Here is a 62,283-nt window from a genome sequence, read left to right on the forward strand (position 1 = left end):
CGGTAAGGCCAGTGTGGGTAAAGGGTGAGAAAGTGAAAACTTGAGGTCAGTGTTATAAAGCAATGAACTGGCAAACATATATAAAAAGACAACTTGTAATTAGCTCTGGTTATTTCTAACAGGCACGTAAAAACGTTAATGGCCTTATTGTAGTAGCAGTGTGTAAAAGTGCACATGTCATCCCACACAATATGTACTGGTCTGGAAGACAATATACTGTGATGGATGTCAGAAAAATACCAATCAACCATGTTACCAATTAACAAGTTTAGTTTCTTTAATTTCATATGGTTTTTAAAAAAACAAAACAAACAAGTTAATTTTATAAAACCAAAAGCAAACTGAAAACAGAAGTATTTTACCATTCGGGAGTTGCACAAAAAAGGCAGAAAAACTAAAAAAAGTGTGGATTAAAGCGGGGCTGCTAGACAATGCCAAAGCGTTCTGCTCTTTTCCTCTTCTTTGCCTGGGGATAAAAAAAAAGGACATAAGTGATTTTATATAAAAGGCAGAGACAGGCAACCTTTGGGGGAGGCTGTAAACTGGAATAAGTGGAGCCCAAAAAGATTTACCTTTACGCTAATGATAAATATATTAACATTACTTTGTACTTCAGTGGTTTGCATTGACGCCTTGCCCAGGTTTGATTGCAAGGTGAGGAGTTTGTATGGTTTCTCTGGGTGCTCCTATTTTCCTCCAATACTCTAGAAACACACAGTACCTCTTATACTGGTTATCAATATCGCACAGTGCTTTGAATTGTGTTGGTGCTTCATATAATGGTGTTAGTATTATTAATATTAGTAAAATAATGTGATAGAGAGGGTGTAAGTACCCATGGGGCAAGAACTGATGTAAACCGTACATAACCTTTATATAGCACCTACACAATGTGCAGCTATTTATGAAGGACAATAATTTCATGTGTTGCGGGGATGCACCCATTCACTATATACAGTAAAGTATAAAACCTGACCCATTTTATATAACAAATGGACTACATGACAGATTTTCCAATTAAGTGTGGCACAGCATTGTCCCTGATAATAAAAGGACTTAAATTATATTCAACGCATTTTACTCTAAAACAGCGTTGATCAGCTAGAAATCTGTATGAGGATCTTCATTAACACTTGCAGAACATGTGAAAGCGCCCCATAAAAGCAGCTGTTGAGAAGTTGAACAAGTTAATACACAGCTGGCCGAGAGCACTTTATGGATACTGCTTCCTGTTCTCATTTCCCTCCGCCCTTTGCAGCCCCAACTAAGGCGCCCTTTGACCCACAATAGGGACTAATTGGGCAGCCTTCCCCCACCTGAGGCAGTTAGAAGGCTCCGCTCTCTGTGGCATGGAGTTCACACTTCTGACAGAAGCCCTCGCATTTTTGTGCAAGGTAACCACAATCCAGAGGGTCAGGAGTGCATATTTGACCCCACATTCCACAGTTTTACAACCCACTGCATGAGTTACATTAACCACACATAATCCACTTCCAGCTGGGTTTTACTGCACATTTAAAACACCAAACTTTAGCTATTAATGCTACTGATAGGAAAATGGCATTTAAGGAAAAAAATGAGGACAATGAAGGGCACAGAAAGAGGAGAGTTAAAGGCCGGACAGCGGCAAAGCTGCGCATTGTTCTACAGACAATCCCGCCGCTAACTAGGAACGGATTCTGCAGTGCTTGTGAGCTTGGCCATTTTATTTAGGGAAGCCGCTACTGGAAGGCATTTACCACTTGAAGGAAATAAATGTAGAAAACCTTCCAGCAAAAAGGACGTGTTGCAGCCTTATTTTTTCTATGATATTAGTCTAAACCCTTAGCAAGGGGTTCCCTGACTGCATAGCACCCGACTGAAAAGTTCATTACAAGGTGGTAGAAGCACACACCAATTGAGAAAACCTTCCAGTAAGACTTAAAATGGAAACACTGGGGAGTTCTTTAAAAAAGAGAAAGAAAGCAGCTAGTGATTTCACCACTTAGGTATGAGAGGCCAAACAAAAGCAGCATGTATATTACATCGGATTCATTAAAGGCTCCTTCACAGTACTTCATCCTAAATCCAAACGGGTTTAACACCTTTGCTGCCAAATGGCTGGGCCAAATCATTGTGGGCATGATCCAGAGACAAAACTGCCATTTATGGCACTAAAGGGACAATAGGTCAAAGAAAAGCCACTGCTATCCTGCTCATGCTAAACTAACATGTTGCAATTTGCCTCTAGATATATTCTTTATTTACTGCACAGTCTGTCACTTGTCTTGAATGTCAAATGTTGCAGAGAGACAGTACACATGCAGGATACTGAGTGAGGAGAGAAGGAAAAATAGTTTAGAGAGTGGGCCGAGGTTATAAAGGTTTTTTGGTGGCCCCTGGCATCCTAGTCTGTCATTGTCCCAAACATTCCAGATATTCGATCATATACCTGAACTATAAAGGGCATTTATCGGCTATCCACAAAAAAAAATGTTAAAGCGATAGATATGGGGTGCCTATATTTCTATATTTGCCTCCAATACCTGTTCAACTAGCAACTCTAGGGCATTCAATGCTCTTTGCACAAAGTGTAAAAATACTTTCTACTCTCTCTAGACCTGAGCATAATATATTTGTGCATATTAAAGTAAAATTTACTCTTACCTTTGGCCAGGCTCCTTACTATGGCAGCATTAATTGTATCCCTTAACTAACAAAAAATCCAACACTGCCATAGAGATGAGGGTGGACAGGCATGTTCTTGTATATAGCAATATGTTGATAAGTCAGTTAAGAGAGTAATTACATTATAACAAGGTATGTAAACACTAGGACATGATCACAATTAGCCAGTACTGCATAAAATGAAGGCAAATCATAAGCCACAATAAAAAATATGGGCTTGTTAAACCTTTATTGATGCAGAAATATCCTAGTTTCTTTATTTAGAAAAGGATTTGATCAGCCCAAACTTGAATGTAATCTTACCTCGGTATCATCAGTGACTGACGCAGAGCTGGTCACTATACCAAAACGTTCCTTCCTTTTCTTCAGCTTCTCATCATCTTCACTCTAGTAGGGAAAAGTGAAAGTAGGGAAAAGTTCAGCTTAATGAGGGAAGAGTAGACAAGCTTGGTTCACAAAAATATCTAAATAAATATAGGTTTTATTTTTTAAACCTATTTTTATTTTTTTTTTTTATAACTATTATTTACTTTATAAAGAAAAAAAAAAATTGGGCAAAAAGTTGCATAAACATAGGAAAGGTTAGCTGGCATATTTCTGATACAGAGCCTTCTTCTACCCCTCAGTGCCGTGATTCTCACCCAGTCTCACTTAAACACAAAGTGCTCAGGATTCCATTTTTTCTTATATAAATTTCCCAACAGCCTGACCATGTCCTTGCACACAAGTGAAGGATATAAGATAACTACTTATTGTTGAAACATTTTTTATTTGTTTAAATAGGGAGCCACCATGACTGTACAGAACGTTATCATGATCATGAGGAGTCGAAGGAGGTATTTAGAACAGTGAATACTCTGTAGTTTCTGCTGTAGCTTGGCATACTAGTCTACATAGCAGATAACTGCAAAGAGGATACAAACAAGATTTATTTTCTGAACAACAAGAGAATATAATGTATACAATTTACCAGCTGCATCTTTTAAAAAGTGTTTCATTAGTCAATTTCTTTATGATATACTCTGTAGTTTACTTTAGTTGCCTCCATTAACAGATTAGCAAGATGCCCAAGCAGAAAGGGCTTCACTCTGTACCTGGGTGGTAAAGCCATGCCATTGCTCATTTCTAGAGACACCAGTCTGCTGATGCCTCAAGTCGATCACATTTATGGGGTATCAACACCTTCCTCTTAATATGTAGAGAGCAGGATGCACAATTGGCACTGTGTAACATGTTCTAAAGAAAAACTGCTTCAGTGAAAACACCAGCAAATGTGCCTCCAAGTGTATCTGAAAGGCAGCTTCTTGTCTCTTGTATGCACCTTCCAAACCAAATGGCATCAATATAAATCAGAGAATATAAAAACAGCCATCTACATACCCAGGGCAAACAAATTAATTTGCATCAAAAAGCCACTCTACCTTATCAACAATCAAATATCCCATTGTAATGTACACTTGCTATAGAGAGCCCACTTAATCTGAGCCTTTGGGCTCCCTGCTTGCAATCTCAGCCTTGTGCATACAGCCACACTGAGTTCTTTTCTCATATATTAATACCCCTGTCGGAATTGTCTCAGAGAATCCATTATGCCAAAACCCCAGTCCCCCAGTGAATGAATAAACCAAAAAGGACAAATTCACATATTCCTCTTGTAACAAAATAATTAAATAGATTTACAGCCAATAAGTGAATAAATCTGTTCATAAAAAATAATCAAAGTGGCGAGATAAGCAAAGTTTAAGGTTATGGGGAAAAAACATGTTGAGCAGCAACCTGCTTCTCTAGAAGTTTCTTTAAAGGGACAGTTTACACCTAAAATACCTTTACTTACATAGTTACATAGGGTTGAACAATGACCAGTGTCCATCAAGTTCAACCCATCCAAGTAAACCCAGCACACCTAACCCCCACCTACCAATCTATACACTCACATACATAAACTATATATACAACCACTAGTACTAACTGTAGATATTAGTATCACAATAGCCTTGGATATTCTGATTGCTCAAGAACTCATCCAGGCCCCTCTTAAAGGAACAGTAACACCAAAAAATGAAAGTGTATAAAAGTAACTAAAATATAATGTGCTGCTCCCCTGCACTGGTAAAAGTTGAGTGTTTACTTCAGAAAGTCTACTATAATTTATATAAATAAGCTGCTATATAGCCATGGGGGCAGCCATTCAAAGGAGAAAAGGCACAGGCACATAGCAGATAACAGATAAAACCCTATTGTATTCTACAGAACTTATCTGTTATCTGCTATGTAACCTGTGCCTTTTCTCCTTTTTTCCAGCTTGAATGGCTGCCCCCGGGGCTACACAGCAGCTTATTATATAAATTATAGTAGCGTTACTGTAGCAAACACACCAGTTTTACCAGTGCAGGGCAACAGTGCATTATATATTTATTACTTTAAAGCTTTCATTTTTTGGTGTTACTGTTCCTTTAAAGGCATTAACAGAGTCTGCCATTACCACATCACTAGGAAGGGCATTCCACAGCCTCACTGCCCTCACCGTGAAAAACCCCCTACGCTGCTTCAAATGGAAGCTCCGTTCCTCTCATCTAAAGGGGTGACCTCTGGTGCGTTGATTGTTTTTATGAGAAAAAAAGAACATCCCCCAACTGCCTATAATCCCCTCTAATGTACTTGTACAGAGTAATCATGTCCCCTCGCAAGCGCCTCTTTTCCAGAGAATACAACCTCGACAGTCTCACCTCATAGTTTAAATCTTCCATCCCCTTTACCAGTTTAGTTGCACGTCTCTGCACTTTCTCCAGCTCATTAATATCCTTCTTAAGGACTGGAGCCCAAAACTGCACTGCATACTCAAGGTGAGGCCTTACCAGGGACCTATAAAGGGGCTACTTGTGTAGCAATTACATTCTGCCTATTTAAGAAAAAAAAAAAAAAAAAACACACCAACAACAACAACAACAACAACAACACACATTTTCCCAGCTGCTGGTCTACAGCTGGAAGTAGAAGGCAAATAATTCAAAAAACAAAAAATAAATAATGAAGTCCAATTAAAAAAATTGCTTAGAATATGTAATTCTATAACATACTAAAAGTTTGCTTAAAGCTTCTGGCTTTCTGTGGAACAGGAACTGCGACAGTAAAAGTGGCTTCTTATTTTTGTTTCATGCCAGAAATAACCGATATCATAGATATTTCCTAATTAAAACAGGCAAAAAGTATGTTCAGCACAAGCCTTATTCATTAAGCCCATGTTGAAATGGAGTGTATACTGTCCCTCTAACCAAGCTAAAATCACCAGCATGAAAATTGAGAACACTGGAACTGGGGTACTTTTGTCTGTATTCCATGCATTTCTTTGCGGAGCCATGGGTAAGCGCAGTATAATGACTGGGATATGTGTTTTTCACCTTTGCACACAGATTTGTCAGTAGGGTTATATCATATAAACCACGTCTTATTCCCAGGTTCTCTGCATTGACATTTTGGGTATGAGGCCTGTAGAGTCCCACAGAATTATTTTCTGCTGTGAATCTCTTTATAAAGTAAAGAGAACCTGAGAAGACCGCAGATGCAACATGCCTTGTTTCATTTTATTTTTTTTTAAATGAACCATCATGTGCTGAAACACACACAGCAAGCATAAACTGTGTGTGAGTTTTTAATAAAACATTCAAGTAACCTTAACCAGTGACATTTTTGGGGGGGTTGGCGGGTTGGTCATACCACAAGAATCAGCTCTATTAGTCGTAAAATAGACCATGTTAAAATACTCTAACATTAATAACTTTAAAAGTGACCAAAAAAAACCCATTAAGTTTTTTTTTTCTGAAGAACCATTTGTGGAAAAAAACCTGAAAAACCGGCCTTGAGCAGCAACAAAGCCAGATAAGCTGACAAGCAATGGCCTCTTAAAGTTGTCACTGTGGGAAGGGTTAAAAGAAGGATATGCTCATCATGTTTGTGTTATATTTCATGTGCATGACTGCACCTCTCATAAGCCTCCTCTCCACCCTCTAGCAAGCGCTCCTAACTGCTCCACTAAATCAACTCTTCAGAAATATCTAGCCCACTTGACCCGTAGGCCAGCAGGGGTCACAAGGAGGCACACTTACAATGCTCCTCACTCCGTCTTTAGCCTTGTACTGACAGCTTTTGATTCATGGGCTGCTGAAGCCCATCTGAGCTAAATTACCCCTATCCAAAAGCCAGCAGGCCAAGCATTAATCAAACCTCTCCCACTGAATCCCTCCCCCCTGCTTGTTTTTGCCCTCAGGCCATGCTCAAGTGCACCCACGGGCACCATGCAGCTGCTGGGGACAGTGACCTCCTCGCTTAAGTGTCAGCTGGCTTTTTTTGAGTGCCTATTTTCCCTTATTCCATAGCCCAGGATAGTTGATTTTCATGTGAATACATAAGAGTCCCTCTGACTGCTAAGAATATGATTTGTTCCCTACAAAACTTTACAGCGGTTTGGAAAAGGTAAAACAGCGAGCTCATGTGGCTGAAACTATGAAGCAAACAAAGCCGACCCCTCTGCCTTAACTGCCACTCCGGTCTAACCCTTTCCAGCAGAAACTTTGTATGTTTAATTAACAGCACCTCAGGGCATTAGAAACACCTACAAAAACACGGAATGTAGATGCATATATGTTACAATAATGATATGCTTTAATACTTTTCTTAAAAAAAAAAAAAAACTATACTAAACTCCATGCATTGCATTCACACAAAGAGAATACCATAACTGAATGTGTCTGAATAATTAAATCATTTCAGGTTTATAAAATAGAAATCATGGCAATATAAGAAAACACATTTTAGCAGACACAACAACTGCAGTAAGGGAGATATAAAAAGATGTACACAGGCCAGTACACTATATAAAAAAAAAAAAAAAAAAAAAAAAAAAAAAAAAAAGACCTTCCCTCTTATGTTAGAGGTGATACAGTTGGCTCAGTAATTGAAATAAGTATTGTAATAAGAATTAGGGGTATAGATTTTATTGGTTAAGTCAATCATTTTAAATAAAACTTTAGAAGTGCACGTATAAAGCACAGTACAAATGACAATAGAACTGGCAATCGACTGTTAAATCTTCTAAACAAGACTGAGATCTCATTCAGCAGATCCTGAAATTCTAATGTATCACGGTGTACACGTTTGTGTCGGCACTGTGCTTGGTTTCTTTGTGCCATGCTATGGAGCTGGTGCTTTATAAATTTAGAAAGAGGTGCACATAAACAACAGGTTTTCTGCATTTAAATGCTGAACAGGTGCACTAGTCAATACTGCTCTCAAAATATATCAATGTCACCCAGCCCTTCTTTGGCGATTTAATCCATCCCTTTGCAATGTATCACAAAGGCTGCTGTGTAGGCAGCAGAGGGACATTCTTTCACCTTATAAACATTCCCAGCATTTACTGCACACAATTTGCACTGCAACCTGCCTCAACACAAAAGCCTTATGTAGTTCCAGTATCTTATGACGGCCTCTGAGGGCTGAGATCATTTAGCAGGTGGAGGACCAGAGGCAAATGTTGGCCTATTGAAGATGACTGAGGGCCAACGGTAGCATCATACAATTTAACACTTTTTACAATTTACAAGAGGAAAGAGCGAGTTTTAATAGAACGATTTAACCTAAACTAGGTAGCAAAGGTTTGTGTCTGCATAAAAGCGACAGTTGAGATGACATTTCCATTCTGTTTTTAGCAGTCAACAAGTCCCTTGTGTGCAATGTTCCCTCATACTTTATCGGCTATAGGTGCACATTTTAAACTTGTGCGCAAATTTTTTAAAACTATGTGCTCAGTTCATAAATATACATATAATAAAACAATTGTGTTTTCATGTACAATTCTGTGTGTGCATGCACAGCTTAGAGGCAACATTGCTGGTGTGAATATCAACCCTGTGGGCCCAAGGCTTGAAAGAACCATAGGCAGAATTATAAGCAATAAATTCCTAAAAAGACCAATAAGCAGATGTGCTATTGGTTTTACATTACATTTTAATGGCAAAATGTTACAGGTACCTATTATGTGGAAGGCTTGGGGCCTATGGGGGTTACCATAATAGGAATCACCAGGGCTTGCAGCTGCTACAGAGCATTTAAACATTAAAAAAGCATCAACACTCCCCCATCAAGATGCATAGCTTACTTGCATGTATCTAGCTTAGTTTACAGGGCGCCCATTAGAGTGAAAAGTCAGTCAAAACAAAGTTTTTGTTTAACTCGAACCCTGTGGGAAATGGGTTTCCAGTATTTTGGAGCTTTCTAGATAATAGACACTATAGCTGCAATAGGGTTATGATAGTGCCCTCAAGATTAGCTTCATGCAATAAAAAAGTTAAAATGGGTCATTTTTAAAAGAAAATATTTATGGTGTATTTGCAACTAAAACAAACGTGTGAAAATGCAACGTCAAAGACTGAACATCAATGGAAGAACGTAATATGGCATGAATATGGGTGGGTTTATGTTCAGAGAGAGCCAAGGAAATTCTTCAATGTAAACTGAATGATCTCCTTAGGTCAGAAGGATGGTATCGGTATCATTGTGTCATTCTACTACTCTGCACTGAGGGTGTGTGAATAAAAAGGGGACAGATTCTGCCTATGGCGTAAACATCGGGTGGGAATAAACAAAAGAATGAAGACAACAAATTTGTATGCCCTTCCTGAAACCTAATCTAAAAACCTCAGTTGAACTGCAATGGTGAATTATAAAGAACAGAGGAGGTTGGATTTCTGGATTTTCAAATAACGTCAGGTATTCATTTTTGGAATGTGCCAATTTTAAGACCAGAATTTCTTTGCCACCTTTCACCATGTTAGTGAAAAAAATTGTGTAAATTACAACATTAGTCTGATGTACTGAGGAACTCAAAATACACCACTTTATAAATAGGGCAACTGATTATTTGGCATAAAACATGGCTTTACATATAAGAAAGGATTATGGGCCCTTTTAATTTACATACGTTACAATCAATGACATGAAATTTATGGCTCAAAATACTGTTTTCTTTCCTTTTGGAAAAAAAAAAAAAAAGTTTATTTCATTGCCACTGGCTAAACACTTTTATGACAATACCACATATACAGTACATTTTTGGGGGGACAGACCTCAAAACACACAGACGGATGTTACATTTCACAGGATTGCACAAAAAGCATAAAGTCTATTTCTCTGTATATTTTAGGGAAGCATACAGTCAGTCACTTCGTTTTACAGACACCAAATAAACATGAATGCTTAAAGGTTTTTTGTTGAAGCTATAATTTATGGCTTTGAATTGCCCAATACCTGTCCAAACACTATAAAGCAACACTATCTCCTCCATTAAAGAGGAGAAGGGGGAGAAAGCTTGGGGTGCCAAACATTTGGCACCCCCAGGGATTTTACTTTAATGATACCCAGTGCCAGTGCTCGTATTAGCTGAAAACTGCCCCGGCTGGGGGTTCTTATCAGCAAAGGATGCCTAACTTTCGCCACCCCCTCAGCGTTCTCGACCTTTCCTTCTTCTTTAAAGGAGATGGAAAGGCTTAGGCACTTGGGGGTGCCAAAATGTTAGGCACCCCCAAGTGATTTTAAATTGCTTACCTAGTACCCCGGGCTGGTGCCCCCGTTAGGAGAAAACCGCACCAGCCCGGGGTACCTGTAGCGAGCGCTTCCTTTTTCCGTGTTTCTTCTGCTTTGAATTCCCTGGGCCGGCGCATGCGCTGTAGAGTGAAAAGCCAACTTTGTTGTTTAAGTTCTTAAGAAGGAAGCGCTCGCAGCTACCCCGGGCTGGTGCTGTTCTCTCTTAACAGGGGCACCAGCCCGGGGTAAAAGGTAAGCTATTAGTCACTTGGGGTGCCAAAATGTTAGGCACCCCTAAGTGACTTAGGCTCTAAATGTGGCCTAGATCCGGCCTTTTTTCAGCAGTTTCTGCCAAATCCACATGCCTGGCTGAACCGAATCCTTAAAATGATGTGACTTTTTACCCTATAAAACACAGAAATTGAAAATGTTTCATTCATTTGTTCTCTTCAGTTCAGTATTCGACCGAATCTTTGAGGATTTGGTGCATCCCTAATAAATATGCTATTTTACACCACTTCTATAACCTTTTGGGGCATAAAATGTTTCATGTAAATATTCTCCTTGGTGTTCAGAAAACAAACTAAACAGTATAGCCCTGCTGCTTAAAAAAAAAAAAATAAATAATATCAAAAGAAACAAGTTGTGCTAAAGTGTAGAACAGAGAAGCATGCTATCAGTTTCAAATAATAAACCAAAATATCAGCTGGGGGTTTTAAGCAAATTCTTTAATTGGTTACAAGAGATGGAATGAGGTGAGAGCAGCTGCCTGTAAAATAAGTGTTACACTCAGTCTAACCAAAATCTGTGCATGAGGGGATTAAAACTAAAATGTTAAGTTTTGCTCTAAATATTTGTAATGGTCCCACAATTAAAACACCTAAAAGCCTTATTTGCACAATAGACTTTGCTATGAAATAGATGATCAAACAGAACTAAGAAGAACTGATTCAAAGGTATTGGCTCCTAGAAGTAAATAAAGGGGAAGGCATTTTCAAAAGGTGTCGCCCACAGTAGCGCAGAATTACCAGAGGCAACAAATCTCCCCGTGTGCCAGTACCCTAAGACTCAAGTTCCAATACTGCCTTGCATGCTTATTAAAAAAAACAAAAAAACAAACATGTAAGGCAATGTGGCAACTGGAGCGGCCTATATGCCTGGTATATGTAATCAGAACAACAAGTGCAGGAAATAGCAAAGAACAGGCAGATACTGCTGATCTTCTGGTACAGGTATCGGACCCCTTATCTGGAAACCAGTTATCCAGAAAGCTCCGAATTACGGAAAGCCCGTCTCCCATAGACGGATTTCCTTTAAACGGATTTCCTTTTTCTATGTAGAAATAAATAAAACAGTACCTTGTAATTGATCCCTACTAAGATATAAATAATCCTTATTGGATGCAAAAAAAAATACCATTGGGTTTAATGAATGTTTTAATTGATTTTTTAGTAGACTTAAGGTATTGAGATCCAAATTACAGAAAGAGCCCTTATCCCAAGCATTCTGGATAATGGGTCCTATACCTGTACTGATATTATACACTGCCCAGACCTAATACCAAAAGCGAAAAGGCTTAACACCTGGTGAGAATAATGGCAATGTAGTTTCACACACTAAGATTGTAAGCTCTACGGGGCAGGGACTTCCTTCCTACTGTGTCTCATACCACTTTAAATATTACAATATATATATATATATATATATATATATTTATTATATCACTTGTCCTCCCTGTGTGTAATTTTGTATTCTGTAAGACTGTACAGCGCTGCGTACCATTGTGGCGCTTAATAAAGTTATACATACATACATAGGGGGAGATTTACCAAGACCCGAACGCTCCAAGCGTATTCTTGCCGATTTTTTCGCGCCCGCGCGATTTTTTTCAAACGTCCGTGCGAAAAATTCGGAAAGGCTCTGTCGCTGTTTACAATGGTTCGGGACAAAAATTCTGCGACTTTCGGATCGCCAATACGATATTATCGTGACTAATACGATTTTTTCGTAAGCATTTTCGTAATATTTACAATCTTCAGAAATTTTCGTTTCCAATCCGAATTTTTCCCATTCGGGATTCGAACTCGTGTTTTATAAATCTGCCCTTAGAATTACATAGTGGATAGTGGAAGTAGCCCTGTGTAAAAGTTTAAAACTTGGATATCAATGGACAGGTCATGAGGACTGAAAGACGCCCTGTTTATACCCAGTGTTTTCTCCAGTTCTACTCTGGCAGAGTTGGTTGTTCGATTATACCCGCACAGTTGGCCCTAATTCCCACATGAAGCACAAGATGTTGCCCATCATCACAGACAGTCACTGTTATTCTTGACATTACCAAGATGGTGTATATGGTCTTATTCATATATTCTTGTATAAACCTACTTTTAGAATTCTGTCTTAAGCTTTTGTACACTGTCAACATGGATGTCTTTAAGGATTGTTTTTTAATTTAGGTGACATGAAACAGATATTAAATAAACAAAGAGTAAAAGATGCACATGTAATGTTGTCCTGTAAGCAATGCCTACTGCCAGTAGTAGTACTAATAAATGCAATTTAACCCAAAATAGGTCCTTCTGCTGTTTAGGGTGTGCCCCATGACTCTTTAATAGGCATTTAATTTTATGATAAACAATGCAATATTATTTTATACCTAGTCTTGGGTTCCAAGGGTCATCTCAAACAATCTAGTTGCTAAGAACACTGGTTTATACTATAGGGTATATTTATTAGTGTGTAAGTAAACATCACTGATGATCAGATATTTGCTTTTGTTTTCTAACATGTACAGTGGAGGAAATAATTATTTGACCCCTCACTGATTTTGTAAGTTTGTCCAATGACAAAGAAATGAAAAGTCTCAGAACAGTATCATTTCAATGGTAGGTTTATTTTAACAGTGGCAGATAGCACATCACAAGGAAAATCGAAAAAATAACTTTAAATAAAAGATAGCAACTGATTTGCATTTCATTGAGTGAAATAAGTTTTTGAACCCTCGAACAAAAAAAGACTTAATACTTAGTGGAAAAACCCTTGTTTGCAAGCACAGAGGTCAAACGTTTCTTGTAATTGATGACCAAGTTTGCGCACATTTTAGGAGGAATGTTGGTCCACTCCTCTTTGCAGATCATCTCTAAATCCCTAAGGTTTCGAGGCTGTCTCTGTGCAACTCTGAGCTTGAGCTCCCTCCATAGGTTTTCTATTGGATTAAGGTCCGGAGACTGACTAGGCCACTCCATGACCTTAATGTGCTTCTTCTTGAGCCACTCCTTTGTTGCCTTTGCTGTATGTTTTGGGTCATTGTCGTGCTGGAACACCCATCCGCGACCCATTTTCAGTTTCCTGGCAGAGGGAAGGGGGTTGTCGTTCAGGATTTCACGATACATGGCTCCGTCCATTTTCCCGTTAATGCGAATAAGTTGTCCTGTGCCCTTAGCAGAAAAACACCCCCAAAGCAAAATGTTTCCACCCCCATGCTTGACGGTGGGGACGGTGTTTTGGGGGTCATAGGCAGCATTTTTCTTCCTCCAAACACAGCGAGTTGAGTTAATGCCAAAGAGCTCTATTTTGGTCTCATCAGACCACAGCACCTTCTCCCAGTCACTCACAGAATCATTCAGGTGTTCATTGGCAAACTTCAGACGGGCCTGCACATGTGCCTTCTTGAGCAGGGGGACCTTGCGAGCCCTGCAGGATTTTAATCCATTGCGGTGTAATGTGTTTCCAATGGTTTTCTTGGTGACTGTGGTCCCTGCTAATTTGAGGTCATTAACTAACTCCTCCCGTGTAGTTCTAGGATGCTTTTTCACCTTTCTCAGAATCATTGACAGCCCACGAGGTGAGATCTTGCGTGGAGCCCCAGAGCGAGGTCGATTGATGGTCATTTTGTGCTCCTTCCATTTTCGAACAATCGCACCAACAGTTGTCACCTTCTCTCCCAGCTTCTTGCTAATGGTTTTGTAGCCCATTCCAGCCTTGTGCAGGTCTACAATTTTGTCTCTGACATCCTTGGACAGCTCTTTGGCCTTTCCCATGTTGGAGAGTTTGGAGTCTGCTTGATTGATTCTGTGGACAGTTGTCTTTTATACAGGTGACTAGTTAAGACAGGTGTCCTTAATGAGGTTGACTAATTGAGTAGAAGTGTCTAACCACTCTGTGGGAGCCAGAACTCTTAATGGTTGGTAGAGGTTCAAAAACTTATTTCACTCAATGAAATGCAAATCAGTTGCTATCTTTTATTTAAAGTTATTTTTTCGATTTTCCTTTTGATGTGCTATCTGCCACTGTTAAAATAAACCTACCATTGAAATGATACTGTTCTGAGACTTTTCATTTCTTTGTCATTGGACAAACTTACAAAATCAGTGAGGGGTCAAATAATTATTTCCTCCACTGTAAGTGACCGTTCATTGGTTGTTATGTGTAACTTCACCAGTGATGTTGGCTTACACACTAATAAGTATGCCCCTATGGCTAAACTGAATTGTTGTGGAGAACCTGGTCTCAAGCCAATTTAAAATTCAAGGATTTGGGCCATCTCTATACAAAAGCAGACAGTTTCATTAGGTTTGTTCACTAAAAAAAAGTCAATAAAGCTTTTAATAAATTAATCAAATTTGTCAGACACATGTAATATAGAGGTTTTTTTTTTTTTTTTTTTTTTTTATATAAACCTAGGTCATTAGAACAACATAAACCTAAATCACTAGAACAGCAATAATCACATTATCACAGTATTAATGTGTGTACTCAAAAGAGAACTCATGGGGTATGGACGTGACTTAATCTGTATGGCTGTGGAAAAAAAATCTATGAAGGACAAATCCCCAGCCTGCACAGCAGGTAATGCACAGGGATGTGAAAATATACGGCTATAGAAATACAGAGACTGCCACAAGGGACCTCTTGGTAGTGAGGAAAAGGCAAGATGGGGCAACAAGGTTTTTGCAGTAAGCTGTTCTTGTTGGAGAAAAGAGGCAACAGAGCGTGGGGTGAGAGAAATTTGAAAGACACATTAGTCCTTGTGATTAAAACAGCAGGGTTGACCAGCCGACCGAAAACTATCTGTCTTTGTTGGTGGGGCTGAAAATTTGCATTTATATAAAATTACTTTCAAACCAACTAGATGGACAGAACATGTATTTCTTACATTCAGCAGTACCAAATGCATGTACTTAAGCAGTTCATACTTTTTTTCATAATTTATTTTTTTAAACTTGAGATAGTCACAAACTTTAAGAAAACACCACCAAACAGATATACAAGAGAGAACAGCTGAAAGAAAAAAAAGTCTCCCAATATTACAATATCTCTTAGCATGGCACTACCAAAAATAAATAATTATATTCCTGTTTAATACAGGAAGCAGATACACAAATCAGCATGACGAAAAAGTAAAAGGATCTCTACAAGCAAGTCAAAGTAATTCTATGCAATTAAGAACTATACAGCTGCTTTTCTACAGATTTAGGATTGGGTAGGCTGGTGTACATATAATAGCGATGAGTAACTGGCCAAATTACTTTCTTCATTACCATACAAAATAAAGGAACAACAATAAAGGGTTTACAATTGACAGACAAAGAGCAAAGAATGCTTTCCAACTTGGTCACAGTAGCTGTAGTGACTTTACAGCCCAATGCAATACGATGATGCAACGCATACTGTCTATCCTGTTAATATTCCGGAACATGGAAGACGTAGCACAGTTCACCTCAGTTGCTCTTTCCATTTGATATGCAGCATGCGTGGCTGCTCCAGAAGTGCATTGTTCTATGTCCTGCATTGCATATGCAAGAAGACATGCCATAACGTATTTTATGACAAAATAAATTTGCTTTAGGGCAGCTTGGTAACGGGAAGCAGATACAAAAATTTCACATTGGTAGCTAAACTTTTAGTGGCACTTCTATCTTTATCTATATTCCACACTACTAGGCGCAGACATGCAGGCTTGGTGGCTCAAGAAAGGGCTGAATTGCTCACCAGAACGCTCATTAAACCATAATAGGAGAGGGAGGATAGGATTTGGGCAGAGAAGATAAGATGTATGTGTGTTAGCAACAAAAGACAATTTTTGTTTCACAGCAGGGATAAATAAAGAAGAACCAGGTGACCCCTCGGAGGGAGGTCAGCTTCCCCCATTTAGTCTTGGGAGGGGTAGAGGAGGAGAATAAGGACAAGGAAGGGAGCTGAAGTCAAAACAATTTAACCCTTTAGCCATTAAATACATGAATCAACAATCTGCATTTTGCGATATGGTACATTTGCTTGCGATATGGTACAACTTCAAGCATCATCTATAAAACACTGAGCTGGTCACACTTCCCAGCCTGTAGCATACACAGCATTTGCTTGGAAATGGCAACTTTCAATACTGCCAAACGTACCAAGGCAGAAGATCTAAGCAACATCACATATGCCCAGCAAGTTTCATGGCTTGTCCCATGTACACGCGCATACACTGTGTGTTTCTCATTTGGGGTTGTTTCTTTGTACTCAAGCCCCTTTTTACTCATATTTCAGTCCCAAGAGAATCTGTTAAATTAAAGCAGATTGTTTAACCCTTTAAGTGCCAGTAGAATTTTTGCCAGACCCTTTTTTCATGAGAACCTAAGCTTCCTAAATCTGCCTTTTTTTGTATTTTCACTTCTGAAACAAAATTTAGAACACTAAATCAAAAATAAAAAAAAAAGGGAAGGATTGTTTTTCATGATATAGAGATTTATACAAGAAAAAATATTTTATTATAATGACAAAAATTAAACTTATTTGAAAAGCTTAATGTCTCTTGAACGTGCAAATACCAGATATGTGTAGTTTTATGGAGACTGGCTTCTGTGGACCAAAAACTCCAAGAGCTGCAAATTACCCAATTTTCAAAGAAAAAATCCTGGATCATTAGGTTTACCCCAGGAAACCATATATTTTTGAAAAGTACACATTCTACCGAATCCAAAATGAATAACCATGTATTTCTATTCCTAAGTAACAGTAATGCGTTTATGAACTTAGGGGTTTCTATAAAAATGTATGAAAAATTTGTAAAAATTGCCCAAAACCTTCCACTTTCAAGCACCTTATCTCCCACACAACATTAGGTACCAAGATAAAACATCCTAAATATGAAACCATGGGTTCACTGAACAGTTTGATACCCAATGTGCATAGGATTATCTGCCATTAAAAGACCCAAAAGAAGTTAGCACAAACATTTTATATACATCTATTTCTACTATATACGTGAGGTAAAGTGGCAAATAAGTATGACAGCAGAAAACCTCATTTTCAGAAAATACACATTCTGCCAAATCTTAAATGAGCCTTTCTATGGCAAAGCTAAGCTTAATGTAGCTATTTTTCAAAGCTTGCAATTTACCCCATATTTCATATCACTCCAGCATAAAACATCCTAAATATGAATGCCACTGTTTGATGCACAGTATGCATCAATTTAGCAAACTATATGGCGCACTGCATTGCTATTCACAATGGCGATAAAACTATTTTTGAGGCAAAAAAAACAAAAAAAAGGCACAAAACTGTGCAAGAATGTGTGTGTACATATTGTGCGTGCAGGCAACAGCAGGCATGTAGTTTGCACATGCCTACTGTTGCCTAGTGGCCCCTGAGCAATCACACCCAAGGGCCTGCTTGATCCCTACCTCTGCTCACTTAGAATTTACATTCTGTGGATAAAAGTATGTATGTTCTGTGGCACTTAAAAGGGTTAAATGCTAAAATATAGAACTGCAGCAGTACTAATGAACTGTTCTATGGCACAGTGCTGCATGCAAAAGTAGTGCTTTATAAATAAAAATATACATGCGTAGAACATGATCAAAACAGAAAGACCAATTTCAAATTAGCTTAGAGTACCTTGGTCTGTACTGTCTGCTCTAATTAATAAATACATTTTATCTATAGAGAAAGAGAAGCCAAATTGTTATGGAAAATGGTAAAATACTTTCCTGAATCCAGTTATTATGCAAAAGGGAAAACAGCAGCAGAAATATAATTTCTCTTAGCAGGGAGCAGTCATAGCTGTTCTCTGTGAGGCAATTTCCCTGATCAGTGGCAGCCTCACAAGCATTGTAGGAAGCCATGTACCTCCCGCAATATTCATTGTTGCAACTTTTGCCATGAGCATTTGTCAAATATAAAATTATAGGTAGCCTTGCTGTTATCGATTAATATATAAGTCCACCTATTGTAAAACTGCTTATATTAAATACATTGTACGCAACATGAAACCATGAAGACAGCTTATTCCTAACAAAATAAAAGATTGCTCGTATCTAATGGGCATTTAGAAGCACTAAGTATGCAATGTACAAAAGCGAAAATCTTTAGTATTAATCCACAGAGTACACCGAGCAGAGACAAGAGGTATTTCAAATAAAAAAGTGGTAAGGATGAACTGGCACAAACATTTGTTGGCTAATCTGTCACAATGAGTGACCATAATTCTGTAGGGACCATATTTCTAATTAAGAGAATATGAGGGAAAACGAGAGGATTTAAATATGGTGAGTCAAGAGAGCCGTGAGCATTAGAAAGATCTATGATAAAAGGTACAGTAGATATGTGGCTATCAGAGAGCACTGGGCATATGATATTCTGCCAACAGGTTATTGAAATTTCTGTTAACAGCTGTTTAAAAACCATGTAAAAGTTGTACTTTGTAAGTGATTTAATAGAAAAAAAAGAACATTTTATAAATTCTTTGTGAAAATTTAAACAAATGCACAATATATATTAAATATATAAACTGAGGGTAATGGATCACTATAAATAAAAGCACTGGAATTGCTGAGAAAGATCTCTAAATATGGTTAGGAGCATTAGAACAGAGTTTCCCCACTTCCATGTTAGCAGAGAAATGAGCTGGAGCTCTAGTAACGCTCATATGGGGATTTGCTGTAACCAGCCTTTAGGATGTTGCTGGTGTGGCTCATTAATCTACCACTAGTCTATTCACTTAATAAAAAAGATGGAAAGGTGTAATCACTGGGGGTGCCAAAATGCATGCATGGTACAGTGAAAAAAAAGCCGGCTTTTTGGTTAAAGTTCAGCTTTTCGCTGAACAGGGATCAGGTAAGTGATTACAATCACTGGGGGGTGCCTAACATTTTGGCATCACCCAGTGATTATACCCTTCCTTCTCCTTTAAAGATAACTTTTTTTCAATTAAAAAAAAATCATTTTTGTATGATCACTATCAAAGCAAACTGTCCATTTGTACAACCAAATAGGTCATGGTGTCTGACCCTAGTAGTTTTATCCTGGATTAGAAAACATGAGTGTACTCCAGTATGACAGGTGAATGACAGAAATGTACCTATACTAAACAGCTCTGTGTGTTGCACTAAATGATATGGCTTCCCTCAATCACCCTGGGTAATGCAGAAAACAGCCAAGTTCAAAGAAAAAAAGTATTCAAAAATAGCCACAGAAATGTAATTTCTCTTATCAGCATTGCAGCAATCACAATTGTTCTTTGTGATGCAATTTCCTCTAGTTGGTGCAGAAGTCGCAATGCACTATAGGGCAGTATGGATAGACACAACTTATAGGCATATTTAAGAGCCTTTTAATAAACCTGTCAATTCAACTTAAAACTTGCCTTAAAATAATTGATATTTTTTCCCCAATAGAGCAGCTTGGTATTATTATAACTAACAAAATCAAATAAAGCATTTCTATAAATTGATCAGGAATAATCACACAAATCTGCTGATGTTTCTATAGGACTCCTAGCCTTCAGCAGTGAGTGCAGAGCACCTGGGCATGGTAAACTACATTGACAACATAATGGGAAATACCTGCAAAACTTGCTAAGTATGCCTTCTGGGCACATCTTAAAACAAGTGTTAGATATGGCATAGAAGGTGTTATAAGGGTGACTGCTTTTACTTTAGTTCAATTCAAACATGCTTTTCTAAGTGACACTTTTAATAGCTCACTAATTTCTCAAAGGAGACCTTCTGCCAGCAAGTGGTACAACAAAAGGAATTCAGAAGGATATGTCTGAATACAATGTCCCATGTAAACTCTAGAAGAGCTCACAGAAAACTGAGAAAGGGAGCAAAGTGGTACTATAAAAGGAGCTAAAGGGGATGCTTACATTTATTAAAAAAGCAGCAATAACCTCGCTAGCAAGGAGGTGTCAATATGCCCTGCAAACTGCAAGACAAAGGCTGTTAAGGACCCTCATAAATGCAGCTTATTGCATGCTAACACCTCAGTGTGACATTTACTTTGCCTGATATGGCCTTGCTTCAAGCAGCGATTGGATAGGAGGCATGGCGGATATGCGCACACCTGCAAGGGTCACATAAAGAAACACGTTACTAGGTAACAGTGCAAGGCCATGCATTCTTTGTTCAGTGGGAGAAAAGAGGAGGAAAACATATAAAAGGTATTTTCTGTTCCAGCTGGCAGGCAACCCTACATAAACTGTCAGAAAGTGTTTGAGTCCTTCAGATTGCCAGGAAACTTTGTAGATCAAAAGTCAAAATTTAACTATGACCTTGAAAATTAATGCATGAAAAACTATTTTCTACCCAATGTCAAATTGCTTAATATAATATATCACTAGGAAATTACAACAAAAAAGTTTGTGGATCCTTATTTTATTTAAGGGCTCTGTATTCTTTAGGGACTTAAGAGTTGTTCAACTGAAAGACCAGGACCTGATGAATCTGCTTGAGCAGCCCCAAGAAGTTGGACAATGGCAAAACTGGGGTCCAGGGCCCTATTTTGGCCAGGAAGTATCTGCAAGAAATTCTGGTTTTCACCTTTAATCAGATTAAAGGCATGGTGAAGCATTCCAGGTTAACAGCTGGCACAGGTTAGTAACAGAGTATGGTAGAGGAAAGCAGGGGGCACCTATGCAGGGGGTTATATAGGCAGAGCAACACATACCTGTTATATCATGAAAAGTATCAGCACTACACAATGATTAGCTATGAATGCCACAGTTGTTTGAATGTATACAACAATGCTTATCAATGCTAAATGGAGGCAGTTAGAAGTAAACAGACAATGACAATGTATAAACCTACATCATCCTCCAAATCTGTCTGAATAAACCATGAGCACGAGCTGCACCACCTCACACTGCTACCAGATCCACATTTCTGTTATACAGTCCTTGTTATTGAATTACCAGTCTCTAGAGAATGCAGTTACTTTACTTTAAAGGAACAGTAACACCAAAAAATGAAAGCTTTAAAGTAATAAAAATATAATGCACTGTTGCCCTGCACTGGTAAAACTGGTGTGTTTGCTACAGTAACACTACTATAATTGATATAATAAGCTGCTGTGTAGCCACGCGGCCAGCCATTCAAGCTGGAAAAAAGGAGAAAAGGCACAGGTTACATAGCAGATAACAGATAAGCTCTGTAGAATACAATAGTATTTTATCTGCTATGTGCCTGTGCCTTTTCTCCTTTGAATGGCTGCCTCCATGGCTACATAGCAACTTATTTATATAAATTATAGTAGACTTTCTGAAGCAACCACACAACTTTTACCAATGCAGGGCAGCAGCACATTATATTTTAGTTACTTTTATACACTTTCATTTTTTGGTGTTACTGTTCCTTTAACTTTAATTACTACCCCCGAAAACTCAACTGACCTGCAGTTAAAATAGAGCTTTTGATTAATTGGCCCTAGCCATACAGTAAGGTGATTTAACTTTCTAGGGAAAGGATGCCCTTAAAGGAACAGTAACACCAAAAAATGAAAGCATTTTAAAGGGGACATATAGGCTAAATGGGAAAACCCTAATTTTGTAGGCAATTATGAATATACGGTGCTGGTTTCACTGTGCTAAAAATTAATCCTATTTGTATAAATGGCCCCTTTATTGGAGCTCCCTATCTATCCTATCACTTCTTTGTCGAGTTTGAAATGGAGTGGGCGTGTCCTAACGGTCCCTGCCAGAAGTACAGTTGGAGGGGGAGAGCCAATCACAGCCCTGCACTCACACAAGCACAGACAGGCTTCAGTTCCCTATCAGGTCAGCCTAGCTGCTGATTGGTTCCTATCTTATAGTGCAGTGTACGGAGGGCCGCCGGCTCCCCTGCTCATCCAGAGAATTCAGCCAGCAGGAAGTGGAACACATGGGTGGGACTAGTGGGGTTTGGGGGGGAATTTCTCAATAAATCACAACTTTTTAAGCCCAACTTTTTAAGCCCAATCCTTCTATATATAATTCACTGGTACATTCATCATTTTTATATGATATGTCTCCTTTAAAGAAATTAATTTATAATGTACTATTTCCCTGCACTGGTATAAGTGGTGTGTTTGCTACAGAAACCCTACTTTAGTTTATATAAAGAAAGCTGCTGTGTAGCCATGTGGTACCTACTGAAATTAAAAAAACGAAAGAAGGCAAATGTTACATAGCAGATAACAGATAAGCTGTGTAGATTCTCATTGAATTCTACAGAGCGTATCTGTTACCTGCTTTGTAACCTATGCCGTTCCTTTCTTCAAGCTTAAATGGCTGAACCCATTGCTAAATAGCAGCTTATTTCATATAAACTATAGAATTCTTTCTGAAGCAAACGTGGACCAGTGCAGGGCAACAGTATTATATTTTAATTACATTTAAACAAAATTTTTTAGTGTTACTGTTCTTTTAATGTGTTTTTTTTTTGCCACTGAACTGGATTTTAGATATTTCAATTCCTATCTGTCAGTCAGTTAAACGAAAATGAGTAAATATCAAATGAGTAAAAGAAGGTCTGTAGAGATGAGGAAGCAAAATAAACCGATTTTAATGTAAAATACAAAAGCAACATCTTGAGAAAATATGTTTCCATTATTACACAAAAAAAAAAAAAAAATCTTGAAGATGACTGAACATACCCTAAGCCAGGGGTGTCAAACTCAATTACATAAGGGGGCCGAAATCTAAAACACAGGCGCGGGCCAAATTTGTAATTAATATACTTAGTAAGATACTAAGGGGTATATTTATCACAATGTGTAAAAAGTGTAGTAAGACATTACCGGTGATGTTGCTCATAGCAGCCAATAGATGCTTTGCTACTGTTGAAATCTGATTACTGATTGGATGCCTTGGGCAACATTACTGGTAATGCTTCACTCCACTTTTTACACATCATGATAAATATACCCCTGAAAATGGAAATTGATCAGGCTGGATGGTCAGACACACTCACCAAGGGCCACATAAAACAGCCAGGGGGGCTGGATTTGGCCCCTGGGCCTTGTGTTTGACATATATGCCCTAAACCATGGGTCCCCAACCTTTCTTACTCGTGAGCCACAGGTAAATGTAAAGAGACTTGGAGACCACCACAAGCATCATCAAATTTCATGGAGGTGCCAAATAAGGGCTAAGATTGGCTATTAGGGAGCCTCTATGCACACTATCAGCTTATAGGAGGCTTTATTTGGTAGTAAATTTGTTTTTATTCAACCCAAATTTGCCACCAAGTCAAGAATTCAAAAATAACTACCTGGTTTGTGGGCACTGAGAGCAACAGCCAAGGGGTTGGTGAGCAACATGTTGCCACTGAGCCACTGGTTGGGCATCACTGCCCTAAATGTAGCTGAATTTGTTCTTATAGTTTACAATCTGACATAACAGGACCCTCTGTGTAGAGAATTACTCTAACAGAGGGATTTGCATTGTGGTGCAAGGAAAACCAAAACTGAGTTATAACCTTCCGTCAGGCTACTAAATATTTAAAAAACAAAACAAAAAAAAAAAAAAAACATGTTGGGTTATACATAAAAATGTTATTATGCCCCAAAAAAACTCCATTGCAGCCATTTTGTGATACATGCCTTAGGGCCTGTTACACACTACCGTTAAAGCCCAATAAAACACAAAGGAAACACAATGAAACAGTGCAGGGAAAGTCATGGGAATATGTATTTACCTTTTTGGAGACCGGTGACACGCTAAGGCCAAACCTTTGTGCTCGCTCTTTCAGTTTATCCATGCTGACCTGCAAGTGAAAACAAATAATTTCGGGCATAAGAGAGTTCCAGAAATCTTAGCAAAACAAGGAGCCAAGAGCATGAACAGCTCCGCTACAGCCAGCAAGTTTAATATTTTGTTTTAGCCGTTACAGAGAAATGTATTCAACATTAAAAGCATTTGCATAATGAAAGAAAATATAATCCCAAGCAAGTTTCTCATTTATAGACACTACATTTACAAATCAGAGAACCTGTAATGATTGTGTATTGGCAAGTTGCTTCTAGTTATATATATTTTTGTTGAAAAAAAAAAATAATAATATAATGTGTTTTATATTTTGTGTGCACATGCATGTATGTTGTTGAATATGGCTAATAAGCACAGAATAGCTACCTCCATAGAAACCACTTACCGGTGATTTTGCATCTGATATTTCACCTGAAAAAATAAACCATTGCAAGTTAATATGAAAATACAATTCAGTTAATTTGAAAATAAACCAAATTATCCCAAGACTACTTGAACAGGATATGCACAGAGTTATTCTAGCCATGCAATAGCCCCTTCTTCCAGGCACTGCTCTTTCTGCCCCATCTAACCACATGTAAAGCTCCATCCATTGGGCTGACTATTGTGTAATTGCCCAGAATTGATATGCAAGAACTGATCAGCACATAAGCATGACATCCAATAGAGCATTGTGAGACATTATAATTGAAAAACCCAGAAGACACAGAGAACACAAAGCCTGAGTTTAGGCAGAGAACCATTGATGTACAAGGAATTATACAGAGGCCAAATGCAGTACAGGTACCAAAGTAAAAAAAGTTTTCTTTTTGTTTTAAACTTTAATACTCTTTGGGCTCTTTGCTGCCCACCTTGCAGCCACCGCTTTCCATATTTTTTGCAATGGCAGACACAAGCACTATCAAGCAGGAATTATAAGGTCTTATTTTCATTACCAAGCAATCCCCACCAAAAGCACAATCAGGGTTGCCCGGACCAAACCAGAATGTAAAGTGTCTAAGGATTAGGTTTCCTTAAATGTACAAAAACTAAATGTTGGCAATGTTGCAGAGCCAAGTCGTGCATTGGTCAGTTAATGATGTTTCCCTTCTGTAAATAGAAAATGTAATGAGGTGGAAGGGTAACACTGTTTTTATGCTACAAACACTGCGTTCTCTGTAAACAGTATGTCTGGTATCTTCAATATACACTTTTTTTGAACACTTCAATGATGATATGATTTCTAAAAGATTTTTAAGAACTTGTATAATTAGCCTGAAGGAAGGCATTTCACTTTGAATAGGTAAAAAAATAATAAATGCAGCCAATCAGAAACAAGTATACAAGAATCTACTACATATTCTCACATTATTTTGCCCAAGAAATGGTTTAATCATACAGAACACCCAGTTTTCTTACCTTTCTTGTCTGAGGTTGAAAGGCCAAACCTTTAAAAAAAAAAAATTAAGTGTAAGAAAAAAAGATATACGAGACCTATTTCAGTTTAGAATTTTAATATTTCACATCCACTCTAACAGATGTGAAATGTTAGCATTTTTTCTACTTAAAGGGGATGTTCATCTTTAACTTTTAGTATGATGTTGACACTGGACATTCAAACGTGATTTGCAACTGGTATCCATATTTTTTTTTTTTTTTTTACTTGGGCCTGAACAGAAAGATGAGGAATAGAGTAACAATAATAACATGGTAACCTTTGTTTAAATCAGTATTTCAATGCTTACCGGATGGCTCGAGCTGCTTTTTTGCTGTCCACACTGGCAGGAACATTGAACCTCTCAGCTCTTTTTTGAAGCTTCTGTAAAAGCAGAACATTTGTTAATGGTTACGTCCAAAACAGTTGGTGCTACAGACAACTATTAATCAATAAGCTCAGACGTTTAAGGTAATAAATATCAGGCTTGGAAAAAGCAGACATACATACCTTGTTGTTTCTGCCAGTGTAAAATAGCACTACATAGTATCAGCACTTTGTCTGCTGACAGAGAAATGTATTGTATGACACTCAACCTATATACCACCGCCCTTTATATTAAAACTATGGAGGGATTACCACAGACAAATCTGTAGCAGTTGTGTGCTACTTACTAACTGGGTTATCTGTCCAACCTGTGTATAACACAGCTGCACTGTAAATTCCTCCACTGTGCAGAAAACTCTATTAAAAACAAGAACTGTGTTGTGAATCTAACACTTGGTCACATTCAGGGCAGAGGGAGCTCAATAAGTGCTAGCCATACAGGCAGCACTTGGCATATTTAACATATACAGGTAAGCATCACAAAGAAGATGTACACAGATTTTACTTACATCAGTTTCAGAAGCACTGCTGGAAATTTTCACCAGCTTCTTTTCTGCATTTCTGTTGGAATTAAAAAATATATGAATAGCAGCAGGTCAAAGCACTGATAAGACAAAATGGTGTCTTTGTATCGAAAGATCCATCTTTCCTACAAAACACATTGTCTATATATATTTTTTGGAAAAGATAAGTCTTGGATGTAAAGCCACTGATTGACTAAACCTCTCTTTATAGCTGAAATAGACAAATAAAGTTGACATGCATGTAGTAAACCTTAGCTCCAAAACATAGCAACGAAGCCAGATTTGAGAAAGCAAAACATCAATATCAAAGTGTTTATAAGGCAAGTATTACTGCCTCAGAGGCAAACAAGTGTGTTAAATACAAATAAAGTGGACAGTAGATTACAAAAGAAAAACTACACGTGTGAGCTGGAAAAGGGCATAAAAGCACATTTTCTTCCTAGGAAGTTCCCAGGCACTAAAAGGAAAAGAAAAAGAAAGTGAAGTGGTGTCAGCTATTATAAAGCCCTCTCCCATAAAGTGTGGGTCGTAACACCCCCATAAAGGAAGAGTTTCTTGCTCAGGGGGAACGTTACGAGGCTTTTGTTCCCAAATCCTGGAAGCAGCCTTTCCCATGGGACAGTAAAAGATTTAACAACTTTCACAGGAAGCACAATGAGGTCAGAAGACAGGACGTGCTATTCTACTCACCCCAGTGAAGTAAATACCTAGTATATGTTTTAAGACTCATCAAAAGGAATTTTATATGTGCTATTTTCTTTGGGATCAAGTTCAGATAGTTTAACTAAAGGTCAAAAGACAATCAGTCCAGGCAATACTATTTTACTGTGGGACCACCAACGCTGTGGCACTACAATAGATGCATATCCAATATGGTACTTCTGGCACCCTTATACAGGCATGGCAAGCTGCAGCTTTCCATATGTTTCTAAACTATAATTTTCAACATCCTGTCATCAGCCTTGAGGATGCTGGGAGTTGCAGCATGGCACCATCTGGTAGGCTGCAGATTGAATGTGGCTTTAAAGAGGACATCACCCTAAAAAATAATTTTAAGTCCTTATCCATCATGTAGCTGAGCATAATAAGATTTACTTTACACTATATACATTATTAAACTAGGTTTCCTCCTGTCCTGGGGTTCACAATCACAATAAAGAGGCGGTGCCATTTGGCAGTCATACTTTCTAAGCTTAAAGTTATACAACAGATTGGCAAAACTGACGGACAAGGCGCCTCCTGTCACTTGATCTGTAATGCCCCATTGACACACTGACAAGGTACACTGGAACTTTAGTTCAACTGTCTGTAAAAATATCCCCCAGTCCAAGTTACATACATTCCCTTATATTTGTGCAGTATAGTTGATATCAGTCAAGCCACCTGACCAAATCTGGGCATGTACTGACTGCTTCACCTAGATATTTAACAAAAGAAGGGGGTGAGTTAAGGGAAATAACCGTATGCTCAGAAAATGATTCCAAAACTCTTGTCTGCTGAAAAGAAAGTATTTTCAGGGTAAGAAAAACATTTGCGCTGCAGTCTGAATAAAGGATGCTGATCTGATAAGTCTTTGAACAGTCTGTGTACATCCAAGGGGTACTGGCTGATGGGAAACCTTTATATCCCCAACAAAGGTAAATACAGAAAGGGTCCTATTTTCTGTGACTTCTCATTACATTTGATGGTACACTTTAAACTAGCCAAAAGGGAAAATTTACAAAGGTTATAGTAATAGGGGATAAAAGCTCCTGCAGCTATACGATCTTTTACCAAAGCTTGCAAGATGAAGAGGAATTGGCAGTTGTTTAGGATGATGCAGAAGCTCTTTTTTTATTTATTAAAAAAAAACAACTTTTTAACCAATGACTTCTCACTTATCTGTATACTAACTGGTTATAACAATGACAGAAAAGACCATTTCTTAAGCCTATACCTTTCTTTAGTCAGTAGGTACAGAGTGCCATCTTGTGGACAGAAACATGCAAATGTAGTTATTACCATGAATCTCTTGTAGCTCTTGGCATATCCAAGATAGTCCATAAACATCCCCCACTTTAATTTAACCATAACTGGAATTCTAAAGTAAGATGCACATCAGGAAAAAACAAACTACATTTTTAAAAGGTTTAACAAAGTTTATAACTGGTTAGAAATATACTCCCTTGCAAGCTGGGTCCTACCGCCAGACTTCCTGCATGGGTGTGAGTGTATGCCAGGCTTGGTTTACAAAAACTTAACATGCTGATCTAGTGCAGGGCTGTCAAAACTTTAAGACCAGTGAGGTTGAGACTTTTTGCCAATGATGCATTTTAAAAATACCTAATGAACACACTAATAAGCAAACAAATACCATTATAAAAATAAGTCTGTGGTTTTGCCTAAAAGCAGTGAGAATGATAGAGCAAAAGAGCAGCAAGTTTGATTTACTTGAAATTCGAAAAGGATTTAGACACTTTTCCGTTTAACTATTTCCTGCTACATTTTCAGTTGTGATTTAGGGTCAGTCTCATCCAAAAACTAAAGTCCACGAGGCATGGCCCCTTTTATTAGTAAAACTCTGATTTTATGTTTTCCCAGAATTGAGCCATATTTTTGTGGTCTCACACGGGCAATTTTTATCCTGAATTTACATTTTCTAGGAACTTATGCTGAATTTTGATGATAGCACTCCCCCTCAGCAAGGGTCTGGAAGGCTTTAGAGAAGCTTCAGCACTTGAAGCTGGCAGGGCTCTTGGGTGTCTATATGGAAAATATGGCCCCTATTATAAATAACACACATTTACCTCTTTTATCTGCCCAATCATTTAAATGACAACTAATCATTTACAAAGTTATTTTTTTCTGCTACAGAGAGTGGTCCATTTGCTTCTTACACATTACCGCTTAAGTCTCATATCCTTTAGATTGTAAGCTCTTTTGGGAAGGGTCCTTTTTACAATTGTTTACTGATACAAGAAGCATTTTATATGTATTCTGTATGTACATTTACATACATATATGAACAATTACAAAGCTGCAGAATGTTGGTTACTTAATAAATAGGTGTTGATAATACCTTCTACTAATGTTCTTTAAGCCAGGTTGCCCAGCCACTGTGAAATGTATCAACTAATGTATCAAATTGTAAGAGTTTAAACAGTAGCGACCATTTTTTCCTTGAAGCTGCTACTAGGAAACATAAATTGAAGTTTTGTGAACTCCCCCCTTATGCAGACCATAAATTATGACAGCTATACTATGTGTGTATTGAAAATTTTACATATATAGCACTACAGCAGTTTTTTCATCTGCTGTCATCTAGCTGTATAGCAACTAGATGACATTAAGACATTAACTAAATACACATAGAAATCGGGGGGGGGGGGGGGGGATGGAGACTCTCTAAACAGTATTTTTTCCCTATAAACAGTTAGTAGCTTACAACTCACAGATCTGGAAAAAAACAGTTTGTAAAATATAGGCACTTAAATAGTAATAAATCACATTCACAGGCAAGAAGAAGCAAAATTACAAAGGACCAAGATCTTAAGAGTGGTTTACTAAAGCAGGTTGTAAAGTAAACCAGCGCCCTTACCAGTGGCAAGTAACTACAAGTTATAAAATTATAGCATCAAATCAGATATTTGCTATCTATTGCAATAGAGCACCTATGTAAGTAAATAAGTTCCCTCAAGAACAAAATTCAGGACAAAAGTATAACAAAGAACAACTATTTGCAACATACTGTATTTAAGATTACAAGGGATACCATACAAGATGTTACTGTACACTCAATTTGGGATTTGATTAATCAGCAAGCTGGGTGTCTCATGTGCCCTACAGATAAGAAAATGCAAGTGGAAATTTCAAATAATTTTGGCCAAGACTACAACAGAAATTTTTTTTTTTTTTTTTTTAATACTTAGGGGCACATTTAATAACCCACGAATGGGCTGAATGTGTCCGATTGCGTTTTCTTCATAATGATCGGTATTTGGCGATTTTTCGGAAAATTGTTGCGACTTTTTCGTTGCCATTCCGAATGTTGCGCAAAATCTGGCGTTTTTTTTGTAGCATTACTACTTGCGCGAAAAGTCGCGAATTTTTCGTAGCCTTCGCGCCGAGTACGAAAGATTTGGATTCATTCAAGCTTCAGTATCGTGACTTTTCTTGGGCCAGGTTGGAGCTGCAGGGTGCCATTGAGTCCTATGGGAGGCTTCCAAAATCATGCTAAGTCTGAAAGTTTCGCCCGCCGCTTACGAGCGCTCAATACGAAAAAGTTGCGACAAGATACAAGCGCATCGTAATGGCTACGAAAAACTCACGGTTTTTCGCGCAAATCGTATTGGTAACGAAAAAGTCGCAACAATTTCCGAAAAGTCGTAAAGGCGCCAAATAAAAAAAAAATCGCAAAAAATACGAAAAAGTCGCAAAATGTTCGTTTTCCAATCGGAATTTTTCCAATTCGGATTCGTGGGTTAGTAAATGTGCCCCTTAGTGTCATATTTTCTATTAAATGCATGCAGCAAACATTGAAACAGCAGATTTTCTTGAAAGGAATGATCTGTGGCCCATGGCTTAATTTGCAATTACCCATCATATTACATAGGAAATGGTCATTTCAGATGTAGGAAATTACTCCCCCTAACGGAGAGATATATTTAGGATGAATGCCAAAGTCCCATAAAGGATTATGGTTAGTAACATAGGTTTGAAGGTTTATGTAGTTAAGAAAGAATCACTGATTTATAGTATGGATGTCTATTGATATCAAAGTCTATTTTCCGATTCCGCCAAAAACAATCCTACACAAAAGGTTTAGCCAAATACCAAACCCTAATTTTCATATTAAAATTTGAGGGATTTAGAGAGAAAAATGTCAAATTTTGAACAAAAATGTGTTGCATTCAGTAGCTCAGAGTAGGGATGGGAGGGGATTTTGACGCTTGAGTAGTTTTTTTTTTTACATGTGCGTCATTCCTATATTACTGTCACAGGGCAAATATACTTGCCACGTGAAATTATTTTGCCCATCCCTTGTTTGGAATTTAAAAGTAGTTTGATTTGGTTCAGCTAGTTGGTACAACACTTTTTCAGGATTTGAAAGTGGCCAAATACTAATCTTTAGTTCACTGGTTACCTGTTGGCATGCAGAGCAAGTCATTGTTTTTAAGGATCTTAGCAATTTTTAAGTTTGTGGATTTGAGTTTATCTAAATCAAATAAACTTGCATACTGAATGTTTGCTACTTATTAATAAGGAAAATAAAAAAAAAAAAAAAAAAAACAACAATCAAAACACCTAAAATTATCAAACTTAAAAAAAAAAAATCCAAAACTCAAGTATCTCAAATTAAAAATATGGCTGACTTTGCCTAGGAGAACTCCCATTGACTTCTATAGAAACTCGCAAGCTTTTTGATGGCAAAGTTTTTGTTTTTTTAACCATAATTCGAATTCTAGTTTTAACCGCAAAAAAAAAAAAAAAAAAAACCCCTCAAATGTTGATAAATCCCACCCCTCTTAGTATATTTATTGCTGCCTCTGTCTGCACTTGCAAGGGGAGTTGATTATTCTTTCCAAATACATTATAGGCAGAAAGCAGATCTTTTTTCACATAGAAATGTTAGACAATTTAGACATCATGAACAAAACTTCATTTAAAGCAGTTAAAAAAGATTCTTCACAGTAACGGCAGTTAGGTTGTGGAAAGCCCTATTGGGTGATGCTGTAAAGGCATATTCTATTAATGGATTTAAGTCACATAGATATGTCTGAATGTGTATTTATATATGCAATGGTGGTCATTTAAAGGGGTTAAACTTGATGGAATTTGTTTTTCAACCCAAATGAACTATGTAACTTACGTATCAGCTGGTTTGTCATCAGGTTCTTCTTCCTTGACTGCAGCGACACTGCTCTTCTGCTCCTCTTCCTGAAATAAAAGGAAAACAGATTACCAGGGATTTGGTCATGATTTTTATGGTATAGTGTTTATTACTAAATACACAGCAAATAATATAATTCACTCTGCCATTTAAAATGTTATTCGTGAACCAACAAACTTTTTTAGTAATATTGGTGTAGGCAATCATCTCAGTGCACTGTGCCTTATTCTGGGCTTTCAGAAGCAGCCAACACTGCACAACAGAACTGCTTTCAGATAAGCTATTGTTTCTCCTACTCAGTGTAGCTTAAGGAGCCATGACTTGGCTTTTTACTGCTATTTTCAAATCTACCATTAGGTAGAGCATGGCAGCATTTTTAGTTATGCAGATGTCAGAGACCTGTTATGCTTACCTTCCCATTGTTCTGCTGAGCAGCTGCTGGGAAACTAACATGTATAGCCCCATGTCAAATTTAAAAATTACATATAAAAATATAAAAAAAAAAATTGTTCGGCCTTTGTAAATTTAGTGCAGGATTCTGCTTAAGCAGTGCTATTAACTGACACAGGACGCATTTTGGGAAAAAAAATGTGTTTTCCCATGATAGAATTTTGAATTGAATGGGGGGGGGGGGTTGTTGTTGCAAAAACACAATAGAAAACTCAATTATACATCTGCATTTTGGCCGCAAAAAATCCTCAAATCATGATAAAAACTCACATTCAAATGTTAATAACTATGTCCCCCACAGTGCTAAGAAGGGTTCTTCTTGGTTCTGCAGAAAGACTGAAACTGACCACAAACATTTCTATAAGCCAGGTGAATTATTAAATGATACTTAGCACAACAGCAGACGGACTTGCATACAGGGAGCAGCAATTCAAGATTGACCAGGTTCACCTGGTGCTTTATAAATGATTATCAAAACAGTATATATAATGAGCCCTGACTTACAGGAAGCTCATATCCCACACTCTATTTTGATCCCAACTAAGATATAATTGATACTTATTGGTAGAAAAGAATCATACTGGGTGTATTTAATGTTTAGATAATTTTAGGGATCATCTGTAACACTGCATAGTTCTATATCAGTACATTTCTTATTTTCCCACACAGGCTTTCTTTATCAATTAACTATTTATATGTTTGAAGGCATCAGTTCTACAAAGAGAATAAAAAAAGCAAATAGACTAAAGCTTATGGGTCTCCAGGACCTGAATGAACATTATGATGGCCAATTATTTATATTGGGGGGGGGCAAGTATGCTTGTTAAATGCCGGTGCATTCTCTGTTCCAACCGGGTCTGATTGCACTAAGAGAGAACAGCAGCCAGCGACTGCCTACATTTCTTGTGCAGCTGAGAAAGGGATGGTTGAGACTGCCTGTTACAGACACCAGGTTACATAGTTACATATGGTTATATAGTTAAGCTGGGTTGAAAAAAAAGACGAAAGTCCATCAAGTTCAAACCCCAGCACACACACAAACCTATCCTGACTAGAGATGGGCAAAAGAATTTGCTTTCTTTGACGCGGGCATCGCTTTCTCTGGTGCGCCTCGGCTTTGGACGCGCAAAAGAATGACGCATGCATTAAAAAAAAAAAAGCTACGTGCACGTCAGAGAAGGTGATGCGCAGTGGATGTTATGGTCACGCAGCAAATTTTTCCGCTCATCCCCGATTCTGACCTATCTATACACTCTCATACTATGCATAAACTATAGACACACACATCAATACTAACTGTAGATTTTAGAATCACAATAGCCTTGGATACTGTGTTACTTGGATACTCGTTATCAACAAAATCCCCTAGGTCCTTTTCAATTAGGGATACCCCCAGCACACCACCATTTAGTGTGTAACTAGCATTTAAATTATTTCTACCAAACTGCATAACTTTGCACTTTTCAACATTGAACCTCATTTTCCATTTTGCTGCCCAGTGTTCCAATTTGCAAAGTGGCCGCATCCTGTATGGAACTTATATGTTTGTCACAATTTAGTGTCGTCAGCAAAAATAGAAACAGTACTTTCAATGCCCACCTCCAGGTTATTCAACTAACACTGATCCAATTAGAAAATGTTCCATTTACCACTACTCTTTGTAACCTATCATTCAGTCAGTTCTCTATCCAATTACAAATATGTTTCAGGCCAATATTTCTCAATTTTATCATTAACCTTATGTGTGGTACTGTATCAAATACTTTAGCAAAGTCCAAGTAGATGACATCCATTGCCATTCCCGTTTACTTCCACATAGAAGACAATTAAATTAGTCTGGCAACATTGGTTACACATAAAACCATGCTGGCACAAAGCTTTCCTACCACTGGTGTCAGACTAACAGGCCTATAGTTTGTAGGCTGTGAAGGGATGCATTTTTGAATAACAGAACCACGTTAGCAATTTGTCAGTCTCTTGGCACCATGCCAGACCTCAATGAATCCTGAAAAATTAAGTAGAGGTTTTGCAATCACAGAGCTAAGCTCATTTAATACCCTAGGATGAATACCATTCGGTCCTGGACCTTTGTTTACCATTACATGTTTAAGTCTCTTTTGAATTTCCTCCCGAGTGACCCGTGCATCAGTAGTTATATTACTAGATTTGTGTCTATTAAAAAGGATGCCTTCATTAGCTGGATCCTCAGCTGTGTAGACAGATGAAAAATAAGAGTTAACAATGTCTGCTTTTTCTCATTCTCATCAACCCCCCTGTGATAAGAGTCCCAACCCTTGAAATGCCAAAAGTAAATGACTACATCTTTATTGGGATATAGGTTCCTGGAAGTATATACATTCATGCACACTATGGGTTATTATATTACTAGTGCAATTTTCGTTAATGGTTAGTCCTGCACTTACTTCTGTTTCTTCACCCAAAACATCTTCTTCATTAGCCTCTTCTTCAGCTACAAGACAAACCAGAATACAAAAAAAAACATTACTAAAGATCCATCAATATGGAGAATAGCCTGTAACTGTAAAGTCAGCAAACAAACCCAAAAACATGTTCACATGTATATTAGAAGCAACACAGTACTATTTGGAACTACAGTCACATTAACATGCATATCAGTGCAGCAATAACTTGGAGGTATGGAGGGCACCCCACACAGTGACCAGAAATGTACTGCACCTGCCCAAATTGAAGGGGACATCTGGTGCACCAGCTAACAGGTAAGCAACTAGAATTACAAGGGGGTGACTAACTTGGCAACCCATAGTTATTTTACTTTGTGTCCTCTAAATGTCTTTACATTTGTCTATTTAGTTTTTGCTTTTGGACATTTTTCATCATTTCTAGATTGCATGATTGCAATCTAGAAAAAAAATCCACAATCCAAAATCACAAGAAAACATAAATGATATGTCCTTCTATGTGAATTATGGTTACTGTTTTTAGCCTCTTACAAAAAAAGTCATTTTAAAAATATAGTTTGTGACACTATTGAAGCAATCTATGTAAATAAATATGATAATTATGGTTCACTTATACTTTCTTAGCTTCAATTTTTAATTGCATATATATATCTGGATATTCCTGTTGGAAGCCAGTCCCTGGCTTCTGCAAAAGGTGTAAACTATATGTGTAGACTTCACATTTCTCTGCAGAGGTATTGCATAATACTCCTGAACTACAAACAAAGCATTCCGTCTAATTTAAATCATGAATAACAGTTTAGTTTAGAGACATAATCTTATGTCCCTGAAGCATGGTTAGATGAAAATTACAGAGGAGGAAAAAGATAGGCCCCACAGAGTTTGTTAGTGTGCTTATGCCATATAAATGCCATTAAAAACAAACATATTTAAAAAAAAACAAAAAAAAAAACAAACAATTTAACAGAAGTTCTTCCGAACCATGTTCCTCTATATAGGCTTGCAGACGGCTGATAAGATCGCTCTTGTTCCCCTTCACCTCTAAGCCACGAGCAAGGCACTCCTGCTTTAGTTCAGCCAACTAAAAAAAAAAAAAAAAAAAAAAAAAAAAAAAAAAAGGGAAAGAAATTATTGCATAAACTAACTTTCCAGGAACAATTATACTTGTGCCAAGAATTCAATATGTTGTTGCAAGAAATAAAATTGGTGAAATTCTCATTAGTAGAGAGAACGACTCCAGAGTGCTTCTGGATTACAGTATGTACAATCTAAGAAAGGGTTGTAATACATTTTTCCCTAATATTCTGAGAATACATTCTGAAAGTACTTTAAAGTGTGAGTAAAACAAAACTAGGGCTCACTAACATAAGTGCTAAATTTTACAAGCAACCAATCAACATTAGTTTTGACCAGTCTACTACTACTAGTGAAATAATGAAAGCAAAACCCTGATTGGTTGCTATGGGCAACTGTTCTGTAGCAATTTAGTGCCTCTCTTAGTGAAGTACATAGGAGGCATGTATGAGGGCGATAGGTCCTCTGTTACCTCACCATAACTGCAAATAAAGCTGGCCTTGTTTCGAATACAACCATGCAAAATACAATATTATAGTCATATGAAGTTACAAGCATAAGCGCAAGTAATTTCTTGCGCACTCTGTCTTAGCTATTTTTGTAAATTCAGATACAATAATCTGTAAAGTGTTAGTAGGTATTTATGCCGTTTAATTTATAATAACTGTACCCCTGTTTAGGTTTCCCCCTTAAAAAGCACTGTATATTTGTGGTGCTACTTAAATAAATCCCAGATAAATCTTGCATCACCACTAAAAAGCTGGATTTATAGGCATGATTCCAGAACTGTTGACAGTGTTTGCCCGTAATCCTATGGTAGATAATCATTTCAGTCATTTCTTGGGCCACTTTAGCAGTTTTAAAGTTAGTTGTTTTAGCCTTAACAAGATTAGTTTAGTTTAAAGGGTTCTTCCACTTAAACACTTTCTGCGCAATAAAGCAACTTTCCAATATACATGAACTTAAATTATTTTAATAATGTCAGGAATCCAAGCCAGGATTGCAGAAAATGTAATCAGATTTGTATTGTTAGTGCTGCTCAATCAGCATTTTTTCTTTAGGTTGAGAAAAGTGGATCTGCTCTCTTATGCAACTCCTTGTATCTGCACCGAAAAGTACAAATTTCTGCCTGCTTTCCCATTTTTCAGGTCAACCTCCACTCCGCTCCATATACCTGCACTTATTCCTATGGTGTGAACTCTTCATCTACTTCGGCTTCCTCTGTCTTCTCTTGGTTCTGGTCCAGGCAGGTGCATGTGCAGAACTTATACACAAAAAGACTGTTTTCCCACTCAACTGCACATGTACCTGCCTAGGCCCGAGAAAAGAAGACAGAAGATTATTGTGGCAAATATGATCCTACCCTGGGCTGGCGCAGTTTCTAGTTAACAGGAACAACGGGCCGGGGTGCCTAACAGTTTTGCACCCCCAGCAATTATAAATTAAGTTCTCCTCTAATGATAAAGAAACTCAATAACACTTGACACATGTAGAGAATCGGTGAATATCCTGAGGGAAAAAAGTTCTGTTGAAACACACAGATGTACCCATTGGTTTGAATTGATCTCACAAAGTTACAATTATTTCTGTAATTCACAAAATACAATTATTTTTGTTTTAAAATTCCAGAAAACAAACTAGAATGGGCACATTTCCTAAAAAAACCCAAAGAATCTAGCTGGGTGAGCTGGGTGGGCTGGGTTACAAACGAGAAATAAATCAGAGCAATTAGCAGCATCTAGCACTGCCATGGAATCACTAGGCCACAAATAAGTTGACAGGATTCTATTACAGGGATTTTATATCAATAGATTCATTTAACCCAATGCTGAAGTCCAACTACCAGCACTGCCTGCGGAAAGCCATTACAAACACTGGATGTAGACAGAACCTATACGGATAGAAGAACCCTGCGCTATTCATATAAAAGGTGCAGTGCCACAAAACGATTTCCAGTTATAACACGAGGCCCCGATAGAAAGAACCCACTCCCTGCGTGGAATACCTTCAGCTTGTGAAGCTCCACAGTTTCCGCCATCTTTCAATCGCCAACTTGCCTTGCGCAGCACAACTCAGGTGCGACACGCGGATTGGTTCGTCGCCCAGTTGACGTCAGTGGAAAAATACGCGCGGCAATTTGGATCGACAGAGGTGGAAGTAACCAACAAATTTCTATTTATCAACTTCCTGTGAGCTCTCTGCCGCCTTCCAGAAAGCAGAACCTCGTCCTTCCAAAAGAAATTAAACAATACAGCCCTATAAGTGAGAGGAGAGACCTTTGGCCTTTACGGGGTCAAGCCGCCACTGCAGAGGTTGGGTCAGTTTGGACCAATCCGCTTTAGAGCTGTGAACAATCTTTCAGCCAATCACCGGGTCTATTTATGCAGCAGACTGAGTGACGCTTTGGGTAACTACTGCCATGTTATTGGAGGTCGGAAGTCAGGAGAAAGCTCACTTCCGTATATCTGCCATCTTAGTTGGGGATAGGAGATAGAAACGCAACTTGAGCACCACCCTCTTACAGCTTCCTCCCGGAAGTGCTTTGTGTTTCCTGGCTACCGGTGACAGGCGGTGGTCTAACTACAGGTGAGAGGGTTAAGCATTATTTATTATTATGCAGGGTGGTTATACTGTGTTGTGTAAAGGCGGTGCTTGACCGGTGGCAGTTCAGAAGCTAGAGGGGTGTATGCTGAACGTGCCTGTCTGTGCGTGACGGCGATCATGGATTTTTGACACCTTATTTTACGTTGCCATTGAGATAAAAGAGGAATTAGGTTTTTTTTTTTAAAAAATAAATCCTTAATTGGGTTATTATCTCTCTCATGACATGGGGTTACTTGCCATCTATGGCACCTGATGGGTAATAAAATACTGCGTTCAAAACATGTTTGGTTGTACCATCACATGCCTTTGTGCGGCTTCTCACAGACTCTTCTGCTTCTTTAAACAAACTATATTGTATGCATAGAAACTGCATGCATCAAGCCCATTCCCCAGCACCACATACACTCAAGAATTCCCGGTGGCGTCCCATAATAAGGGTCTGTAGTTCTTATTGAGCGTCTCATCCAGCCTTGCACTATTAGCTCCACTGAATTATGTAAACATCTGAGAGATTCATTAGCAGTAATTGTTTCCCTGCTTTCATTTCAATGGACAACAATAATGTATGGTTATAGACAAGGACATTTAAGAGTGTATTTGATACCTTTTTATTAACACACTGTCATTAGATCACAAAAAAGTTCATGGAATAACTTTAACAGTTTACTATGGGTAAAAATATTTTTTTAGTTCCAGTGTTGCTCTGTGTGCTGCTTGGTTCGTGGGTTAAATAATTAATACTAATTCAAAAAGAAGGATCCTCAACAGCCAGTCAAAAAGAGCCAAAGTAGATAGGACACAGCCCCCAGATTTAAAGAACAAGCCAAACAGCAGAATCCATACGGATCCCAAACTTCACACAAAAATTAAAAGAAAAAAATTTGCATTTTTATTTAAACATCCATATTAAAAACATAAGATACCCTGGCTTTTTAAAGGGTTGGTATGATAATCCAGCCTGCTCCCATCTGAATTTTATTAAACAATAGGGTTTATTTTAGATTGCATGGCACAGTGCTGTGTGCAAAAAAAAACTTGTGTCAAGTGCTCATTTGGCAGTTGAGTCTGGGTTGCTGCAAGTGCCTGGGCACACAAATCAGCTCTTGAATTAAGTGTTGCTGACATCTTTCCTTAAAGGGACACTGTTATGATTTTTATGGTATACTTTTTATTTCTAAATTACACTGTTTACATAGCAAATAATTCACTCTACCATTTAAAATGTCGTTCTTGAACCAACAAATGTATTTTTTAGTTGTAATATTGGTGTGTAGGCGCCATCTCAGAGCATTGTGCCTGAGTCTGAGCTTTCATAAGGAGCCAGCGCTACATATTAGAACTGCTTTCAGCTAACCTATTGTTTCTCCTACTCCCATGTAACTGGAGGAGTCCCAAGCCGGACTTGGATTTCTTACTATTGAGTGCTATTCTGATATCTACTGGGGGCTGCTATCTTGATACCTTCCCACCTTCCCATTGTTCTGCTGATCAAAATTAAATATAAAAAAATCTGTGTTTTTGAAAAACAGATTTCCATAGAGGATTCTGCTGGAGAAGCTCTATTAACTGATGGGTTTTTAAAAAAAACATGTTTTCCCATGACAGTATTCTTTTAATATACACAGTTTTCCAACACAAGTGATGCATTTGTGCTGGTTCATGCAGTTTTTTTTCGTTGCTATCCATCTCATGCACATGGGGTTAGTTGTTATCTCAGGTTGTTGGTCACTGCTTGCACTATCCGAAACAGGCCCAGACTGCCAATCTGTGGATTCTGGCAAATGCCAGAGGGGCTGCTGTAAGATGCCATAGACCGTCACTATTTATTGGGCTGGTGGGGGCTGTTTGACCTCTGTGCCAGGGCCTATTTTAAATACCATTCTAAAGCCAGTCCAAAAATAATTCTGTTCGGTTCTTCCGTTGCGACATAGAATATGCTGAATTAATGAGGAAATATGCCTCGCTGTAGAAAGACATGTAAAAAAAGTCAAGTTTTGTCTCCGTAACAACATTCAGTGCATTTTGTGACTAGAATTGTCACTTCACAAGAGCTTATTTGAGTCTAAGAGAAGCAGTTTGAATAATAAGGATTGCTTTAGTGCATCTCTGTATTATTTTACATGCGCATTTTCTAAATGTGTTTTTTTTTTTTTCTTTTAGGATGAATGTTGGGGTGGCTCACAGCGAGGTGAACCCCAACACTAGGGTACTGAATAGCCGAGGGATATGGCTGGCATACGTTATATTGGTGGGCTTCCTGCATATCATACTACTGAGTTTCCCATTCTTCAGTGTTCCAGTTGTCTGGACCCTGACTAATGTCATACATAACCTTGTGAGTAAGCTCCTGGAACTCTTCTAAAATGCTTGGTAAATCTTCAACAACAAGGGTCTGTTTAGTTACATTAGAGGGATGCTGTAGTAAAATGTATTGAAATTGTATTATTTCAACCCACATTGATCTGATCATCATTTTTTGCAAATAGAATGGACTTCCCATGGCCTTTTTTTTTTTTTTTTTTTTTTGCTAATGTGAATATTGGTAATACACAGCAGTCTGATACCCTGCAGCTTATGCATTGTTTTAGAACAGATCACTTCCTGTTTGTGTTCTAGCAATAGAGCAAAACACTTAAAGGGGCCCTCCACCCAAAAACTATTTTTTTCAGAGTGAAAGAAAAGGAGATAATCAACTTTCCAGTATACATTCATTACAGCTTGTCATTGGGTTTAAAATTATCTGTACTTGTATTTGTGATTAAAAGCACCTGTTTTACACTTTTCTGAACACCTGGCTTTGACTCCTGAAACAGTGTTGCAAACCAGATGATAAAAGCCCATTAAAAGACCTGAAGGAGACCTGACTCCTGATTTACGTACAACCCAGAGAACAGAAAGTGACAAGCGCTGCTGCAATAGCAGTTATATTTCAAATATCTTTAAAACCATTGGAAATATAATTGAATGTGTATTGGGAAGTTGCTTAGAATTGCATTTTCTTTTATGCAAAAATAGTTTTTTTGGGTGGAGGACCCCTTTCATTTTACTTTCTTGATAAGCTGTATGGATTCTACATAGAGGAGTTTGGTTTGACGATAAAAGAAAATATTTCACACTGACACTCGTGGGAGTAGCTTTGCACCTAATAAATATAATAAAATAAAATGCTTACCAGAGAAGGAAATCTACATGCTACACTGATCGCTACATCGACAGAATTTTTAAACCTGCTGGTTTTGGGCAAGTTGCAGTGCCCCATACATCGACAGATAAGCTGCTGACTTGGACTGAATCATAAATAATAAAAAATATGGGTGCTTTCAAACTTGAACTGTCTGTAGGCAGATACTTCCGTTCTTGCTGCTCTTGCAAAAAAAAAATTCAGCTCACTCGCCGTTCCAAATTGGTGGTCTGGAATGAGCATCCCAAAATCAGGAGTCCATGAACCTTCCTGTATTTATAGTTGAACTGCTTTATGATTATTAATGTTTATGGTGCTGTTATCAGTTATGAGACTGACACCTTTCCTATTTGTTTAAGGCTTAAGGGATGTATTTTATGTTTAGTTAGATAAAGCCTTTGCTTTAAGTGCATTATGTTGAAGAATATCCTGCATTTATATATATTGGGTAGTAGTTAGAAATTAGGCCTTTACAAAAAAGACTACATATAAGTGTTTTTCTTTCTTGACTATTCCGCTCAACCCTTCTATGTGCAGTATCTTAACTTCAGATGACTTCAGTTATGTAAATCTTTCACTGTTTGGTCTTACTTATTATTGTGTTTCTGTATATAATTGTTACATTGTTTTCTATTACAGTTTACTCATGCCTTGATTTTGGCACTTTCTCATATGTCCTACCCTGATGGTATTGTAGTTATATGGGCATGGTACTTGGGGTATTGCACTATTCTAGTCCTAGCAAGGGCTATGTGTTTGAAAAAATCCTTATTCTTTTGCTTTAGAATGTAAATGCATAGATATAGTACAAAGCATAACGCATATGCTATTAACCTGATCTAATTCAATTTTTTTACCAAGCTTTTTAAAATTGTATATATGTTACTGATTATAAAAGCCTATGAGATGTTAAGTAACCTTAGCTTTTAGCTTCAAACACAGCATAGATTTACACTTGGTTTTTCTCTGCAGGTGATGTACCTGTTCCTGCACACAGTTAAAGGTACACCTTTTGAGACTCCTGACCAGGGAAAGGCAAGGCTACTCACCCACTGGGAACAGATGGACTATGGCATCCAGTTTACTTCATCTCGCAAGTTCCTCACTATTAGTCCTATTGTGCTGTAAGTGCATTTTTAGTTGCCCCAGCATTTGCTGAAGCTCTGTATAATATACCTGAGCACAAGGTATTAAATAAAGATGTTTAGCTCCCATATTGAAGTTCAATCTTTTGTGACAGCCAAGAAAGACCATTACATAACCCAGAAACATTATTGAATTTTGTCAGTTTAAAAGTTTTGAACACCTTAACCAAGCAGCATGAGTGTTAGATTTCTAGTAGTGGATGATTGGATTGTCACAGTAAAGTTCTTTGTTTATGTGGTTCAGGTCAGAGAATTAAAGCTGCTGGTTGGCTTGGCAGCACAAGCAGGTTTCCTGCAGAATATAGAGACGGCATTGCAACAGCCTTGGACAATATAAAGGCTTAAAAATGCCCTATAATGTAGAATTGTATTCTGTATAATCAGTGCTTTTAGTCTTCAAGGAGCGTGTGAATTACATTCATATCAACTTATGATTTTCCCAGATAAGATATTATTTATGATGTGTATAACATGTTTGAGTAGCTCTACAGAGGTATGGTTATAGCTAGCATGAAGGGTTATTCCGCTGAGCTTCCAAATATTATTTCCCTGTGTGTAGTAGGCTAAATGTTATTGCTTTTTTTCTGTAAACAGAGATATAATATAAACTTGTTTTTTTTCATCCCAGATACTTGCTTGCCAGCTTTTACACCAAGTATGATCCTGCCCATTTCCTTATCAACACAGTCTCGCTGCTCAGTGTCCTACTACCAAAGCTTCCGCAGTTTCATGGTGTAAGAATATTTGGAATAAACAAGTATTGAAGAGGATCTTTTACCCTAAGCAACTTATATCCAACATGTATCATATAGTGGTTAACTAAATATCATATCATTCTTTGTGCCTTCAAATGGAGGCTGTCTACACTGGACTGCCTAGCATGGTGTATTGGGAAGGATATGTGTTCCAGAACTGAAGCCACATATAATGCAATTCAGCATCAAGAGTTAATAACAAAAGTGATTTTATGACAATATCTTGACTAATGTACTGCAGTGATTTAAGTACAAGAGTTTACATGGTGATCATAAATAACATCGGTCTGTGAAACAAGTGCTGCTCCATGACCCCTGTGCTACAATCAGGCGCAGGGCTTATGTTGTGCAGCAAGGACTTTAGGGGACCAAACTGTTGCAACTATGCACAATTCATACAACTGCTTTCATGCAAATAGGGTGAATGGGGCGTTTTTAAATTTGCTATCTATGAAACAGAAAAGTTATGGCTTAATTTAATAGGGAAAAGGATGATGTGTATCGTTACACTAACAAAGACGTGTAGGACCTGATAAGCATTTGATATTTTGAAAATTAGCTATCTGCATGTGCATAAATAAGACAAGCTGAATCAGGCAGTATTGTTGCCCAAGGCAATAGTCCCTGTCCCTGTGCCCTGCACACTCACAGCTGCCCCACCCTCACCGCTGCTATCTACCCCCTCCTTGTTCCCATGAGCTGTCACTCTTCCATCACCACCCCTAGTGCTTGACGCTAGTCACCCATTCAGCCGAGCTGTCACACAGTCACTTGCTCCTCTGCTGGTGGGCTGCAGGTAGGCAGTCTGCTAGGAACTGCACCCCCTACAACTGCACATTAGGTGGGTCCTACCCCTATATCTGTAGGCTACTCCTTCCATTTAATTTAAAAATATATTAAATATAATTAAAATCCTCAGTGATAAGGACTGTTGGTAAAAGACATTCCAGATTAACTGCAAATGGATTCAAAGTAACAAAATGCTAACACCATTCCACTTCTTCCTTCAAAATAGTGTTTATATTGCTTCCCACATTGGCATTTCAAGTTCTGAGTAATCAGTGCAGAAACTCTGCTTGGATTAATTCATTTTTTAATCTGGTGAGTTTAACCAGAATTTCACCTGAAAATGTTCTACATTACTTATTGCATGAGATTGCTAGAAATGTGGGTATAAAAAAAGGCTTGTCAACCATTTTGAAGGCATACTACAAGTGATTCTGTAATAGGTAGAGAGAGCAAATAATCTGAATGTTAGCTGTTTATTATTTTGTTCTAAGGGTATCTCTCTGCCACACACGTGCAATTTATGCCCATATCTTATCCCATATTTTAGCATTTTCTAATATCAGATTCTGCTACTATCTAGCATAAAAATGAAGGATGGCTTGTAAATCTCACATAAGTGTAAGAAGTGAAATAGAGACAACCAAATCTTTACATTTTATGTGTTAATTACTGTACTGTTTATGGTACCGTCTTTATAAAATGGATAATTTGAAAATAAAGTTCTGACTGGATACACAATTCAAAATCCCCAGACTAATCTTAATATAGTTAGGCTCATTTCAGACTTCTTTCTTTAAAACTTAACGATACTATACTCTTCAGAAAGTCCCATTTGCGTAAGAAAAATTTATCTTCTAGAAAAGTGGGATTGTTTCAGCTATGTATATTTGCATGCCCTAGGGTGGCACCAGAATTTAAAGTGATACTGACAGAAAACAAAAATACTCTTAAAAATAATAATTACATTAAAGGAGACATATAGCATAAAAACCCCATCTGGTATGTAGGCAATAATGAGTAATATATGCCAGGGGCTTTTTTTTTTCTTCTTCATTGAGGCTATTTTACTTGTTGGAAGGACCCACCAGTTGGCTTTTCACTGGGGCCTCCTGAGAGAAGTGCCTGCTGACTGAGTAGTATGGGGCCCCCATGATACTAATGGTGGCCCTGTGTTCCATACCAATTACACAGACTGCATATATATGCAGTCAGACACATTTATATAACTAAATTACATAAACGGACCAATATTTGCTGTAGAGTTTAGCAGCCTGTGTATGGGGTCAAAATGACAGCCTGCCAAACCAATTCCTAGGCAGTGATCAGCTATCTGTAGGGCAGGTCTGAATATCCCTTTGAGTGAGGACCACAAGGGCCACTGATGCAGTCCTTTCCCAGTGTACCTGCATAGGCCATTAATTTTGGAGACTGGAGTCACACTAGGATCAGCCCTGTTTGGACCAACAGCTCAATTGCCAGGCCAGACAAAGATCTGCTTATTTGGTGAACCAATCTTTCTGTATATGGCTTAATTTACAGAGATTACATACAAATTTTAATAGGCTTTAGTCTGTGATCTGCAGATCTCCACCATGGAACAAGTCTTTGGACATCCTTGTGCCATAAGGTTAGCCTTGGAAGGCTTGTATTTGTATTTTCTGTCGAATTGCAGTGTAGTGGGATTAAGCAGAACCTTTACCAGAAACCTAGGGGGCAGTCATGGCATATGTTAATTTAGAACTTCCAAGAGGCAGGAACTAAGAGAGAGAATTAATTGATCGGTAATTTGTTGCAAACAGTATACGATAGTCCCACATACATGTATCATGAGTAAAATGGCAACTTGGGCATTGCGCATTTGCTTTCTTTTCACGTACCTTTGCAGAACCAGATATATTCTAAGCATTATTTTATACTGTATGTGTCTATCATGTCCAGTGATTTGATGGGGAATAGTACCTCTGCTCAGGTAGGGTCTATCAGCCCTTGTATCTTTTGCTGCCACTTCAAGGGGTTGTTCACCTTTAAATTAACTTTTAATATGATGTAGACATTGATATTCAAAGGCATTTTTTTGTGGTTTTTCAGTTATTTAACTATTTGTTCAGCAGCTCTCCAGTGGAATTTCAGTAGCTATCTGGTTGCTAGGGTCTTGTTTACCTTAGCAACCAGACAGTGGGTTAAATGAAAGACTGGAATATGACTAGAGAGGAGCTGAATAGTAAGATAAGTAATAAAAAGTAACTATTACTAAATTAAACTAAGTGCCCAGAGCACTTTTGGCTGCAGGGGTCAGTGAAAACTATAACAAAATAAATAATGAAGACCAAGTGCAAAGTTGCTAGTAATAGGACATTCTATAACATACTAAAAGTTAATGTAAAGTTGAACCACCCCTTTAAATTTTAGGTCTTTGTATATCCTCATTTTGGGGCAGATTACAGCTTTATACATTTTTTTTTATATAAGCTTTGGTTGAGAAGCATCATGGCACTGGGTTGGTCTGGAAGACAAAAAACTATTGTTGGAGGGTGTGCCTAAGCTGGACACAAATGGTTTAAGAATCTGACTCCATGATGTAGTTAGAATGTAAAGCTTTGTAAGTTTTGAAATTCAGAACTGTGAGGGTTAACCCAAATGGGCTGATGGTCACTATGAAGATTGGGAAGGATTTTATGAAGTCATTTGTTTCGCATTTGCTTAGTTTAATAGCAATTTAATGGGGATGAGTACTGTGGAGCAGTAGATTTGCAGTCCAGATAAACTGGGATCAAATCAGTTTGCACCATGGATTATATCAGTGGTTACTAACTCAAGGACTTGCATGTGACCATCTATCCCTTTAAAAACATTAGACTTGGGGAGTTGCACATCTGAAACATTACTACTAAACTCACACATAAGGTTACAGGTGCTAACAATTATTATTAGCGTGATTTGTTTTACCTTAGTCAGTAGGACTAGCTCAGTGTTTCAGGAAACATATATCAGCTTTCACATGATTCCCAGTAGACACAATGGAAGGTGGCAGGAGACAGGTTTGGCACTGCCTATAATTAATGCTGGCAAAGTACTTAAAAAAAAAGCCTGTGTGCCATTGGCCATAGGTCCCAAACCTGATAAGCAGCTAGTTTTTATCTTGATTAGAACCATGCATCTTACTTCCTGTACAGAAATAGTTGACAGAAGCCTATGAAATGAGGCAAAATAAAACATACTTATTCCTTTAGGCAGTTTGAAAAAGAGGCACAAAAACGGTAATTATCTTTTAATAATAAGGTTAGTGACTGCGATTTTTAAAAAGCAAAGTTGCTTGTCTTTTCCTAACAAGCAATTACTAGAGATCTCAACAAGGATCTCATACAGGTGTCATATTCCCCACACACAATTAGAATTTACATTCAGAGCAATGGGAAAATCGCAGCGACTTCCCGCTCAGTGGGTTTTACCTTCAGTGATTCCAATAGTTTTGAATGACAATGCTTTCTTTGTATAATCGCTCCAAAAAGGGTCTCGGAGCGTTTTGGAGCAATTTGCGATTCGAAGTAGTATCGTTGAAAGGAAGAAAAATACTCAGCGCTTCTCGTGGTCTTCGTAAAGTGTGTATAATCTGTGTTTATTGTGTGCAGCCTCCTCTCAACAACCCCCCTTTGACTGGGTATTCAAAGATCTCCAAACAACGTGCATTGGAAGCGCATAAAAATAAAGAACATGTGAAATTATGGTGTAATATTTCTTAAATTACACCCACAAGTGCAAGCTTGAAAAATGTGACCATAAATAATAGGATCCGGCTGAGGAAGCGTGAGTTAATCACGCGAAATGCATAGAGCTTATTGTTGTTTTTGCTGATTTGTACTGCAATCCTGTGCCCGCTTTATCACTCCCATCAAGAATCTGCAGATTCACTTTGCCTTGCTGTTTTTTACATCTGGTGAGTGTGTCAGCTCACCATTTTGCACTGGTGGAAAAAAAATGTATTATTTAATTTATTTATGGTCACATTTTTCAAGCTTGCACTTGTGGGTGTTTTATTAATTTAAGAAATATTACACATGTTCTTTATTTTTATGCGCTTCCAATGCACATTGTTTGGAGAAGTAGTATCGTTGGTTTAGGTATTGCCAATTTATATTCTTCTCTATGTTTTGTCTCTATGAGACAAAATGAGCGACTTGAGGCTGGAACTCCCTTTTTAAAAATGACAGCAACTAATCTCTCCGTGGGATATTAGCCTTAGATGTCTCCAGGTCTAAAACTGAAAATTCAGCAACAATTTGACATGGCTGAGAGCTTCATATTTAGACTATCTAGAGCAGTGCTGTCCAACTGGCGGCCCGCGGGCCGCATGCGGCCCGCGACCCCCCTCTGTGTGGCCCCCCACCTGTCTGGCTGCTTTGATGGCTTACCTTTGAGTAAGCATTAAATAGTATCAGTACTGAGATTAACTGGCTCCCTGCATAGTTCTCACCTCAGAATCAGGCTGTAATCCCTCTGTATTGTTTAAAAATGTAATCCCCTGTGTTTTTCACACCTTTTAATACCTGCATTGTTCACCCCCTGCAGTGTTCACACCTCAGGCTCAGACTGTAATCACTCCCATTGTTCCCTTCTTCACACCTCAGACATAGGTACTGTAGGCAGAGTATGGCACATACAGCCAGCATAGGGCAGGTAGAGTATGGCACACACAGGCAGCATAAGTCAGGGAGGGTATGGCACACACAGGAAGGGTAGGGCAGGCAGAGTATGGCACATACAGTCAGGGTAGGGCAGGCAGAGTATGGCACACACAGGCAGCATAGGGAAGGCAGAGTATGGCACGCACAGGCAGGGTAGGACAGGCAGAGTATGGCACACACAGGCAGGGTAGGACAGGCAGAGTATGGCAACACAGGCAGGGTAGGACAGGCAGAGTATGGCACACACAGACAGCAAAGGACAGGCAGAGTGCTGCCTGTGTGTGCCATACTCTGCTTGCCCTATGCTGCTTGTGGGAGGTGAACCTGGCAGGGGTTTGTTGTGGGAGTTTGTTAGCAGTTGGAAATAGCCATTAAATGGTCCCAAAGGTGTGTAATTATGTACTGGGGGTTGCACTGCTATCCACAGGGGAGGAGGAGGCACATGGAATTTAAGGGTATATCTTAATATGACATAATTCTTTCACATATGAATGATGGTTGATATCCCCACAGTAAGGACCAAGCATTTGGGATTTTGCTGTGCTACCACCATTGTGATAAAATAGGTGTGGTTTGAAGTGGGTGTGGTTTCAAAAAGGGGAGTGGTCAAAACTGGCTTCCATTAGCGGCCCTCCACCATGTATGCTAGAGAAATTCCGGCCCTCGGCACCGTAGAAGTTGGACAGCACTGATCTAGAGGGGTGTGGCAGTTACTGTCTAGTATGAAAGATTAGGCTCAGCCAACAAGCTAAATAACATGGAAGCTCCATCCACAAATATAAAGAAAGCAATATAGGCATACAGTAAGCTATTTAAGCACTTCTAACCAGTGGAAAAACATTTTAGAAGGTTATCCCACTTTGAAACACAATGACAAAGGCAAGTTGTTTTGTTACAATGAAACTGTTTGTGACACTTGCCTGATTGGTTTATGTTCTTAACAACAACACTTTCCTGGTATCCCTTCTTTAAATAGTCTCTGGATTAGACAGCGATTAGCTAAGCCTTTTTGATGCAGTGAATGCCCTTTGTTAGGGTTTAGGATGAAGGCTATAAAGGTTCATACCATAGCTTGTTTCAAAAAGGACATTAGATAAGTACCAGGAACTAATGTGTAATGTTGACTAAAGTACTGTAAATATTGTAAAATTAGCTGATTTTTAAAAGATAAATCCTTGTTTGCATCAAGGCAGGAACACAGAAATTAATTTGTATTGACCCCATTTATTTTTCTCCTGTACATGTAGACAAAATATATTCTTAAAGGAGACATATTGGATAAATGGGAAAAACCTTAATATTGTAGGCAATTATGAATAATATCCGGTGCTGGTTTCCCTTTGTGCTTAAAAATAATCCTCTCTGTAACAATGGCCCCTTTATTGGAGCTCCCTATAGATCATATCACTTCTCTGTCCCAGTTTGAAATGAAGAGTGGGCGTGTCCTAACGGTCCCTGCCAGAAGCACAGTAGGAGGGAAGAGCCAATCACAACCCTGCACTCACACAGGCATAGACAGGCTTCAGTTCCCTATCAGGTCAGCCTAGCTGCTGATTGGTTCCTATCCTACAGTACGGAGGGCCACCAGCTCCCCAGCTCATCCAGAGAATTCAGCCAGCAGGAAGTGGCACAGATGGGCGGGGCTAGTGGGGTTTTTGTGGAATTTCTCAATAAATCAGTCAGAAACACAACTTTTTTAAGCTCATTCCTTCTATATCTAGAGGAGTATAATTCCCTGGTACAGTCTTAATTTTTATAGGATATGTCTCCTTTAAGTACACATTTTATTGCAGCAAGTGTGCGTTTAGCCCCACTGTGTTCAGCAATCCTTTTTCTGTTTGCTAAGTGAAGTCCTACCTGGCATATTGTGTTCAGCAGAGCCTTAAGTTAAACATATCCATGAACTGCCCACAAAAGCCCTGTGAAAAGAAACTACAGGTGTTTTAAAATTAAAAAAAATAAGTTTTATAGCTATAGGGCAACACCAAGACATAAAGGGCTATGCAATTGGACAGGATCAATAAAAGGTGTCACTATTTGCAGATGACCTGCTGCTCACATTAACACAACACTTAACAACACTACCAAACCTGCTCAAATTGTTACACACATTTTCACAAATATCGGCACTGAGATTGAAACAAGATAAGAGTGAATTTATGCCATGCAATATGCCTAAACCCGTAGTAAAACTTATACAATTACAACAACAAACATTTGTAAAGTGCTTTGAGTTCCAAATCAGAGCAAAGTACCTCCCATACCGGGGTATCCGCCTTACCCCAGATATACACAGTGTATATGTTAACAATTAACCTCCACTTTATAAGGAACTGAATAACAATCTGAGAGATTGGAACAAAAAATGTATATCTTGGGTATGCAGAATCAACTCTATTAAAATGGTACTTTTACCTAGAATTCTGTATTACTGTATTACTGAGTCCTCCCCATCGAGGTACCACTTAGAGACCTGAAACTACTGCAGAACAATGTAATGTTGTTTATATTGAACCATAAGAGACCATTTATCAATAGAAAAACCATGTTCCTACATAAAAAAGAAGGTACCATGCTTGTGGCATTACTACAGAGCAGCTAGATGTGCCCAAATACCCCAAATCCACACTGAGCATAGAGTGCCACTTTGGGCATAAATAGAAACAGCATTACTGGCACCCTTGTCTTTACAAAGCTTACTCTGGGCACCAAAGCCAGGACTGAAAAATTGTAAAACTAATTCACCATTGATGTACGCAATGCTCCAAGTCTGGTACTCCATTTGTAATAAGCACCACATGGCTAACACACCCTCCTTGATGACTTCTCTCTTTAACAACCCCCTATTTCCTCCGGCTTAACAGAGCAACTTCACATGGTGGCATGTTGTGAAATATCTTCACCATCTTACCACCAGTAATAAACTAATGACAAGAGACCAACTTACACAAAAATATGAAATCCCTAATCAGGAACAATAAAGAGCCTCTCAACTGATACACTTTTCCCTTCAAACTCTGAAATCAAAGCAAATAGCCTACACTGCCTTTGAATTTTTCTGCAAAAACACGCCTCTATACTCCCAATTCAACAAACATGCTAATGAGGACAAAGTACATTACATGGAAAATGGGAGAGATATGGGTTCTACACTCACTATACAATGGAGAAAACGCTCCACTACAATAAATAAAGGTAGCTACAATGTCACCCTAATGGAAACATCTAATTACTCCACTGTGCATACTATGCGCCTGCAAAGCTCAATAAAATATACCCCTCAGTTCATCAGACTGCAACGATATAGGCACCATGTGGCATACCTGGTGGGCATGTCCTATAGCACTCGTGAGCCACAGTCAAATGTAAAAAGACTTGAAGAGCAACACAAGCATCATAAAAGTTCATGGAGGAGCCAAATAAGGGCTAAGATTGGCTATTAGGCAGCCTCTATGCACACTATCAGCTTACAGGGGCTTTATTTGGTAGTAAATCTTGTTTTTTATTGAACCAAAATTTGCCCCAAGTCAGGAATTTAAAAATAACTACCTGGTTTGGGGGTACTGGGAGCAACATCCAAGGGGTTGGGGAGCAACATGTTGCCCCAAGCCACTGGTTGGGGATCACTGTCCTATAGCAATGGTCCTATGGAAAAAAACTGCAGTTACTTTCCCATCTCTTACATGCAGAAATACAAGTAAATTCACAAGTAATGCTTCTCGGACATATATTGACAGGATATAATAACTGCAGAGAACTGAGCCACCAGTATACACATTGCAGCTTACTGGAAAAAGACCCAGGGAGAGGGGGAGGTGGGAATGGGGCCAGGTCCTTCTGAAGATTATTTTTCTGGGGGGGGGGCCTGCACAGAGTAGTTATGCCGCTGCCCCTTCCCTCTCCCAACTCTGCTTCATATATTAGACCTTTCATAAACACACTCTATGGAAAGTCACTTACCTACTCCCCCATCTCTTCTCAATATTTTAGCCTCAGTGTCTAAAAGCAGGGTCTCCCTGGTCCCCTAAAGTCTTGGGAATCTTTACTCAACCCCCTCTGTTTACAATGCTTTGATAACTCTAAGGGTACAGTGCTTTACAGCCTACACCTAGTAGCAGCGTGCCCTTCTCCCCCCCCTCCTCTCTTATCCAGTCCTCACTACTACCCCATCTCTCTTCCATCCCTTTACCTCTTTCCCACATTTCCTACCTTGCTCCATTTTACTTAATACACCTTCCCTTACCCTGCCCCACCATTCTCCCTTCACATGTTTGTGTAGTTTAAAGGAACAGTAACTCCAAAAAATGAAAGAGCTTTAAAGTAATAAATATATAATGCACTGTTGCCCTGCACTGGTAAAACTGGTGTGTTTGCTACAGTAACACTACTATAATTTATATAATAAGGTGCTGTGTAGCCACAGGGGCAGCCATTCAAGCTGGAAAAAAGTAGAAAAGGCACAGGTTACATTGCAGATAACAGATAAATTCTGAAGAGTACAATAGGTTTTTATCTGTTATCTGCTATGTGCCTGTGCCTTTTATCCTTTGAATGGCTGCCTCCATGGCTACACAGCAGCTTATTTATATAAATTATAGTAGACTTTCTGAAGTAAACACACAACTTTTACCAGTGCAGGGCAGCAGCACATTATATTTTAGTTTCCTGTTCCTTTCACATGGCAGTGGGCACTAATGGGTTAATCCCCCCCTGCCGTGAGGAAGGTACAGGAAATGACACATAAAAAGACTTCCCCTTCCCCCAGCGCCCCATCTATTCTCTTCCTGTCGTGCAAACCCCCGTTACCAGCAGAGTAGCTCTCCTCTGTCTGATGCTCCTGCAGCCTGAGCGCCCCTGTCTACAACGCTGGTGGTGAAATGCGCTAACCTCCGGGTATGTTTTAAAGGGATCGGTTGGTGCCAAATTTGAAATTTAAATAGTGTGGAATATTTGACCAAAACTGATCCTGGGTGTAAGTTATTACCCATTGGGTTTATTTTACGCATGGAGCTTCAGGTTGCTTGAATTTTAACCTGTGTGTGTGTAATGTATTTTACAGGCTGTCTGTAATGAGTCTCAGACTAGCACACTCTGGCTCCAGGGGGTAAGCTCTATAACTTATGAGAGCATGGGACCAGTGCACCAGAGTGTGTTTGTTCATTTGTCTCCCCTGGTATTGAGATTGGGAGGAGATTGGGTGAGTCTCGCATCAGAGCTGTCACAGAAGGTTATGATATTCATCCTGCATTGTGCTACTTAAGTGTAGTTGTTTGTTCTCATCAGAAACTGGAAAAATAAATCATCAAGCAATTTATACATTGTTGTGCAACTATACATTTATACGTTTATAAGGTAAGTGAAAAGTTTTCAACATCAACAGAGGAGTTTGCAGTCTAATCACCTGCTGATTTGTGATTGATCTCCAACCTTGAGGAAATTGTAATTATTTCTGCACAACTTTACGGAGCAGACAAGCTGTATACCTATTTGAGGGAGAAGCTCCTATTGTGAGGAGAGGTTGGTGCAGATTAATTGCCAGATACTATGTGCATTCTTACAATACATTGTATTCCACATTGCAATTTCGGTAGCTTCCAGTACTATCTGGATATAGCTATGCAGCACATTAAAACAAAGTGTCTGTAGTTCAACTCATGCAGCCATTGGTATTGTCTTAGTACAATTATTCAGTGTAAAATATTCATGCAATATATCAATACAGTAGTTTAGCAGTGCACACTACCTTCTGCAACCACTTAGTACTATTCTGTGCAGCCATCATGATGCTCCAGTCAGTACATTGTCGCTCATCTCACCCCCATATTGCAACATATTCATGGGGGACATTGCAGCTCTCTTTTCGGGTTTACCTCTCTATAAATGATACCGGTTACCATACATACATTTATTTCATTCTTTATGTTTCTCTGCAGGTTATCTTAAAACGGTTAAGCACAGTTATGTTCCACTTATCTCATATAGTGGGCCAGTTATTTCTCAAGCAGCATGTTCGAAGGCCAGATTAAATTAAAATGTTTTATGTTGAAGCCTTCAAGCAGTCTGGGCGCAATAGAGGGCATCTGAAGGGCCTCTTTTATGACTATTGTCCCTCTGTTCCTATCTATACATTACTGCACATGTAAAGCTGCAGGAAGTCTGGTCATTCTATTGAATATAGTATGTGTTTCAACAGATTTTCCTAATTGAAGCTGTTTAGCCAGATTTTAATATAAATGGAGAATTAGGTATTTTCAGTTCTACCACATAGTGTTGCCTGACTACCAAGTATGGTCGCATTTGGGATATCACTGCAGCTTATCATTGATTTCTATTATATTCTATGTTATAATATTGTGTATGTTTCCTTTACAGTTCAGAGACGAGATGTCAGGCACATTAATATAATCTGCTGCAGTATATTTTTTGAGGCTATTATTTACCTGTATCGTCTGCAGCCCATCATTAGGGCACTATTGCGCTCTGCCATTGAGGTGTTTCTTCATTGTGTATCGATAAATAACTATATTATAGTACGGTAAATATAGTGATAATGCATTACTATTTGGTAACTTTTTGTCTAGTGCTCATATTATACTGTATAATTTCACTACAGGACTATCTGGAGTTATCCAGTACATTCTGTGCATCATTTTAGTATGTTTCGTTTCCTGGACTGGAACATGGCAGTGGGCACGGGGCTTCCCACCCTAAGTTTTGCACTCAGTCAGTAGAGATGGGGCGCTGGGGGAAGGGGAAGTCTTTTTATGTGTCATTTCCTGTACCTTCCTCACGGCAGGGGGGATTAACCCATTAGTGCCCACTGCCATGTTCCAGTCCAGGAAACGAAAATCTCGGTAAGTATGATATGATTTTCCGTTTTCTTTTATACACTTTCATTTTTTGGTGTTGCTGTTCCTTTTAGCATAAATGCCACATGCACAGGGGTGCTTCTGCCATTAGGCGAGTTGAGAAACTCGCCTCAGGCAGCAGAACGTCCCAGTTACCAGGGGCGGCAAAAAGCCGCTCCTGGTAACTTTAAGAGCCGAATTTCCGGTTTTTAAACCGGAAATTCGGCTCTTCTAGTGCAGAGAGCGCAATTGCGCTCTCTGCACTAGCGATCTCACCGCCCCCGGACCCGCTCCTGCACTCAGAAGGTAAGCGCTGGGGAGCGGGGGTGGCATCCAGGAGCCGCCTCAGGCGGCGATATGTCCAGAATCGCCACTGCACATGCAAAACGAAAGTGTTTATTTGATTTGGAACACACATTCTTTAAAATGTGTTTCTGGTACAAAGGCTACATTGGCCTTATGTTTCTGGAGATCTGAAGACAGGAGAATTCTTTTCTGGGGGGAGTTTAGGCAGTTGACACTGAGGCTTTTAACCCTTGTCTTTGCTGTGCTCTTTCTCTCTCTGACCATGAAGATGGTCGAAGAGGTAAATTTGATTTTGAGATCCATGCTATAGACTAGTAAGGAGCTGAGAGCTAAAGTTCAGCTGCTTGTGGTGCAGAATTTACATGAGGCTGAGTGCAAGAAGGGTACGTCATTTTAAAGCCACACTCAGATGTAAAAAGTGTTGGTGACCAACACAAGCATGAAAAATTTCTTTGGGGGGCACCAAATAAGGACTGTGATTGGCTATTTATTAGCCCCATGTGGAATGCTAGCCTACAGGAGGTTCTGCTTGGAGTAAATCTGTGCCTCTGTGCTTCTAAAACTTTCTTCCAGGCCAGAAATTTAAAAATGGGCACCTACATTGGGGCCACTGGGAGCAACATGTTGTTCACAAGCCACTGGTTTGGGATCACTGGCCCAATGACTTGGATATTCAGCTCCAGAAGGAAAAGATTGGCAAACTGTTCAACAAACTATGTAAGAGCTCCAGAGTATAAGAAATGAGCTATAAAATAGTCTCACAATGATACTACACCCCTTTCTGAACTGAAACTCATATACAAACAGATGCTGAAGATGCTGTGGGGTGAGCAGTTTCGTGCTACATATATTTTGTACATCAAAATTGGGCAGGTTTGAGTGACCACTATGGCACATTGTTGTTGCCCTTGCTAGGATCCAATCATTAGCCCGTTTTCAGATCTGGGGATCATCTGCATTGGTGGCAGTAATCATGGGGGCGGGGCATTGGGTAGCATGCCAGATAGGGTTAGAGGGGCCCTTAGCTGGGGAGTGGTTGATGGAGGTGGCCAGGGTGGACACTCAGGCAGGTTTTCCAGGGGCCCTTAGTCCCACACTGATCCTCACTGGTCATTTAAGTTTTCAAATTAATTAATTCCATATTTTCAAGACTTATAATTCAACAAACTCGAAAAAATCAGAAACCAATGGGAAGTGACTATTCTGACTATTTTGACATGTAGATAATGACATTTTTCCCCCCTTGAAAATGAGTGCATCCTGGCCACAAATGGCTTGAAAATGCATAAAAGCAGATATTTTCTAAACAGACTGGAGTTATTTCCTAATGGAATTTTTTTACTTGTAACTGCCCACATCTTTAGTGGCTTTGGATCATACCCCTAATTATGCCCCCTATTGTTAGACTGCATCCATTTTTAAAGGAACAGTTCAGTGTAAAAATTAAACTGGGTAAAATAGACTGCGTAAACTAAAAAACATTTGTAATATAGTTAGTCAGGCAAAAATGTAATCTACAAAGGCTGGAGTGAGCAGATGTCTCACATAATGGCCAGAACGCTACTTCTTCCTTTCTGCTCTCTAACCTCTTAGTCACTGACTTTAGGGGGGGGCCATATGGGACATAACTGTTTGTGAGCACGCAGGTCAGATTCAAATGCAAACTGAACAGTTATGTCCCATATGGCCCCCCCTCAAGTCACTGATTGGTTACTGAATGCTAACAGCTTAGAGAGCTGTAAAAGTTGAAGTAGTGTTCAGGCCATTATGTTAAGACATCTGCTCACTCCACTTACATGTTTTTTAGTTTACGCAGTCTAGTTTACCCAGATTCATTTTTACACTGAACTGTTCCTTTAAGCCTCTTTCTACCCGAGTGTTCCCTTTAAGCACCTACACACAAGTTCTGACCCTAGTGCATACAGTTGTGGAAAAAGTACTTAAATCCAGTCTTTTGTACTTTGCATACAATTTTCACAAACTGCGCAACCAAAACCATTGCATTTCAAGGCATATAAGCTTTTAATTTGACTTAATACAAGAAGGTTTAATCCTTGGGCTGAGAGGTTATTCTTCTGATTAAACGGCATAATTCCTTTTGCTAAAAATGGCATGAAATAATTTTTTTTTATTAAGAAAAAGGATTCTAAAATTTAGGAAGAACATTTGCAGACAGTCACCCAGACAGAGGCAGCTTGGCCACGGCTGAAACCGAAGTACCAGTAATATCTTCAAAAGGAGCTTGAGGGCAAAAGCAAAAAGGAGAATAAATATACATTTAGCTCTTTATATCTCCATTAAAAATATAGAAAAACAAATTACGGTTTAGTGGCCCTTGAAGAAATGCCAGTGTTACTTGCAAGACATTCTTCAGCCAACTCACTTTAACCTTTTGGATAATTACACAGGCTGCATGTCTGTTAGAAACCTTGTGGCAGGTGTATATATAACAGAATAGTTCTGTTTATTAAACATATAGGTCAGAGCTGAAAGACAATAAAAACATACAATCGGAAAATATAAAATATCCAGGCATGAAACAAATAGTGAAAATTGATTGTCCTAAACACTGTTCCTGCAGAAATTTACCATATGATCAGATTTAGAACAGAATGGGCATTTGTCGCCCTCAAATACTGTTACAGTAGAATAAAGCATAGGGCAACGTAAGCACTTTTGAGTCATAAATAGGAAAAGAAGACAAGCAATAAAGATACCAATGAAGATTGAATGATATATATAAAAAAAAAAGAAAATGGTTAGCGAGTAACCTCATTTAATCCTGTTGTATGTGAAAACAGAGACTTCTGTGTAGGGGACTTTGCATTTTATAAATGATGTTTGCTGTTCGGTATTTACCATAAGACACTCAGATGCCTAAATCCTAAAGCTTGGGCCCTGAATGCCAGTGATCAGCCACAATGAGCCATCAGATATAATCACTGGCAGTCATTTCAAGATTAATGTTCCCTGACAACTGTTTGGTATGTGGTACAGGTAACTTGTTTTCCTGACAGCTCCAAATTACAGGAAGGCCATCTCCCATAAAGTCCATTAAAAAGATATAATTCTAATTTATAAAATTTCCTTTTTCTCTGTAATTATAAAACGGTACCTTGTACTTGATCCCAACTAAGCTGCATGAATCCATATTAATGGCAAAACAATCCTATCGGGATTATTTCATGTTTACATTATTTTTAGCAGACTTAAGGAATAGTGATCCAAATTACAAAAAGATCCCTTATCCGAAAACCCCCAGGTCCTAAGCATTCTGAATAATAGATCCTATACCTGCATACAGTGGTAACTGAAAAACCAAAATGCAAGTGGGTCTTCATTTTTTCCTTGGTTTTTGCTTAAGATAGTGTTTAAATCCAATAGATTGGATTCCAATCAATTTCATTGCCTCAGATTACTGATGTGTAAATTGCACAAAAAGGTAACTACCAATAGAAATCACAATTCCAAGGCCAAAAAGCATTTACACATAATGCTAGCCAAATGGCTATCCCAATCTGCCTTTAATTCTGGTATATATTACAAATCAGTATACTGTTCTAAAATGTTTGAATTCTTTGAGTAAGGAATTCTAAGCAAGCATATGACCCTCTGGCACTATGTAACACATCACAGCTCTAGGGTCAAACAGATATTATTGCAGCTTGATATCATGTTTGAGTTGATGCAGAAAAGTGCACGCTATGCTGGCCTCAAGCTGTTGTTGGGATTTCTATAGGACAAGATATTCTGTTTCCTACACCAATTCATTCACTGCCAAATGGGCTAGCTCAATGTATAAACAACTTATTGTGCTTTGTGGACCTGTGCCTAATTCTCAACTTTAAACCAAGCCTCTGTGTGTGTGTGCCCTGAAGACTAAACAATTCCTTGGAAAGGCAGCAGCAACTTGCAAAGTGTGGAGAGGGAAATTGTGAGACAGCTTAAAAGTGAATGGATTTTCCTTTTTAGGTTTCATAAGTTGCAGTCATAGCAGTGAAAAGTACCAAGGGGGAAAAAAAAAACCTGCCTGTAAAACTCAACTTACCACCTTGGTAAAAACATAATTTAATCTTAAAATTCACCTACTACGAATATATAAAAAGATTAAAATATAATTTTAAAAAGTTAAATCCTTCATTTTGAAAAATGGCTCTCCCTGATGTTCTCACGGCATATTTCATAAAATCATCATGGGTGTCTCCCATGATGCATTAATATAATGCTCTAGTGACCACTTGACAAGGCAAAGCGAGCGATACTGACCCTAGGTATAATGACAGAATTAAAGAAAAATGATTTCTCAACTCAAGTACAAGTCAGCTGTACATTCAGCAATGCATTTGATCCCCAGCTAAATTGGGTCTGGAAATCAAGCGATATAGATGCAAACATGGTGCCTGCACCCCAGAAAAGGTTTACACTCTAAATCTTTGGTATTATGAGAAGCAAGGGATAAAAGAGAGCTTTGCTGGCCCTAAGCGAATTCCTTCCCAGTGAAAGGGCACCGAAATGGCAAGCAGCACTGTTCCTCTGTGTCAATGATAAGGGAAAGTACTAAAAAGGGAGTTAATAATAAAACAAAGACATGTGGAAAGCCCTTGGCAGCTGGAATCCTGCTAAATCTGTACATTCTGACTTCAACCATGTGTTGGAAAGACAAGCCAGAAGGTTCTGAGATGTATTTTTCATGTCTTCGCCACTCAGGTCTCTGTAGGTCTACACTAACCCTCTGCCCTATACAATTATAGTCTGTTTAGTGACTATCCTGGTTCATCGTTGTACAGGACGTCTCACTTTTTTCTTCTTCTTGGATTTTGTGTCACTTCTGGGTGCAGTTTCAGGTTTCGATTGTCCAGATGGGGACTGAGGTCCTTGTGGTGGAGACTGGGTAGAATTAAAGATGTTCCCATTGGGCACTGAGCCAGGAGAGCCCTGGAATATCCTGTTCAAAAGGTTTTGCAAATCAGCAACAGAGGTGGGACAGCTTTCTGATGGAGCCCTGGAATAACAAGTGTCATTGTTAGAAAGAGACCACATTTGAACATAGTACAGGGCACATATTACCCCTATATATTGAAGCATTTTTCCAATTTCACCTCACCCCAATTTTATCAATTTTTGCTTTTTTCAGCAAAAATTTTCAACTCATCTTTCTAACCTATAGGCAGAAGCATCTTAACTTGTATGTGATAAATACTTACAATGAATGGCTATGGGAATGTTGTTTCCTCTCCAAAGTAAAAAGATCGCCAATAACAGTAAATGGCCAAAAACAGGGGAGTAAATACAGACAAACCAGACCCTGCAGTTGCAGGGGGTCCAGGAGTGTAAAGGGGGTGGTGAGTACCTAATTAATGAGCCATTTCAATAAATCTTGGTACAATAGGAAAACATACCAATATCTTGGTGCCCTAAATTGAATTTGCAGTGGGGCCCAGTGACATCTAGTTACATCACTGGCCAAAAAATGAAAATGTTATGCTTGGCAAATAAAATCAAGAAAATCCAGATAAGTTGTTGATTTTTGGAAAACTTTGCCCCTTCAGATAGCAAGTCAG

At 38.6% G+C, this 62,283-nt stretch overlaps 3 protein-coding genes across 6 annotated transcripts in view; 1 reads left to right on the plus strand and 2 right to left on the minus strand.

Moving 5' to 3' along the window:
* Positions 1-252: 252 nt before the first annotated feature.
* sarnp (SAP domain containing ribonucleoprotein) lies at positions 253-38,735 on the minus strand. Of its 2 annotated transcripts, none has more exons than NM_001016484.3 (11): positions 38,418-38,735; positions 36,320-36,419; positions 35,321-35,367; positions 32,427-32,494; positions 26,564-26,615; positions 25,978-26,051; positions 25,652-25,680; positions 24,639-24,664; positions 24,183-24,251; positions 2,971-3,054; positions 253-466 (listed from the first exon to the last, which is right to left on the minus strand). In NM_001016484.3, the coding sequence occupies exons 1-11, from the start codon at positions 38,448-38,450 to the stop codon at positions 425-427; spliced, it is 624 nt and encodes a 207-aa protein (NP_001016484.1). In that variant the 5' UTR covers positions 38,451-38,735; the 3' UTR covers positions 253-424. The 2 variants fall into 2 exon arrangements, with proteins under 2 accessions (NP_001016484.1, XP_012812427.1); XM_012956973.2 differs by having other exon boundaries at positions 36,296-36,419; positions 38,418-38,636.
* A 239-nt stretch (positions 38,736-38,974) lies between these two features.
* ormdl2 (ORMDL sphingolipid biosynthesis regulator 2) lies at positions 38,975-45,624 on the plus strand. The gene is given in 4 exon segments (NM_001016075.2): positions 38,975-38,998; positions 41,177-41,351; positions 43,170-43,321; positions 43,971-45,624. Coding segments are annotated over 3 exon segments (462 nt in total). The 5' UTR covers positions 38,975-38,998; position 41,177; the 3' UTR covers positions 44,107-45,624.
* Positions 45,625-58,720: 13,096 nt separating this feature from the next.
* dnajc14 (DnaJ heat shock protein family (Hsp40) member C14) overlaps positions 58,721-62,283 on the minus strand; it is an 18,109-nt gene continuing 14,546 nt past the window's right edge. For all 3 annotated transcript variants that reach the window (XM_012957815.3, XM_004911890.4, XM_002934512.5), the window contains exon 7: positions 58,721-61,724. In XM_012957815.3, the coding sequence (XP_012813269.1) occupies positions 61,496-61,724 (229 nt within the window). In that variant the 3' untranslated portion in view covers positions 58,721-61,495. The remainder of the gene's footprint in view (positions 61,725-62,283) is intronic.

Source organism: Xenopus tropicalis, chromosome 2 (genome assembly GCF_000004195.4).
Source record: "Xenopus tropicalis strain Nigerian chromosome 2, UCB_Xtro_10.0, whole genome shotgun sequence".
Classification (NCBI taxonomy): Eukaryota; Metazoa; Chordata; class Amphibia; order Anura; family Pipidae; genus Xenopus; species Xenopus tropicalis.

Bases quoted from the DNA above. Each gene is read 5' to 3' on its own strand.
- sarnp (XM_012956973.2), bottom strand. From the start codon at position 38,450: ATGGCGGAAACTGTGGAGCTTCACAAGCTGAAG. The intron at 35,368-36,295 runs GTTTGTTTTTTT...TTTGTCTTGTAG, and splicing joins GGAAGAACTTCTGTTAAATT to CTGAAGAAGAGGCTAATGAA. The intron at 26,052-26,563 runs GTAAGTAAAATC...CTGCTTTTACAG, and splicing joins GCAGTGCTTCTGAAACTGAT to AAGCTTCAAAAAAGAGCTGA.